Source organism: Apium graveolens, chromosome 9 (assembly GCF_009905375.1).
Source record: "Apium graveolens cultivar Ventura chromosome 9, ASM990537v1, whole genome shotgun sequence".
NCBI lineage: Eukaryota > Viridiplantae > Streptophyta > Magnoliopsida > Apiales > Apiaceae > Apium > Apium graveolens.
In genome coordinates this window covers 197,099,405-197,171,493 of record NC_133655.1, presented here as the reverse complement: position 1 = coordinate 197,171,493, position 72,089 = coordinate 197,099,405, and the positions used below count along the sequence as shown (strand labels likewise).

Sequence of the window (72,089 nt, the reverse complement as noted above, 5' to 3'; positions counted from 1 at the left end):
AAGTAGTATTTGGAAAAGATATAAGTATATTGGGGTATCTTGTAACTTCATCTTTTAAGCTTATATCTAATTAATAATTGTCTTATGAAAGACAAAGATTTTCAGAAAAACGTTGAGACAAGGTTAGATATATGAGATCACCTTGCAACGATATTTTTTTATATACAGTTATACACTGGGACTTTGTGTATATTATGCATGGAAGAGGACTTCCAATATTTTGAAAAGTATATATGTATATATACTGAATATTTTGCGACTTCATCGCATTAAGATATCAAACTTGATTCATTTCTTTTGACCAAGACTTTCATGAGTATTATGAGTAGGCTCATATATTGTAAATCATTATACATATTATTTTGGTGGGCTTGCTGCTCACCCTTGCTTTCTTCTTTCATCACACAACAACAGTTAGGAAAGATGGCCAGACTCCAGCAGACCCAGCGCAAGCGCGTGGGAAGCGTCCCGCGTCTTCCCGTTGATGTTGTAGCTGCTATAGCTGCAGAGGTAGATCTATTGTAGATCAGACCATCTACTTTTGAGAATCAATTATGTATAATTATAACTTGTGGCAGATAATGGCAATTAACTGTAAATTTATCATGTAATCATTTTGGGTTGTAATAACTGTTAAATGGTGGATTCAAAGACTTGTATTTATTTCAATTTCATCTCTGAGACTATAACGGGTTGTGGTGTGTGTTAGTATGGGGTCACAGCATGAGGTTATTTATTATTAATTAAGTGAAGTGATATTGTGGAAAGAAAGACCGTGACAACCCGGATTCCCGACCCCGGATCTGGGGGTGTTACAGAAATGGTATCAGAGCTAAGCGTTATAAACCTCAGAGATGATGGGACGTTAAGATAATAAGTTAACTAAGATAATAAGAACTCTTGCCAAGTTCATAGTCGGGCTACCTAACGTAGCACTGACAGTTAAAACCCTTATGGGAACCCTTATAAATATCGTGATAGGAGCGTAGTTCGTTATCGTATATGGTAGCGGGACTCCGAACCCTGAGGTTGAGGAGCAACAGCGCGATGATGTTTTATTACTAATTAGAGATCGGATTGTGGATCCGATAGAGTGTCCTAATGCAGGACCGGATGATGTTGATATTGAGGATGTAGCGGTTGAGGATGTTGTCCTAGAAGGGATAGTTGTTGAGGAGGATCCCATGGAGGATCCTGACAAGATTGGATAAAGGACCACTGATGAATTGATGACCATGGTTAGGTCGACTACCAGAGGTAGGATTGGCCGGTCACTACCGGAGGTTCGTTCAAGTTGTAAAGATAGTAGCCCCTTTAACGCGGCTTACTCGTAAGACTGAGAAGTTCGAATGGACAGAGAAATGCGAGAACAGCTTTCAAGAACTGAAGCAGAGGTTGGTGATGGCCCCTATGCTGGCATTGCCGGATGGAAAAAGGAGATTTTGTGATTTGTAAGTGACGCTTCGCATAAGGAATTAGGGTGCTTCTTAGCACAGCAAGATAATCGCGTCTGCGTCAAGACAATTAAGGTAATATGAAATTTGATATCACCGCCCATGAGCTTAGGCTCGTGGCAATAGTTTTACCCTAAAGATTGGAGGCACTACTTGTATGGAGAGAAGTGCGAGAATTACCTAAGCCATAAGTGCTCTAGTACATTTTCACGTAGAAAGAGCTCAACATAAGCCAGAGGAGGCAGTTAGAGCTAATCAATAATAATGATTGGGAGATTCTTTATCATTCGGGGAAAGCCAATATGGTGGCTGATGCCCTTAGTAAAAAGGAGAGACTCAAGATGATAATGTCTTTTGGAGAGTTTATAAGAGATTTTGAGAAAATGGAAATAGAAGTGAAGGTAACCGGAGCCGGTACCGAAAAGCTGTTTGAGATTGCAATACAGCCCGAATTATTGGAAAAGAACATATTGTGCCAGAAAAAAATGATGAATGAAGGCAGAGAGCCAACAAATAGATATGAGATTAATACCGAGAGAGATGATAAGGGAATAATGAGGTATTCCTATAGAATTTGGGTTCCGAAAGTTCAAGAGCGTAAGGATGAGAACTTAGATGAGAGCCATAGTTTGAGGAATAAGATTTAGAGCAAACCCTGAACGTGATAGTCAGGGAGGTCGCCATCAAGATAGAAGGAACCCATGACATAATGGAGTGGAAAATGAGGATTTTAAATTAAAAGATGACCCCAATTATGGGGAGTAGGATGAAACATTTCATACTAAGGAAATAGAAAGTCGAGTAAGGAAAGGAGACCCGAGATGGTACCCCTATACGGCAATTCATGGACCTGTCTAAAGAGAACTTAGACTATTATCCCCAACCACCACCCTGAGGAGTCAGTGCGGTGGGAAATTCTTTCATGACCTTTAAGTCGCTAAGCTCTCAGAGTTCCAAGGAACAAGCTGACCCAGTCGAGGCAAGAGCCTGGCTAAAGGAAATAGATGAATCATTTGAGACTCTAAATGATTGACGAATCTCAAAAGGACTGTTTTTGTCACTTACCCTCCTAAGAGAGAGACCACCCGCTGGTGAAAGACCAAGAAAGGCACGGAGCAAGAGATTATAATAAACTGATTTAAGTCCAGTCAATTGTTTTCGGGAAAGTAATTCCCAAAGATAAGGAGATAGTGTAAAAGCTTTAGAGCCAGAACAAAGGCAGACAAGTATGATAAATTATGAATCTAAGTTGTAAAAGTTGTCAAGATTCGTTCTGAGGACACGAATCCAGAATGACGGGATGTTTGAAATCAATGCTTATATTGTGATTGGTTTGTGAAATAATGATAAGAGAAAGGAAAATAAAAAGAAACTGAAGTGGAAAGGAATATAAAGGCAATAGAGTTTGAGGAATGATAAGGGAGTTGGGTATGAGGAAACCCTAAAGACTCATAGCAATAGAAGGTAAAGTGTAAGACCGGTGGCATGATACCCAGAAAGGGAGACGCCAGATATGAAAGATATCCCAACATTGAGATGACTGTTGAGATAAACAACAAAAGTAAATAAGGAATTATTAAGAAGAAGTTCACGTTGAACATGACCAATATCTTCCAGAACATCCATGTTATCATTACCAAATCAGGAAAGAAAAGCAGATGACCATTGTTTTCTTTTGGAGGCCATATGGATTGACCTCAATTTGAATAAGGATGCTATTATGAAGTTAGGTATAGACTATCGAGGTGGAAATGATTGAATAAGATACCCTTATCAGGGATGTATGACTTGATTTATCCATGGAAGGATGCTTGTACCTTTTTAAAGGTGGAATTAAGGATAGAACATCGGTAACTTAAAATGAATCCTAGGGGAATGCATACAGGTTGGCATTTCACCCTTAATAGGGACAGTATGAGTTTTGACAGGATGAATTGGAAAGGATTAAGGTAATAACAACCTTTAAGAATCAGTGGAGAAATTTTTCAGAAGTATATAGACAATGGTTCTAATAGTAGTAAATGGTATTTTGATATGCCCTGTATCTAAGGAATACAGGAGGAACGATTCAAGGATAACCCTAGAGGTTTTACAAGGAGAAAGGTAATATTCAAAATTTTCAAGAATAGAAATGTTGATAAAGGAAATATGACGTAATTATATTGATGCCAAGTGAGGCACGTGTTAAACCACGAGAAGGTATGGATCGAACCAGTAATGGTCGAAATTGTTCAGGGCAATTAGGACTTAAGATAAAAGATGCTCTAAGTATAATTGAGAGTCAGTCATGACAGTGATTAACCTCTAAAGACTGAGGCAATAACTTATGGAAAAATGGTGATATTTTTTTTCCCATATGATTTTAAGGAAAATATCTTCACATAAGCTGTGATTGAAATAAGGTGGAAAAATTTATTTGGAGGTGGTTAAAATGACATTGACTGTAAGGAAATTTTACTATCAGGAAAGGCCAAAGAGGTGGCCGACACTTTAAAGGTAAGAGGATAATTATAGGCGCTTGTGCCAAAGGAATACAATGATGATGGTTAAAGCTATGCAGATTGTATTATGGTTTGGAAGATTGACATTCCTTCTGATGACTGTGCAATACCCAACCGTAATAGTAGTTGGTAAAGGTTTAATTCGTGTAATCGCCATGGGCGGGCTATCTATCTTAGAAGGTCCTATCTTGAGAATAATCCAGGACCATGTTTCAAAAAGGACTAGATGAACCCTTGAGTTAATTCTTCTATTTAGGGCGTATGATTAAAAATGGTATTAACCTGCTATCATTGCTTTGATTGAAACTCTTCTGCACTTTTATCTGCTTCATGTCATGAAGGTACGTCAGAGTTTGGAGTGTTCTTCATGAATTGTGATTGATGGTTATTATGTTACCTGCTTAGAAGAATTCGATACGATATGTATGGACTCCGTATAGTTAGCTATTAAGACTTCAAGGAAAATGAATGACTACAGTAGGTTAGTGGTGGACCATAATAAGGCAGCAATGATTTTGCGAGTAGTGAGCTGATTACAACCATGAGAGTTGTATTGGAATGGGTGTTGAGATTGAGTATCACTAATCGGGTCATGGTAGTGTATAAGTTATCATTGATAGAATAATTAAGTAGAGTGTCTACCTATTGAATATTTATTCTTTCTTATCAATAGAGAGTCGTATTATTATACGAGGAAGGTTGCGGTGCAAGCATAGAATTCAAGTAACGATGATGTCTAGAATGAGATCCCAGATTCGATTTTCGATGTCGAGGGAGTTTCAAAGGTAATTGTGTATAAGCTCGAGGAAGAGCATGGGTCCATAGAATGATGAACGGAATAGAAATATTTAGGCATGTGAAACAGGATGCTATAATACTTGATGTTGATATAAATACATATATGATTTGTTCTCCTATGACAAACCTCTATAGTTCAGAGGTAGGTTCCAAGCCAGATATTTTGTGGCAGTATATTTTTTTTTATATATACAATTCTCTTCAGTTCGTTCTTTTCTCTTCTTTTCATTTCATGTAATTTGAGAAGAACAACCCTTCCAGAAGGGGAGGTATTGCCGAATGACTATCTATCTGTGTGATAGAAGCCGAGTAGGATACCAGCTATTGTTTAATTGCTTGTCAAGTACTAAAGGCTGGCCACCTTCTGTACTAACTATGCGATATAACAAGTGTTCATGATCATAGTGATCTCTCAACAAATTCCTTTACTTTTAATTGATTGATCAAATTTTGGAAAATAGAAACAACTGAAAAAAAAAGAGTAATAAAGTGGTGGTAGTATGCGGAATGGGAACACATTCGCGATACTAAGGTTGACGTGGTTATTAAAAGGTTATAGAACGCTAACGAGCAAAAGTATAACCAGTATAATATTAGGAACGGAAGGTAGTAGCGATTACGAACTGGAAAAGAATGGGTATTGAGAAGCAAAAGCTCTAATGCTAAAAGCAATGATGAGAGTCTGTGCAATAGACTTGAAAGAATTTGGAATGATCACTTAATTCGGATTGAGTTATCTTACGACAATAGATCATATGTCATTATCGAGATGTCGCCTTATGAGATCCTTGAGGGAAGACAATGTCGATCTCCCTTATGCTAGGATGAAGTTGTAGAGCGCAAGATGCTCGGACCCGCAGTAGTCCAAAGGACCAAGGATATGATAGATCTAATCATAGGACGGCTGGTAGTAGCCCAAGATGGACATGATAAGTATGTTGATTTGACACGAAAGGATAAAGAGTATGAAATAGGGGACCTAGTAATGTTATAGGTATCCCTTGGAAAGGATTGATGAGGTTCAGAAAGAAAGGAAAGCTAAGTCTACAATTTGTTGGACCCTTGGATATATTAAGACGTTTGGGAAGTTAGCATATGAGCTAGCCCTAACCCAGAACATGTAGCGAGTCATAACGCGTTTCAAGTATCAATGTTAAGGAAGTGTAATTCAGATGCCAGATAAATAGAGGCATATGAGCGCATAGATATGGAACCCGACGTAACCTATATGGAGCAACCAGGAAGGGTTATAGAGTGAAAAGGAACAAGTGCTTAGGAGAAGGATTATCAAACTAGGCAGAGTTTGGTGGTAGAACCACAATGTGGAAAATTGACTCGAGAGTTAGAAAGTGTAATACTAAGAAAGTATCCCCATTTGTTTTCTATCTGATTCCGGGACGGAATCCTTTTAAGGAGGGGAGACTGTAATAACCCCAATTTTTGAGAAATTTTGAAACCCTTATGAATAGTGTTTTTGCTGAACGAGAAAACTTTTCATGCCACGCTATGTAGGGGTTCTGTTATTGATCTTATGGGATATTATTAGTACTCTATGTGGTATATAAGTGTATGTAAAGATCGTCAGAATCCAATTCCGAACACTTTGATTTTTCCCGGAAATCCACAAGATACGGAGAGAATTGAGTATAAGGTAACAGGATAAAAAGGATTTAAATTAAAGGATTATAGGAGAGGATCATAAAAAGGAATATAATATATTGAGAAAGGTTAAGGGAACCTAAGTAATAAGATCCCGGGTATGATCCCTCAAACGATAAACGAGAACGAAAGATAAGCGAACCGTAAAACAAATAAGTGACCAAGAGACAAGCTTGTACAAGAAGCCAGGGATTGTGACATCATCAAACCACAAGGTGTGGACAAGTGGGAGCATTATGACATGTGCAAGGTGACACAAGCATGACATGGGAAGGAAGGAGGTGTGGTGACTTTTTAACCACACAAAACCAAGGGCAACTAGGTAATTCACTAAAGCAAACAACAAAAATCAACCAACCAAGCAAATCATTTCATTTCACCAAACAAAACACAAAAATCTCTCTTCTTCTTCTTCATGCTCTCGGGTTTTTTCTTAAAAAATGAAAGTCCAAGCTCCTCCACTTACTATTTAGCAAGGTAATTATCTAAGCTTCCCCATGGATAGTTACATACTTCCTATAAGTTTAAGCTTCTAATTCCAAGCCAATCTTTTTCTATAAATCATGAAAGAAGATGGTGAATAGTGTTTTCAAGAACTAAAATTTGTGTTCTTGAAGTTTTGTTTAGATTAAGCTTGGATAAGGGCTTTAAAGGTGATTCCAAGCCATTCTCTTGATTCTCCACTCTCCAAGGAAGGTATAAACTACAAACCCTAGCTTTAGTTTTGAGTAATTAGGATTGAATGTGTTTGATATAGCATATGTGAAGCATGATGCTTGATTGGTTGAAGTTTGGTTGAGTTTGTAGAGATTAGTTGGATTTGTTGCATTGTTGGAGTTGTAAATCTTGGTAATTAGTTAAAGAACCTAAGTAAAGCTTTTAGTTCATGTGAGGAATAAGTATAAATGGTTAATGTGGATTTGTTGGGGCTGTTATGATGTGGTTTGGAGGGATATTGGTTGTATGATTGATTTGGGGTTGATTTGTGGTTGGTATTGAATGGTTTAAAATTTGGGAAATCGCGTAAACATAGCCGTCGTAACGTCCGATTTTCTTTAGACTGTTTTTGTGCATAACATTAGGACCCGAGAACCCCCTGCTAGATTTTGACCATTGCCATGTTTAGATAGTTCATATTACGAGCTTCGTTTTGATATGTAGTCCGTTCGATTCCGATGCATGGTTTAGGAGAAACGACCATTTCAAGTAACGGCGTTTCGCGAACGAAACTTTTCCCCTCGCCTTACTTTGAAACATAGGTTAAAGACCAAAAAGGGTTAATTAATGTATGAAACATTTATGGTAAGTGTGTTAGGCAGTTGGTAAGACACTCGCGAAGGAATCGCTTTAAAACTCGTAAAGGTTAAATTATTAAAAATGGTGGAGTCGAGGGTACCCGAGTGACTTAAGCGAATCAGTGAGCGCAAAACAAGCGTTAGAGTCTAAGTTAGTTAAAGTATAGATTTACAAGTGATTTTGGTTTAATTCCAACTTACTTGTTGTTTATAGGTTACCAGACTCGTCCTGAGCCATTCGTAACCCCAGTCGCTCAGGCAAGTTTTCTACCCGTTATACTGTTGTTGTGATGTAAATATATGTATATGCATTATCTTGTGATATTGCATGATTGTTATTAGCAAATTTTGCGATATATTGGAGCATGCTAATATGGTATATATGCATGTCTGTTTCGTAATCTGGTTATCTATCTGTTGATTTCAATGCTTATAGTTGCATAATACCTATGCTAGAAATAAGCAAGTAGTTGCGTATACCCTTAGTATAGGGGATAAAAGGTGAACATATTTCTAAACCGGGAGTCGATGTTCCCGAGTATATATATATATATATATTTATTTATATATATATATGGATATAGTTTTTAAAACTATTAATCGAATAAGGTTTATTCGATAACTTTAACTTTATTTTATTATTGAATATTATTTCAAATATTATTCGAAGGCGTATGACTCCTTTACATTATTTATTGAATATTATTTGAATATTCATTTGAGGATGTATGACTCCTTTATTTTATTTAATGAATATTATTTATAATATTCATTCGAGGTATTATGACTCAGCTTATTTTATTTATTGAATATTATTTGAATATTCATTTGAGGATCTATGACTCCGATTATTTGCTGAGCTATATTCTTTATTTTATTAAAGAATAAGGTGTCGATAATCAAACTTATTTTTGATTATTCAAATAAAGATATTACTTTCGTATAAGTATATCTTTGATTATTTGCTATTCATTTCAAGTATAAGTTTTAATACTTCTACTTCAATTATTTTATAAAGATTATTTTTATGGGAATATTATTTAAATAATAATATTCAGACATTTTCTAAATATTCTGGGGACTGATTTACTTCATTAAATCAGTTTTACTCCAAACACTCTTTAAAGTGTTTTTGAGTCTTTAAAATGATTTTCAAAAGTTAGAGCGGATCCCAAAACTATTTTTATATTTAAGATCTTCCTTTTAAAAAGGGGATTTAAATACTCGCTCAAAACCTGGGGGATCCGGCTCGGTGGTGTGTTTTATATTCGCAACAAGGTTGCTGTCTTGGTAAAAGAGTTTTTGATTACTTACCCAATATTCGGGAAGTAAAATTCTTGGAACAAGTTAATCCATTAACAGGCATCGCCTGGGAAATATCGGTGAGTTTTCCTTTCCAACTATGTACGACTTCTTGGTGGAGTCGTATCAACAAGTTTCTACTTGGGGAAAGGGAGAAACGAGCTTTACGTTTCAGAGTCATGGATTTCATCTGAACTAGGAGTGGCGTAAGTGGTCGAGTAGCGCCGGCCCAGCCTTATTATATTGGCCCAAATGGCCTGGAAGTTCCGCTAAGGCGGTCCATTCCTTAGGAGTTCAGTGTTCGGTTGACAAGTAAATCCGACAGGTTCTCCTCTACATGTAGAAAATGGTGGGGTTGTACTACTACGACTGATCATCGTAAGTGGTCTTCCTGGCGCGGCAAACTCCCGTAATGAGTTCATCATCCAATTGGATAATTTCTACAACACTACCCAGAGCACTTCGATAGAAAGGCTACGGTTGGGCGATTGTTGGGTGTTGGCAGGGTCAAGTTTTCAAAATGATGTTTACATCTAATGAAGTATCTCGTAACTTCATTTTATTTTGATAATATTTTAAAGATTTAATCTATTCAAATCTTGTCTTATAGTCTCATCTATGTGATGAACTTTTGAAATTAATTATAACTTGAACGGTGGTAGTTCAAGTAGTATTTGGAAAAGATATAAGTATATTGGGGTATCTTGTAACTTCATCTTTTAAGCTTATATCTAATTAATAATTGTCTTATGAAAGACAAAGATTTTCAGAAAAACGTTGAGACAAGGTTAGATATATGAGATCACCTTGCAACGATATTTTTTTATATACAGTTATACACTGGGACTTTGTGTATATTATGCATGGAAGAGGACTTCCAATATTTTGAAAAGTATATATGTATATATACTGAATATTTTGCGACTTCATCGCATTAAGATATCAAACTTGGTTCATTTCTTTTGACCAAGACTTTCATGAGTATTATGAGTAGGCTCATATATTGTAAATCATTATACATATTATTTTGGTGGGCTTGCTGCTCACCCTTGCTTTCTTCTTTCATCACACAACAACAGTTAGGAAAGATGGTCAGACTCCAGCAGACCCAGCGCAAGCGCGTGGGAAGCGTCCCGCGTCTTCCCGTTGATGTTGTAGCTGCTATAGCTGCAGAGGTAGTTCTATTATAGATCAGACCATCTACTTTTGAGAATCAATTATGTATAATTATAACTTGTGGCAGATAATGGCAATTAACTGTAAATTTATCAAGTAATCATTTTGGGTTGTAATAACTGTTAAATGGTGGATTCAAAGACTTGTATTTATTTCAATTTCATCTCTGAGACTATAACGGGTTGTGGTGTGTGTTAGTATGGGGTCACAGCATGAGGTTATTTATTATTAATTAAGTGAAGTGATATTGTAGAAAGAAAGACCGTGACAACCCGGATTCCCGACCCCGGATCTGGGGGTGTTACAGGAATGAACATTTAAGTGTTGCACATAATGATTGAACCATTATGTGTGTGCAGCTTTATTGGAAAAGTTTGTTGTGTATGCTATTTTTCACCATATTCAGTGCGTAAATATGCATTTATGACATAATGATGAACCCTGTAAGTTATCAAACTTCAGCTCTAATACGATTCGGAATCTCCAATTGAAAATGAAGTTTGAAAATTCTATTTCAGAAATAGATTGTTTGGTTTTACATGCACTAGAAATCTGCATTTGACAAGTAACTGTAATAAACATGTACTAGGAAAGTTATCAGAGCTGTGTCTGACCTGCTTTCCATCATTAAGAACTACGTGCCTTGAATATTTTGATTTGCAATCCTTTTCTTTTAGTTTGCATGCTTTAGAAACTCTTCACCTTTTTATGTGCAAGTTGCCCCATAATAATTTGGGACTTTCCGGCTTTGAAAAGTCTAACTCTTCATGATGTTGTATTTCCTAAAAGTAGGACTCACATATTTTCTGCACTTGTCACTCTACAAGATCTCACATTAGTTATTGAAATGGAGTCTATACAAGGTTGTGTGATATCTTGTACTCGATTAATTAATCTGGAGATCAACACCCGCTACAGATGTTACAACAGGATTATGGGTAACTTTGTGGTCTTAGCATGAAAACTCATCAATTTCAGTGTTATTGGTATCTTTCAAATCATATTTTTAGCTTCTAAGTTGCACCATGTGAAAAAAATTAACTGAAGTTATCTGTCATTGAAGATGCTGAAAAAATGTTTTAAGAAGTTAACATATATGATGCTTCCGGGCTCTGCTATTGCCAAGATTCTTAATCTTGACTTGAAGACCATAAAGGTAACTTTAGATGAACTTTATTGTTTTTAGTGTTGGAGAATAATTTGGAGGTTGGGTGAAGTGTTTAAAAATGAGAGAGATAATATTTTAGAGGAGAAATACTACTCTTTATTATTAACTCAAATGACTGGCTTGATCCAAAATGGTTGATGGAGGTCTCCTTTTATAGGCCTCCATGGATAATTCTAGATACCCTACTAAATACAAGACTCTTCATTTTTCTAGATTTATAAGTTCTAGAACTTTAAGATTTTTAGAATTTCTAAAAGGCACTTCAAGATAATTCTAGAAACTACTACATAAATCAAGTTTATTATTATTTTAATTTTTCTCAACACCGCCCCTTAAACTTGATTTGTGACTCCAAGTGCGTTTCGTAACCTTTTGAATGTGTCTTTCTTGAGGGGTTTAGTAAATATATCCGCCACTTGATCATGTGTTTTTACCTACTCCACTTGTGCATCCTTTTTTCTATGCACTCTCTAATAAAGTGACAACGAGTATCAATGTGCTTACTCCGGTCATGAAAAACTGGATTTTTAGCCAAGGCAATCGCTGATTTATTGTCCACAAAAATCTTGATCGGCTCCTTTTGCGGCATATCTAACTCCTTCAACATATTTCTCAACCAAATAGCATGACAAACGCAGAAAGTTACAGCAACATACTCCGCTTCACATGTTGACAAAGTTGACAATTGATTGCTTCTTTGACATCCATGTGAAGACCGATTCCCCCATGTAGAATACAAAACCGGTTGCGCTCTTGCGATCATCAATATCTCCTCCTCAATCACTATCACTATATCTAACAACCCTTTTATCATTTAAGCAAGAATAATACATCCCAAAATTTAGTGTACCTCTAATATATCGGAGAATCCTTTTTGTGGTCTTCCAATGAGTTGTTGTTGGATTTTCCATGTAGAGGCTAATGACTCCAACTGCATATAAGATGTCAGGTCCCGTGGACATCAAATATCTCAAGCTTCCAACCAAACTCTTAAAGAGTGTGGGATCCACTCTTTCTCCTTCTTCGTGTTTTGATAACTTTGTTCCACAATCCATTGGTGTACTAACTGGATTGGAATCTTCCATCCCAAACTTCTTAAGCGCTTCTTTTGCATATCCCTCTTAAGTGATAAAGATGCCTTTTTTCTTTTGTTTCACTTCATTCCAAGGTGTTGGATATATTTGAGATGTCATGTCAAATATGTTTCATGATTAGTTCTCAGATCTTAACTAACAGGAAATATCAATACCTACTGGAATCAGGACTTACTGGAAGTCAGAACTTAAGGATATCAGAACTTAGATTATCAGAAGATAATATCAGAAGATGGATATCAGAACTTAAGTACTGGAGAACTCACAGTTAAGGAAGGAAGCTGATTAATGGTAGGAGATCGAGACTAGTACGGAAAGAAGATATGCATGGAAAGAGTCAGAGGACTAGAAGAAAAATTATATAAGATATCTGATTGATATATTTTAGGAGACAGAATTATATTCCATATCAATTATAATTTATCTTGTAATTGTGTGTCTATATAAACACAGACATAGGTTTACACTATAGGTGTTACGATCAACGAGAAGATCATACGTTGTAACCTAGCAGCTCTCGTGATATTTGTTCATCACCGAGAGAGAACAGTTCCATTGTAACAGAGTTTATTATATTAAATAAATCTGTGTTCTGTTACTTGTGTTCTAAATCGATTTGATTGTATTCTACACTGTATTCAACCCCCTTCTACAGTGTTGTGTGACCTAACAAGTGGTATCAGAGCCTATATATTAACACAAATACAGTAAAGATCCAAAACAATCATGTCTGAAGAAGAAACTCCAACCAAGCCCGACAAAATTGAAGAACCTCCAAAGACTCAAACTCACAGTCGATATGAGACAATCAGGGTTCCCATGCTGAGACCTTCTGAGTACCCCATATGGAAAGTGAAGATGGCTATATTTATGGAAGCTACAGATCTAGAATACCTTGACAGAATTAATGAAGGACCACATATGCCAATCAAACTCTCTGTTGTAGTTGCAGGACAACCAGCAAAGTCTGTATCAAAGGAGAAAAGTGATTACACAGTAGAAGATATCTCATCGATTGCCAAGGATGCAAAGGTAAGACACTTGTTGCATAGTGCCATTGATAATGTCATGTCAAATAGGGTAATTCAATGCAAGACTGCAAAGAAGATATGGGATGCTTTGGAGACAAGGTGTCAGGGAACTGATGCAATCAAGAAGAACAGGAGGACTATACTCACTCAAGAGTATGAACACTTTGACTCAAGGCCTGATGAGTCATTAACTGGTTTATATGACAGATTTGTCAAACTCTTGAATGATCTGTCACTGGTGGACAAGGAATATAATCTTGAAGATTCAAATCTTAAATTTCTGTTAGCTCTTCCTGAAAGTTGGGATCTGAAGGCCACAATAATAAGAGACAACTATGCTCTTGATGAAACGACTATTGATGAGATTTGTGGTATGCTCAAGACTCATGAACTTGAGATGGATCAAAGAAGCAAGAGACATGGGAGAAAGTCAAGGACAGTTGCTCTTAATGCTGAGGAAGAATTCCCCAAAGTGACTGCCTCAAGGAAAGGCAAAGGAAAGGCTCTCATCATAAAGTCTGATTCAGATTCATCAAGTTCTAATGATGATGATGACTCAAAAACTGAAAGTTTACCTGAAGTAGATGATGATAAAGAGATGATGAAGCTTTGTGCTCTTATGGTGAAAGGTATCACAAAGATAGCATACAGGAAATTCAGAAGGGGAAATTAGTTTTCCAGGAAAGGTGCAAGTTCTGATAAGAAAGGTTTCAGAAGATCTGAAGGAAAAGGAGGAAAGTCTGACAGAGGAGATTACTCAAATGTCAAATGCTATAATTGTGGTGAGAAAGGCCACATATCTCCTGATTGCAAGAAAGGAAAGAGTGAAAAAGGCAAGGCTTTTGTCACAAAGAAGAAAAGCTGGACAGACACTTCAGATTTTGAAGATGAGGAAAACTATGCCTTGATGGCAAATACTGATAGCAGTTCTGATGCTGCTGAGTTAAAGGTATCTCAAACAACTTATGCATTTCATACTGATGATATTACTGAGTTGAGATTATATCTTAAAACCATGTTTATTAGTTACAGAGATCAAACTTTAACATGTGAAAGATTAACTTCTAAAAATCTTGCTTATAAAAAGAGGAATGATTATTTAGAAAAAGAGTTAGTCAGGTTTCAACAAACTCAGAAAGATAGAGATGGTGCTTTTTATGTTAGAGATGAAGTGCTAAAAATGAATGAATCTCTAAAAACTGAGTTAGAAAAGGAAAGAGAGATTATCAGGACTTGGACTAACTCTGACAGAGCAACTCAGGATATACTAAGTAGTGGAAACTGGAAAGAGGGCTTAGGTTATGGAGATGATAAAAGTGAAAAAAAGAACTGAACAAATTAAGCCAATCATTGTTAAACAGACTACTAAGCCAAAGGTAAATCCTATTAAGTTTGTAGCTAAAACTGTAAAGTCTGATTCTGAAAAGATGAAAGATAGTGAAGCAGAAGTGATAGCAGAGTCAACTTCTGACAAATCAGAACAGGATAAACCAACTCAAGTTAACATAGGCTTAATGATAAAGATGCAGCTTAAGCATAAGCTGAAAGAAATTACCAGTGTAAACAAGGTAAAGGAAGCTAGGAAAAATAGGAATGGAAAGGAAGGTGTGAATAAAAGCAACAATTATATGTCTGTTCCTAATGCTCCTAGAAAGAAATGTTATAACTGTGGAAACTCTAATTATCTGGCTTCTTTTTGCAGGAAGAATAAGAATATAAACTCCTTACCTTCTAATTCAGGAGTTAAGAGTCAGTCTGTTAGGTTTAAGCCACAAAATCCTTATTTTTATTGTGGTAGTATATGACATTCCATTTATACTTGTAAGGAATATCATAGTTTGTACTATGATTATTATAAGATAAAACCTTCTTTGAAGAAAGTTACTTTAATTCCTACTAGTATAAAGTCTAATGCAAAGTCTGATAAAAAGCATGTTAGCATAAACTCTGATACTGAATCTGCTGCAAATGTTAACAAACTTAAAAAGGCCAAAGGATCCAAGCAAGTCTGGGTCCTTAAAACTAACCATTAGTAGTCTTTGTGATTGCAGGGCAACAGGAAGAAAATCCTAGTTCTGGACAGTGGATGTTCAGGACATATGACTGGAAATAAAGCTCGGCTATCAGACTTTGTGGAGAAAGCTGGCCCAGGTGTTTCTTATGGAGATGGCAACATGGGAAAAACTCTGGGATATGGCAAGATTAATCTTGGGAATGTCATCATTGAATCAGTAGCTCTTGTCTCAGGACTTAAACACAATCTGTTGAGTATAAGTCAAATTTGTGACAGAGGTTATCATGGGGATTTCTTTGAAGAAAACTATGGAGTTGTAAGCAAATCTACAAGAAAAGTGGTTCTGAAAGGATACATGCATGGTAACATTTATGAAGCCAGGCTTTCAACAAGTACTGATGGTCCTGCAATATGTTTGTTGAGTAGAGCATCATTCGAAGAAAGATGGAATTGGCACAAAAGACTCTCTCATTTAAACTTCAACAACATAAATGAGCTCGTGAAGAAAGATCTGGTGAGAGGACTGCCAAAATCAGTATTTTCTCCTGATGGCCTTTGTGATTCATGTCAAAAGGCAAAACAAAGAAAATCTACTTTCAAGAGCAAAATTGAATAATCAATTCTTGAGCCTTATCATTTACTGCATGTTGATCTATTTGGTCCAGTCAATGTCATGTCTATTGCAAAGAAGAAATATGCTAGGGTTATAGTGGATGAGTTCACAAGGTACACTTGGGTGTAATTCTTGCATAAGAAGAATGAAACTGCATCTACTCTGACTGATCATGTCAGGCAGCTGGATAAGATGGTCAAAGACTCTGTTGAAATCATAAGGAGTGATAATGGCAGTGAGTTCAAGAATTCAACAATGGAAGAGTTCTTAAAGATCATGGAATCAAACAGGAATTATCTGCACCTAGAACTCCACAGCAAAATGGAGTTGTAGAAAGAAAGAACATGACTCTCATTGAAGCGGCACGAACAATGCTTGATGAAGCAAAGCTACCAACCTATTTTTGGGCTGAAGCTGTGCAGACTGCTTGTTTTACACAAAATGCTACACTAATCAACAAGCATGGAAAAACACCATATGAGATGGTGAAGAAAAAGAAGCCAAATATGAAATACTTTCATGTATTTGGTTGCAAGTGTTTTGTTCTTAAGACTCATCCTGAGAAGATATCAAAATTTGATCTAAAAGCTGATGAAGGAATTTTTGTTGGATAACCACTTTCCACAAAAGCCTTCAGAGTCTACAATTTAAGAACAAGGGTTGTCATGAAATCTATCAATGCTTCTTTTGATGATAAGAAGATTACCGGACTTGAAGATTTTGATGATCATGATTAGCTGATATTTGAGAATGAAGATTTAAACTCTGATTCTGGAAATTCTGGTGACCTAAATCCTGATCCTGTAAGTTCTGATGGATTAAGATCTGATGTCATTGAAACTGTGGTAACAACTCCAAAGGAAAATGCACCTGTCCAGGGGGAGCAAACTGAAGATCCTACCACATCTCAAGACTCTCGAGAAGTATCAGAACCTGTCACTGGCTCTTCAAGTTCTGATTCATCAAGTTCTGATGAGCCAAATTCTGATAATTCAAGAAGCTCTGATTCTTCAACACCTGAAAAATCAAACTCAAATTCTGAAGTCTCAGAGAGCATAACTACAGGGGGAGCATCATAAAATACTGATGAAGACAGCATGGATCATGGGGGAGGATCCAGTTCCAGAGATCAACTTCCATCTGCAAGGAAGTGGACTAAAGCACATACACCTGATTTAATCATTGGAGATCCTGAAGCAGGTTTCAGAACTAGAACTGCAACTTCAAATGAATGTCTCTATCATTCTTTTTTATCTCAGACTGAACCAAAGAAAGTGGAAGAAGCTCTGTAAGATGCTGATTGGGTGCAAGCAATGCAGGAAGAGTTAAATGAATTTGAAAGAAATAAAGTCCGGACCCTAGTGCCAAGACCAAAGAACAGATCTATTGTTGGCACAAAATGGGTGTTCAGAAATAAAACTGACAGTGATGGCATAATTACAAGGAATAAAGCAAGGCTGGTTGCAAAAGGCTACTCTCAACAGGAGGGTACTGATTATGATGAAACATTTGCACCAGTTGCTAGATTAGAAGCCATAAGGATCTTTTTGGCTTATGCTGCTAAAAAAAAGTTTAAAGTCTTTCAAATGGATGTGAAAAGTGTTTTTCTTAATGGGGAATTGGAAGAAGAGGTATATGTTGAACAACCTTCAGGCTTTGTAGATCCTAAATTTCCAAATCATGTCTACAGGCTTGACAAAGCACTTTATGGCCTTAAGCAAGCTCCAAGAGCATGGTATGAGACTTTAGCTCAATTTCTTCTGGAAAGTGGATTTCACAGAGGAACAATTGACAAGACGTTATTCTACCTCAACCATGGAAAGGACTTACTTTTGGTACAGATATATGTTGATGATATCATATTTGGTTTTACAAATATAAAACTCTGTGAGAGGTTTGCAAAGCTAATGCAGTCAAGATATCAAATGAGTATGATGGGAGAACTTAGCTATTTTCTAGGCCTTCAAGTCAAGCAAAATGCAGAAGGAACTTTTATCTGTCAATCCAAGTATACCAGAAATTTACTGAAGAAGTTTGGAATGCAAGATTGTTCAACTGCATCCACTCCCATGGCCACTGCAACCAAGTTAGATAAGGATACTTGTAAATCAGTAGATATTACTAACTACAGAGGTATGATTGGCTCTTTACTCTATCTAACTGCAAGTAGACCTGATATCATGTATGCTACCTGTCTTTGTGCAAAATTTCAGGCTGATCCAAGAGAACCTCACTTAATAGGTGTGAAAAGAATTTTCAAGTACCTTAAGGGTACAGCTGATCTTGGATTGTGGTATCCTAGGGAATCAGACTTTAAGCTAATAGGTTACTCAGATGCAGATTTTGTAGGATGCAAAATAGACAGGAAAAGCATAAGTGGAAGCTGCCAATTTCTTGGAGGCAGATTGGTTTCTTGGTTTAGCAAGAAACAGAAGTCAATTTCCACATCAACTGCAGAAGCAAAATAAATTGCCGCAGGAAGCTGTTGTGCACAGATTCTTTGGATGAAGAATCAGTTTCTGGATTATGGGTTAGAATTTTCTAAAAATCCCTATTTACTGTGATAATCAAAGTGCTATTGCTATGACAGGTAATCCAGTTCAACACTCAATGACAAAGCACATCAGCATTAGGTACCATTTCATAAGGGAACATGTGGATGAAGGTATAGTAGAATTTCACTTTGTTCCAACAGATCAACAGCTAGCAGATATCTTCACAAAACCACTATATGAAGCTACTTTTATAAGATTGGTAAATGAACTTGGAATGGTTTCAGGTTCTTTCTCTAAATCTGCTTAGTTTTTGTTCTCATGCATCAGACTTTATGATCAGTGTTTACAGATTGTGTTATCTCTACGTAATCTGTGTTAAGTTGAAAATTCATTAAATGATGATTGTTATCTGATGTGGATCTATATACTCTGATAAGTGTTTTGAATGTTCTGTGACTATTCAATCTAATGAGGATAACTGCTAGATGCTGACCTAGTAGTCTTTAACATACTAGAAATCCCATATTTGAATTAGTTGTTTATGTGGAAAGTCATTAACACAAGGAAATTTTGATATTGAGCTTAGTCAAGTTTACTTTGTGTATCTTATTACTAAGTCACAAACTAGATTTTTGTTTCTTATCCGTCAAATTCCGATGTCTGTAAATCTTAAGAATGAACTAAGTGCTGATAAGCCTCACTTATCAAAAGAAAAGAAAAGAATATAAAAGAATAAAAGTCAGGTACTCCTTTGAGATCTAGAGTAAAAATGTGGAAGGGAAGACCCAAGTACATTGCTGGTATTAAGTAATATGTATTAGAAAAGCAAAAAAAATTCTTGGTGACTTTTCACACTCTATGATTACTGGAGAAATACTCTGACAACGGCATAAATTCTGATAAGCAGTCGTGACTCATTTACACTAAGAAGCCACTGTAAAAAGGAATTTCAAAAGATGCATAAAATGAGCACAAACAGTTGAGGTGGACTCTTGCATAAATTTGTTCTATAGTAGACTTCATGATGATGACAGATTTTAAGCATTTTTCTGAGTTATGCCTTATTTCTAAGATGTACTGGAGTTTATCAAACTTTAATCTTTATCTGATATTTTGCTGAATGCACAAACTTTTACTCTATATGAATGATGAAAATTATTGTGGTGATTAAATCGTTTTTGACAAACAGTTAAGTATCATTTGCATAAATTCTGAGGACAAGTTCTGATGGAAGTTCTGATGACTAAACTCTGAAGAAAACAAGTCAGTATTTGTATGAAGAATTACAGAAAAAGATATTCACTTTTCGAGTATAGAAGCCAAATTCTAATGAATGTTAACATTTGATATAAGTTAAGTTATGATATTAAATCCTGATGAAACCCTTGATGCTTACGTGGCATTATTCTTTACTTGACTTATCTGTGGATAAAATCTGAAACAGTCATATTTAAATCAGAATATATTTGGGTAAAATAAAAACAGTCATAATCATTATGAGTTAGGGGTTAACGTGTATGTCGTACATAACTGCATGTGCACGGTAATTATTGCAAATTTTACGTGCCCATTAACTCCTGCTCTAATTGTTTCCTGACTGTTCATACGTGCCAGGTGTAGTGTATCCCATGCTTCAAAAATATAACTGTTGAGTAGAGAAAGAATATATATAAGAGATAAAATATTTCCTAAATCTTTTACTTACTTTTCTATTCTTACTCTCTTTTATTTTCTCTCTCTCTCTCTCTCTCATATTCTTTGAAGCGTTTTCTTACAGGACTTCTCTCAAACACTTTGCAAGCAATCTCTTTCTCACTTAATTCTTTACAGAGATGGCACCAAAAGACGTAATTTTCAATGGAGCTAAGTTTGTTCCTAACAACTACTCCGCCATTTTTAGCAAGGTTGAAGCTCCATCTGAACTTCACTTTATTCAGGATTTTCTTGCAAATTATGATATTGGGTACGCTCTGACCCAACCTGATGTAGTATCTGGAACTCAAGTGCTGGAGTTCTGGAGAAGTGGAGTATATGATGATGGTGGTGCTCAAGGGTCCCCAAGTATAATCTTTACAATAGGGGAGGATGAGCATGTCGTAACTTTGGCTACAGTACGCCAAGCACTACAGTTGCCGGAAAACAGAGCCTATACCAGTGTCGAAGAACCTTTTCTTCAAAATCTGATGACCAGTTTGGGGTATGAAAAGACTTTGGCAAAACTGGGTCAGTTGAAGAGAAATACTTCGACTGCATCATAAAATCCTTTGCCAACAAATGTTCAAATTTTGATGATATTCCCATTCTGAGTCAACAAATCGGGTATGCTCTCATAAATCAAACTGATTTTGATTATGCAAGTGTTGTTTTAGGTTTTATTGGGGATAGGATGACAGAAGATAGAAACACTGTCTATTTTGCAAGAATCTGTCAGCTTATTTATAGTTTTTGTTGTAATAATAAGCCCCAATCATATCATGAATTACTTCAATCATTTAAACTCGCCAAACGAGCTTTTAATGACCTATTATCTACAGTTAATAAGAAGGATGTGTTGAGACCCCTTCAAATACCATTATCTATCAAACAAGCCTTAATAACCTATGATCCAGTTAAATACACAGCACTATAACCTGATGTTCAACCATTTGAACCTCAACCATCAGCACCTACCACAAACACTCAAACTCCTCACACCTCAGAAGCTCAACCATCAGCACATAAAACCAGACCTTCATCTTCCAGGCCAAAGAGGACAATGTATGTTCCTCAACCTTCACAAAAGAGAAGGAAGATGATCCTCATAGATGAGTCTGGGAGTGAAGAGGACACAATTCAAGCACGGGTTCATGCATCTGAACCTGTGGAACTTTAAGCTGAGAATGTTACTTCTCAGAAAGAGAAAGCAGCTCAAAGTTCTGATACTTTGAAAAGGAAATCTGTAAATTCTGATGTTGTTGCAACAACTCCTTCTTTAGCAAGGAGATTGAAGAAAATGAGGGCATAGAGGTACAAGGCCAAGCCTATAATTGAGGATTCAACTGAAGCTGAGGAAGGGGGTCAGGAATCTCTGATCTCACAAGAACCGATTATCATTGAAGCTCTTCCAGTTCAAGCCAAAGAAATTGTTACTGACACAGTTGTCACCCCTCCTGTCTCTCCAATCAAGGTTCCAGATGATGCAAAAGAACACACTGAAAGCTCTGAGATAGATATTCATAATTTGAATATACCTGAAGTTCTTTATCTGGAAGCTCCATCTATATCAATCACACCAGCTTTGGAGATAAATTCTGAAGATCAGAATTTAAATAAAGTTGTTCCTGAATTTCCAGTTATTTCTCACACTGTTGTGCTGTCAGAACATACTGAGTCTTCTTCAAGTTCTGATGACATTGTTTTTGCTGAGTCTCCAGTTCCTATACTAGGCAAGGATGAATTGGTGAAGAAATTTATTGAAGCAGAAACACCTATTCCTTGGGAAAATACTCGGGTGGAGTGGACCAAAAAGTGGAATGAATCTGACTTAATTCCAAGCTCTAAAGTTCTGACAGAGTATATTGCACAAGCTGATGAGTTGTTCACAAATGCTGATTTCAAGACACAACTCAAGATCACAGCCCTGTCTACAAAACATCTTCAAGGTCTACATACTTCTACTCATGAAAAGGTTGATACACTCAAAGAACATGCTGATAAGCTAGATCTTCAGATCAAGCTTGATAAGAAAAGGTATATCAGACCTATTGCTGAGAAAGTAGAAGCAATTGAGAAAGCTCAAGAAAAGCAACAGGCCCAAATTGCTGAGGTCCTGGCAAATCAAGCTTCTCAACAAAATTAAATGAATGAGATTCAAACTTCAGTAGAACTTCTTCTCTCACTCTTATTATCTGATGATGCCAAAAAGGGGGAGAAGGTAGTTAAGTCCAAATGCTTTGATGATCAAATACTGAAGAAGAATGATGATGAATCTGATGACCAGGGAAACCCTAGTCAGGGTAAAGGTCAAGTTCAAAGTAAAGAGCAGAGCAGCAAGGTTTCTTCACAGAAACTGATGACTAATGTAAGCAAATCTTCTACTCAAAAGAAGACAAGTTTTGAAGCTGCTCAAACTGAAAATCTAATAGCAAGTACTGAAACTCAAAATCTGATATCAATTTCTGATGAGCAAAGTCTGATGACCAAGCCTGATGTTCTGATACAAAGTGGAAGTCAAGATTCTCAAAAGTTCATGCAAATTCTGAAGCTCAAAGGGAAGTAGACTACAGTTTTCTACAAAGATCCCAAGATTCAGACACTTGATGAAGAAATTGCTAGAAGATTATTCCTAAAGCATAATCCAGGAATGGATTTGGATAATCTCAAGGAGGAAGAAGCTAGATTTAAATTTTAAAAGACAAATCTACAGCCAAAAGCTTCTGCTGCAAAGAAACCTCTAAGGCCTAAGGAGAAAGGCATTGTGATCAAGGAGAAATCAGTCACTGAGGCATCTAAAGCCAAAACAAGGTCACAAATTGAGATTGATCCTAAATCAAAAGGAAAAGAAAATGTTGGTGAACCTTTAAAGAAAAAGACAAATTCTTCTGTTCAAATCTATTAAGCTACAGTGCATGATGATTATGCTTTGATAGAAGATGAAAATCTTCAAACTCTGAAAAGAAAGAAAATTTCTGAAGAATCAAAGACAACCTCTGACAAGGTTCAAGTTGTTCATAGTGAATAAGTGCAGGTTACAGAAGAAGCAGCAAGTCCTGATAAAGTCAAGAAGTCAACCACTGACAGTGCTCAAGTTGATTTAGACAAAATGGAAGTAACTAACAAAAGGAAACTTCTATGGAAAAATATCAAACCATCAGATCCAAAGAAAAGCCGACTGCTGTCTACTTTCATGACCATTGGGTTAAATGCTAGAGAACCAAGAGACAGAGCTGGACTAGGTTCTAATGAAGCCAAGATCAAGACAGGACTTGAAGTTACAACAAGAGATCCATTTTTATTAACTGACAAACCTCTTGAAGATATTAATCAGAAACACCTTAATAAGGTTATCTCTGTTCAAGTGGTACTGGATTTTCATGACAAGCACAACATCAAGGAAAAACTGATTTTATTTCTTGAAGATGAAAGGACATTTCAGATGTCAGAATCAGATGTGCTAAACAAGTCACTGAAAGAACTTCAATTCTTTTATTACCTTTTAGAGGTAAAGTCTGATATTACCAGGAGATGGTCAGAATTCATATTGAAGACCATAAGAGATAAAGCAAGAATTTCTAGTTCAAGATTTTCAGAATTCATTCCAAATATTGTTGAAGATGATGGAAGTGAAATTCCAATAAAGAAGGATTCTGCTATGCTTAAAGTGATTATGAATGAGAAATGTCTCTGCTATAATGAAAATTCATCTCGTCCTAGGGTAATAAGACTGAATAATGATTTAGAAAGAAATCACATCTTTGTTTTAAGGACTGCAATCTATCAGATTGGGAGTCAGACTGAAGAGATGAAGCAAATCAAAGCTACAATGTCTCAGGTCCTGAGAAACAAAGAAGAAAAGCTGATATCAAACTTTGTCAAGAATCACTCTGGATTCAGGTTGACTAAGTAAGATTGGTAAAAGCTACAAGGACAGTAAGTTATAGTTATTTGTCTAGTCAAACTCTTGATGCATTTGAACTTAAATGTTTTTAACATCATCAAGTCTATTAACTTGTATATTCTTGCATAATTTATAAGTTGGGGGAGATTGTTGGATATATTTGAGATGTCATGTCTAATATATTTCATGATTAGTTCTCAGATCTTAACTAATAGGAAATATCAGTACCTACTGGAATCAGGACTTACTGGAAGTCAGAACTTAAGTATATCAGAACTTAGATTATCAGAAGATAATATCAGAAGATGGATATCAAAACTTAAGTACTGGAGGACTAATAGTTAAGGAATGAAGCTGATTAATGGTAGGAGATCGAGACTAGTACGAAAAGAAGATATGCATGGAAAGAGTCAGAGGACTAGAAGAAGAATTATATAAGATATCTGATTGATATATTTTAGGAGACAGAATTATATTTCATATCAATTAGAATTTATCTTGTAACTGTGTGTCTATATAAACACAGACATAGGTTTACACTATAGGTGTTACGATCAACGAGAAGATCATACGTTGTAACCTAGCAGCTCTCGTGATATTTGTTCATCACTGAGAGAGAATAGTTCCATTGTAAAAGAGTTTATTATATTGAATAAATCTGTCTTCTGTTACTTGTGTTCTAAATCGATTTGATTGTATTCTACACTGTATTCAACCCCCTTCTACAGTGTATGTGTGACATAACACAAAGTAATCGGACATGAGCCTGATATCAGTCATCTCGAATTCCTTTATCATCTCCTTTTTGAACTCCTTGAACATGTTTGGATTATTTCCTGTAAAGATCAAGTCATCTACATACAAGCAGACAATCATTATATCATTGTTTTGAATTTTGATGTAAAGTGGATGCTCATATGGGCACTTTATAAAATTCTTCATTTTGAAATACTTGTCAATCCGTTCATACCAAGCCCTTGGGGCTTGTTTAAACCCATATAGTGCCTTGTTTAGCTTTAAAACCTTTCCCTCTTGTCCTTTAACTTCATAGTCTTGTGGTTGCTCAATATAAACCTCTTCTTCTAGTACTCCATTTAAAAAGGCTGATTTTACATCCATTTGATGTATCCTCCAATTATTTTGAGCTGCCAAAGAAATTATTAGTCTTATAGTTTCAAGTCGGGAAACGGGAGCAAATACCTCATTGTAGTCAAAGCCTGCTTTTTGATTGTAGCCTTTAGCTACCAATCTTGCCTTGTATCTTTTAATTTCTCCATTTGTATTTTTCTTTGCTTTGTATATCCATTTTACGCCAATCGTCTTATTAAAATATTTATGAAAAATTAAATCAAATATATTAAGAATTATCCCATCATTGCACGAACATACAATCTAGATACAAGCTAGTACACTAACTCACCTTTTGACTCGTGCATTATTTTATTTTGTGGGTGTATCCTAAATAGTGACATGTGTAAAAGATTAAGAGAAAAATTAAATATCCGAGTCATAAAATTGTTGTGCTTTATATTTTTTTATATTTAAATAAAATAAAGCTTTTATTTTTAATCAGATTAATGGAATTTAGGTGAAATTATCCAAACTTATATATTTGACTTAAAAGGTAAATAACAATTTTGGCCTAAAGTGAGAAAAATATAATTTAAGTGATAAGTAATTAATTTTAAAGTAATGCAAATATTTGAAATAAGTCAAACCAATTGTTATATCTTACAAGAAAATTAGTTTGACATGGGCGAACTACGAGCAAGTAAAGGTATCCACATGTCCCCTCCATTACATTTGGACAAATGAAATAATTGACACCCTAATTATATAATACCTCGACTTTTCAGACAATAAATAATACTTAAATATTAAATTAAAACTTTAAATTTTATGCATACTTAAAATAAGTTTCTAATTGTCCATAAAATTCTAAAATCCAAGACAGAATTAAAATCAGCTAAACTGAAAGTAAAGTCAAATCCTGGAAGACACAGCTCCAATATTAACATAATCACTAAACTTTATTCCAAAGTAAGCTCAAATCAAGTCCATCTTTAAGATTTCCCAAAAGCTAAGCACCTCAAAATTTTGTAAGTAATGAGCCAAAGAGCCCAATAAGAAAACAATTCTACACTAGTGGATCAAGTATCATAATTTTATAAAACCAAAATCATTGTCCAAAATGCATATGACATAAAACATAATTTAATTTCACAGCTCGCTGAGGCCACAAGTACCTGGTGACACAGTATCAAAACTTTATAATTTCTATCAATAATGCGCCCCTTACTAAGGTATCATAGAGTGTCCTCTCCTGACGGCATCATAAGTAGCACTCCGTAGTAAGGTATCAAAGGCTAGTTCCGAAACTATACACAATTACTAACTGGTTCATAAGTCATAATTCACTGGGAATTCTTATTTCTAAAACAGGGTACTTGATCCATAAATTTTAAAGCAAAAACAGTACAAAAATATTTAAAAGATTTCAAAATAAAATAAAGTGTGAAGAGTTAACTTACCTTACTGTGTGTTAATGACGTTCCAAAATATTTTCAAGTAATTCCTATATTTTAGTGAACCAAAAAAAATATAATTACTAACCTAATTTTTACAAGTAGAGCAAACACATTAAATCCAACTTGGAAAATATCATGCTAAGCGACAATGTCACAGTCAGGCAGATTAATACATATTAAGATTATGTACCCTAACATGCTCACAAAGAGAATAGAGTAACTGGTTGAGAACAAAACAAAACAAAACAAAACAGAGTAATAGGCTGACAATATAAAATCATAAATAGAATAATAGGCTGACAATAAAATAGAATACAAGAGAACAAACTTTAAGATTTTAAAGCATAATTTAGATAGTGTAAAATAATAAATAATTAATAATAATTTTTCATTCATCAAATCAAATAAAATATTTACTTACTCTACCATATTATATAAACTAAGCCAAATACATTAATAACACGTAAATAATCTATACATAAGATGAAAATAAATATACACACATTATCAGGCACATTAAACTTACCAGATGTATAACACTTTGAAAAATAAATAATAAAAATATGTGTAAATTTTACTGTAACTAACATACAATCAATAAACACATTATTAAAGTCTAGACATAATATATTTAGTATAATCACATGTCAAAACAATACCAATTCATTTTATTTTAACACTCACTAATAAATTATCTATGACTACCCAAATCAGTTAATATATAATAACAACAATAATGATAACAATACATAATATTAATAAAATATGAAAGTTAGTAAACATATTATATAAAATATTATTATTACAATAAAACATATCCATGCACACGTGTATATAATTATATTAAATGACAACATAAATTATTAACCTGATACTTTGCAGACACCTACATAATTTAATAAAATCATAAGATTCCTACCATAAATCATCATATCTAAGATAAATGACTAATTAAAAAAAACATGGTATTTAAATATTTAATAAATTACATACCAACTACATATGAACTAATTAACAATTATCAATATCTAATAGCATGTATAAATCACGTATTTTATCAAATCAGCAAGTATGCAAGCATTGGAAAGAACTTGACATCTATATAAATTAAATATATTAAAGTGAATATAAAAAAAAGTGAGAAAACATATTTTAAAAGAAAGCTAGAAGAAAACAGAGAGAATGAAGAGTACCTGAGAAAGAAGATGTTGTGCAAGAAATAAACTAGCTGAGACACGTATATTTATTTACAAATTTGACGTAGTGCCTTCCTATTATGACGGGTAGTTATAGGGGTGAGCAAAATCGAACCGAAACCGAAAAAACCGAACCGGTAAATTTTGGTTCAGTTTGGTTTAAGTTTTTTAAAAAATTCCGGTTATTTCGATTTTTCGGTTTTAACCGAATTAAAATCGGTTCGGTTCGGTTTACCAAAATTTTAATTCGATTTTGACCAAATTAACCGAACTATATATACCAATATTTTTCAATTATATTTTAAATATAATATAATTCAGTAAAAGATAAGCATTAAACAAAACAGTATGTGAAATTAAACCGAAGTGAAGTCTGAACTGAACATTAAGATGTCGCCGCTTAAATCAAAACCCTAAATCCTAATCCTAATTCAAATTTCTTCTAAACTCCAAAGTATCCAAGATTCCAATTTCCATTCCAATAATCCAAGTATCCTAAATCCAGGTATCAACCATATCATTGTGTTCATTCAATAATCAATACTTTGTTTCTTGTTTTATATAATCGCTATTCAATAATATACGTGTATATATAATATATACACACGCATAAATCGTAATCATCATTGTTGAATGCTGAATTGTTGATGCTTGCTGAGTTTTATTTTATGCTTGGTGAGTTTTACATAATTATTTGTAATTTGTATATGCAGCCTGCAGTTTGAATTTGTGCTCAGAAGACTGAAAAATGTCGGACTCACACCCCAAACTTTTGAGACTGAGATGAAAGATTCAAATGATCCGAACAGTCAAGAAACTTCTGTGAAAATGAAAAGACATCCCATGAAAGATAGGTCGATGGTGTGGGATCATTTCGACAAATTTACGAATACAGATGATACTAAAAAAGCCAGGTGCAAATACTATGGTAATGAATATTGCGCTAATAGTAGTTCTAATGACACATCATCACTTAATGCACACCTTAAAGTTTGTAAACAACTTCCACTTAGTGGTGAATCGAAGAAAACACAATTATCTTTAGAACCCATAGGAGAAAACGAGGGCATTCTTAAGAAATGGTTTTTTGATCAAAAAGTCTCTAGACATAAATTAGCTTATATGGTTATTATTGATGAGCTTCCATTTAGATTTGTTGAGGGAGAAGGGTTTATTAACTTTATGCGAACTACTCAACCATTTTTTAAGGTCCCATCTCGTTTTTCCGTGGCACGAGATTGTTATCAAATTTATTTGGAGGAAAAGAAAAGTTTGACCACATATTTTTAGATATTGGGTCTAAGAGTAAATATAACCACAGACAAATGGACTTCAATACAAAAGATTAATTATATGTGTATCACGACTCATTACATTGATCAAAATTGGAATTTGCACAAGAAGATAATTAACTTTTGTCCGATAGAGGGTCATAAGGGTGAGCTATTGATTTGTGTTTGTAAGAATGGGGAATTTCAAAAGTATTTGCAATAACGGTTGATAATGCAAGTTCAAACTATACTTGTATTCAATTATTTAATAGATAGGTTTGCTTCTAGGGGATGTGATTTCTTGAAAGAAAAATATATGCACATGAGATGTATTGCACATATAGCTAATTTGATTGTGAATGATGGACTTCAAGGACAAGATTCATCGGTTGGGAGAGTGAGAAAGGCGGTTAGGTTTGTGAGGCAATCTCCGACTAGAATAGCTAAATTCAAGGAGTGTATTGACTTTACAAATGCTAATTGTAAATCTTTGTTGTGCTTGGATGTGAAAACAAGATGGAACTCCATTTATTTGATGTTAAAGGTTGCTCAAAAATTTCAACATGCATTTGAATTATTTGAAGGAATGAATCCATATTATTTAAAGGAGCTAAATGAGGCGGATGGGGTGCCTACTTCTTGGGATTGGGGTAATGTTAAAAGGTTGATCGATATCCTAGTTCATTTTTATGAACTTACTTTGAGGATTTTCGGTTCTTTATATATCATATCTAATATTTTCTATCATCAGATTAGCAATGTTAATTGTTTATTGAAAGAATGGATTAGTAATGATGATGTTGAGGTGCAAATGATGGGTAAAAGAATGAAGGAAAAATATGATAAATATTGGGGTGATGTACACAAAATGAACAAACTCATCTATGTGGCGATTGTTGTTGATCCTAGATATAAATTAGAGTTCATTGAGTTTGCACTTTGTGAGGAATATGGAAAATATGTTGGTTGGAAGTTGGCAAGTGACACTAGTCTAATGATTAGAGAGTTATTTGAGGAGTACAAAAATATTTGTCAAACTAAAAGTACTCAAGTTAATCAAGAGTTTCAATCTTCAAGTATTTCCTCAAGCATAAACTTAAGCACATCTTCAAGAACACAATCGACATTGGGAGCTGGATTTATGAGACAAAAAATGGAGAGTGGAGAAGTAAAATTCAAGTGTGAATTAGATGTCTGTCATAGAGAGAGTGTTTATGTTACGAAAGATAATGATGAGTTTGATATTTTGAAATGGCGGAAAGTTAATTCAAGTAGATTTCCCATCCTCGCACAACTTGCTCGTGATGTACTAGCAATCCCTATAACTACCGTAGTCATCACCCACTATTTTAAAATGACCCATATCTTGTCTATGAGTAACGTGTTATTTTTTTGACCAAATAAAATAGACATGTAAACAATTAAAATAATATATAATTATTTTAAAGATATTTTAGAACATAAAGAAATGTATTATTCAATTTTTTTAAAAAAATCTTGCATGTATGTATATGGACCCACTCAATTTAATAAATATTTATTTTTACAACTACAATTAAATTAAGTCATATATATATATATATTACAAATAAACATACTGGTTATTACAAATTAAGTGTCTTGGATTTAAAAATTAAAAATCGTAATAAGATTATTGGCTCCCTTAAAAAAATATTTATTCAATTTTGGCTTGGTTTTGCTTTGAAAATCGAAAAATTATAAATGATAAAAATGTTCGAATTAAGCAAACAAACTATAATACAAAAAATATTTTGTCCCACGTAAAATCACACTTATATAGTAAATTCAATATATTAAGAAATCAAGACTCCAATATAATGAAACACTAAACACAAAATTTGTAAAATAAGAAATTAAGAATATCTAAAACCCACATCTCTTGTTAGCTATATTGTCTACTAGACAGAAAAATATAGCTATTTACTAGAAAAATGTCATTTCAACTATAAACTCGTGTTAGCTATAATTATAATCCTTGATCTTTTAAATTTATTGAAAAATGGATAAAATATAGATATAAGCTAATCATATTTTGGTCTCCCAAATTTATTAAATTATGGATGAAATATAGATACACTCTAAAACACACATAAACTCATCATTTCTTCTTTCTCTTGTTCTTTCCTTAAGTACAAATATTTGCTTTCATCATAAATTTTATTTTCATAATAATAATAATAAAATGTTAATTTTCAAGTATAGTTAATCATTATAAGCTGGTTAAAGTACAGTACCTTAAATGTTCCATAAATTTTAGCTAATCATCTCTTCTATATATAATACGAGAACAAGGCTATAATTTCATCGCTATAATTTCATGAAATTAAAAAGTCTCATTAAAAAGACTAAATTACCCCTATTTTTAATATTTATATAAAAGATATGGTTTGTAGAAATCGAACTCAAGCTATTTCATTCAACTATACAACCTCTTACCACTACACCATATTGTCACATGTGCTTTTTATCATACACATAATATGTAAGTGTGCAAAATGAATATTTTATTTAACCTTAAAGATACTTATTTGAATTACGCAAAAAATGATAGTTAGTTGAATATTTCTACAGTTAATTTTAAAGAATTGAATTCCAAATATAAAATTAAGCGTAGTACATAACTGGATTATTATCTTATTTATTAATCATTTTTTAATTTGAAAATATTTCTCATATATTTTTAACATATTTTTTATTATAAAAAGTAATTAAAATGTACATATATAATTTTTTAAAAAATATTGAATATAGAATCGCTTATATATAAATAATCTATATTGGTATTACATATTTAGATAAATTAGAATTATAATGAGTCAATGCATTTTAGAACTTGGCCCATTGTTCAAAAAATACTCGAAATTTGACTACATGACCCGGCCGAAAAACATCGTCACATTCTACGTTTAGTAAATTTAAATTAAAAGCTCGGTGTTAATATCTTACCAATAATGTGAAATTTTTTAATATCTTATGTTAATATAAATTAATGTGTTTGAGTATTATAGGATCAAGTCAATTGATTATTTATATTAAAATTACTAACTTCACTGGTAACGCATTATTATTTTTGGGATTTGTCCCAATTTTAAGAATATTTGAAATTTGAAATGAGATCTCATTAGATTTGTTAAAACTACGATTATATATTAAATCGATTTATTTTTCATTTTTTACTTTAAAAAAACTAACAGAGTTGTTCGCGAACAGCTCGGACTCGGCTCGGTAAGAGCTCGGTTCGGCTCGGTTCGTTAAGAACTGGAGCTCGAACTCGAACACATAAATCTGTTCGTTAGGAAAATGAGCTCGAGCCGAGATTTGAGTATGTTCTACTCGTGTCCGGCTTGAGCTCGGATCGAGCTCGTTCGCCTCGAGTTCGGCTCGGTAAAACTCGAAAAATGTAATATTTTCATAATATTTTAGTAATACATTGGCCTGTTTCTAATATTTTTTTTATCCCATTTGATCCCACGACAGACAAGAAAAAACTCTGATTTCGCTCAACCTCAACACAAATACTCACCGTCGACTCCTTAACTCTCCAGACACCAAATCAGAGAATAAAAAATACCAACCGGAGCCATAGGCCAACTTGCACTCACCCTTACTTCCCTGTTGAAGATTGAAACCAACAAACTCACAAAAGCAGCACCAATGAGGAATCATCTAATTAACCCCCCCAACCTCCGCCTACAGCCAACTCTCGCATTAAAACCAAAACAAAACAACCCCTCCAGAAATAACCAACTCCGGGCTTAAAAACAAAACCAAAATCACCAACATACACCCAGAATAACCAAACCAACCCACTTAACTTTAACCAAAAATTGAGAATATGGAAGAGAAGTAGAGAACATTACCGGGGAATCTCAGATTTGATAACCGTTCACTGGATTTGTTTAAGAATTTAGGGATTTAAGTCTATGTGAGAGGAATTGTCTTTTAAGAAATTTAGGGATTTGGTTTGGAGAAAGAATGAAATTTAGGGTCTGAGTCGTCTGACTAGTATGTTTTAGGTTTTTAGTTGGGCTGGGCTTGATGATTTGGACTGGGCTGAGCTTTTGAGTTGTAATATTTGTATATTTAAGTAACTTTTAACGAGCTGTTCGATAACGCATATACTAGGCTCGACTCGTATTTGTTCGCGAACAAGCTCGTGTTCGGCTCGATAGTTACCGAGTTCGAACACATTTTTCTGTTCGGTAATAAACCTCGACTTGGCTCGGCTCGGTTCGTCAGAAAAAAAAAATTTAACTTGGGCTCGTTTACTTCAAAACCCGGCTCGACTCGGTTCGTGAACAGCCCTAATCAAGAAAATATTGTACAAATATTTTGATTTATTTTTTATTTTTCACTTTAAAAAAACTAACTTTTTAAAAAGAATTCTTTTAGATCAACAATATTCATTGATCAAGTATATAATAGGAGAATAATGGGATAATTAGTGAGATTAAAAAGTATCATAGAAAAGACTAAATTACCCCTATTTTTAATTTTTATATAAAATATGTGTTTTATATAAAATACGTTGAAAGTTTGTTTTACTCTTCCTCCGCATCCAAGTTTTGTAGTCAAGTTTATAAATTACGCAATTACACACAATGTTGAATACCTCGATGTTGATATTCCAGGTATTGGTGGTGATGCTATTAATTCATCCATCCTCACTTGTACTTCCATGAAGAAACTCATATTGCGAATACGAGTACTTGGATTATCGGAATCAAATTCTCTTAATTCGGATTACAGCGCATTTAGATTATACATTAGTGAATTTTTGGATTTAGATTTTTGGGATTTACCAGCGTTAACAACGCTGCAATTGACAAATTTTGGCTGGGGAAGCGACAAATTACCTGATTCCTATTTGATATGCTCGCCATCTTTACAAACTCTGTGTCTTGATGCTATTGAGTTACCGGACACTATTAGTTTGCCGGGTTAACATCTCTAAGCCTGGCAAGGTGTAATTTACCCTCAAACCTTTGGGATATTCCGGCTTTATCAACTCTCATACCGGATGATTTAGTAGTTTCTAAAGATACAAACATGTTCTTCCTGGCACTTGTCAATCTAACAAATCTCACCTTGTCTTTCAAAACAATATTACCTGATTGTTGTATTGATATTCCCAACGTGGTAAACCTGGAAATCAGATACTACCCAACTTCTCTCCGTAGACTTGGTTCTGGTAATATCGTGGTTTTGTCACAAAAAAATTGTAATTTCAGTTCTGTCGGTATCTTTCCAGTTACATTTAAGCATTGAGAATTTGAGAATGTGAATGAGAAAGTACGGGATAGTATTACCACTGGTCTGGGTATGGTATCAATTAGGATGTTAAGAAATATTATCTGTTTCAAGGACTCTTGCTCTTGACTTGGAGGCCATTCAGGTAAATTTCTGCTTGATTCATTTAATGTTGTAGTCGATCAAGGGTAAAAAACAGAACTTAGGAAAAAGGAATTTGAAACTTACTTTTTTGAAAAGTGATGGCAGAGATTCCACCCATTGATAAATTTGGTAATTTGACAAGGCACATACCCAGAAGTGAGGACAAATATTTATGTTGGTGAAGAGGCCAGAAGCTACTTGCTATTTCCAGGAAAAACAATATAAATATAGGAAGTTGCAGACATCAAAAGAGATGACGTTATGCAGCAAAGAAAGCTGGCACTCGCACCTCAAAGGATGTCGCATTTTCCATACCTTGAAACGACTGAAATAAATCTTGAGTGGGCTAAAAAAGTAGTTTGGTTATGTACCTAAATGTCACAAGTCTTGGTAATTTAGTCATAAAAAATATAACCAAAAGAGGAGTCAATTCCTATTTACATTGTACAATCAACAACAAAATGTTCCCTGAATCACCATCAAAATGGTGATGGCCAGACGGGATAACCTCTTACGCCCTGACTCCTCCTGTTTCCAAGTAATCTTTGTATTCCTCCCTTTCACTCACACATATACACTGTGGGTAAAGCTTCTGCTCCTTGTCCGCTTCAAACTTAGGAAATATTCTCTGTATTTAATTTCATTTTCTGGACATGCAATGATAAATCTTCCGTCTCTTTATAACTACATACCCTGGCATTTTTGTTAAAATCCAAATCTTCCGTGGAGGCAGTGGCTGAGAGTTTTTTGCTTGGTTTTAATTTATTTTCCTGGGCACATGATGGATAATTATCAGTTGCTCTATTTAAATTACATTTCCTGTCAATCTTTTCACAACCCAAATCATTTTTTGAGTCGCTTGATGATTCTGGTGAAGCAGCAGTCAAAAGCTTCTTGACTTCCTTAAGCTTCTCAGAACCCAGATCCTCCAAGGAGTCAATTGAGAAATCCTGTTTTAAAGATGAGGACAGCTTCTGGTTTTCCTTGAGCTTCTTTGAATCCAACTCCTCCGTGGAGTCGACTGATAAAGGCTTTTCCCTAGAAACAATTTCTTCACAATCCAGGTCCTGCGGGGGTTTAATTGAGTTGCCTAATAATGAGGCGGCGGTGTTTTTATCTTCTTTTAACTTGTTTTCTCGTGCATTAACTTTGGAACCCAATTCTTCCATTGCTGAATCTAGCGAGCCTTCAGAACCCAAATCTCCCTTCAAATCAGTTAATGGATCTGCGGATGAGGCGACAGTGAACAACTTTTTGCATCATCTCCGGTTCTTTTTTCTAGTAACTTTTTCAAACGGTCGAGCACATTTAGCACTACCACTCACACGATCAGCAGCAGTAGTACCAGTAGTCACACTTGCTCCAATGTTGTCCAGCTGTAGAATTTTTGAACAGAGGGTAACAACCCGCCCATCATCATGACAAAAAGAACGTACTTCATCCACAAGCGGAAAGCAGTTCTCTTTAAGATACCTGTCAAAAATATATGCAGGTAATCAAGTATACAGTCATGTATAGGAAGTTGTAATGTGTTCAGTTCAATGCAAGACAAGAATGGTGTAAGCCATACATAAATTGCTTTCCTTTACTACCAGAGACAGCATTGAATATTGCATGTGCTGCAACTTCCTTAACTTCAAACTCTTCAGTTCTAACAAGTTTGATGAGCATGTCAATCAAGCCCAGGCCAATTACCTCCTGTTAAAATACATGGATTAGATAATTGTAATTAATCAAGAACGGGATAAATAAATGTATAAATATATGAAGGTATAAACCAAAAAAAAAAAGATTTGTCTAAAAAACTTAAGACCATGCATAATTTATACAACATTCCAGTCAACTTTTACACAACCAGAACGTCCAGAAAATTTTAGCAAAGGAAATAAAATTCTTCAAAGCAACCTGTATATGTGAGTGATTTGCAACAGCAGTTATGTTTGAAATGATCCAGGAAGCTTCCTTCCTCACTATCGTATATTCATGGCATAATACTTTCTTAAGGTGTAGCAGCAAACCTCGCTCAATCATGAACTGCTATAACGAGAAACTGATTAGATAAATATAGGGAGACAAAATGTGCCAAGATGCTGAACATCAACAAAATATACCAACTTATCGGTAATCATTGGAAACCATCATTGAATGCACAATAAGTTTTCATTAGGAAAAAATAAGTTACTACAAATCCACCAAAAAGTGCACAATAAATGTTTAAAAGGGGATGGACGTGTTAATTTGCAATATCTAGATTCTAGATCCAACTTCTAAACTTCTCAGCAGGTATATATGACAATAGCCTTGACATGTGAAGAAGAAATTTGACAAAGTGACCCGCTGATCTCACTAACCAATTTGAAGGAACACAAAAATACCAAATTTTCTAAGACCCTGACAAGTTAATTCTTCCAGATCCTAATTTTAGTAGTATGAATCTCTCAAGTAAATAGTGCAATGAGATGGAATTACAGTTAAAAGATTAATGAAAAGAACTTGGGAAACAATTGACACTTAAGATCGGGTAGAACCAAAAGATGGTGAAAAGTCGATGTGCAGTAATGAGGAACGAGAATAAAGAATTAATATATATGTTATCAATTAGTTTATATTTATTTAGTATAAAGATAAATAATGTTGTTATCTATATGTTTTATATGTGGGGCTAGGAGTGTATTAATTGAGTATTTTATTTATAATAAAGCACAACTGTTTATATGCTTTAGTCCATTAGGTTATTTTATTAGGATTTCTATTCCTTATATAAGCATTTTAACCCCCCACATATTACTTCTAGAATTATTATACACCTTTCTTGGGAATAATATTGATTTTATTCTTGGGATTCGTATTATTCACTGCTTTAATCTTTTGCTCTTGTTTTTATATTATAATTCATCTTTCTAAAATCTTGTCATGCGTGCATCACGCAGGAAATCTCTAATTTTTATAAGTTTACTAAAATAACGAAAAGTTCACATCTAAGGTCGTAGTCGTAGACTGTAAGAAATCCGATATAAGGCATACATTATAAAGAAATTCCTGTGGACACACTTTTACTTACCCATATAATGAAGCAAGGTTGAACAAATTTTATTTTAACCGGAGCAATAGAGAAGTAAAAGTGAGGCATGCACATATAGACTAGGTAGTTTGACCATACCTGAATGTTCTCAACACTACCCCATCTCACGTAATTCCCAATTGTTCGAAGGGCAGAAATTACTATCTTGTATTGTGAATGACTGCAACACCAGTAGACTTAGTAATTTTGAAGATACAAAAAATATTGCAAAAAACAAAAATAAATAAATATTGCCCAACGAAAAAGACAGATCAAATCCACTTACTCAATCAGATCGAGAAGACGTATGACTTCAAATCCAATTTCCACAAATCCTCGGTCAGAGAGGATTGAAATCAACAGGCATATTTGTATTAGTACCAACTCAAAATCATTCACAATGGCAATACTGATAATACGAACAACTTTTATCATCTGTCAAGAATTCAAAATTGAAACTATTAAACCAAGAATTGAAATATATAATCGGGAATAAAGGGAAAATTGAGCAATAACCACATCAGACTGTAGCTGTTGTTTCATCCGACATAGGGTTGTCAAAAGCCCGCCGGCTCTTTCTAACAATGATCCGATGTTCTTCTTGCTTGCGTCGATTTTATCCTTATTTGTAAAAAGAGACTCCAAGAGTTCCAAAACCCCATTTTTTATCATAGTGTCATAAGAGTCGGGATATACCTTTGCTATTTTATTCAATGTGATCAGAGCCTACACATATTAAAGGCATCTCTAATATGATATAATTTGGATAAAAAAATAAACTTAAATATAGGGCAGGAGTCGGAGCTTACTTGCACCCGCACCATCATATCTGGGGAAGGTATAAGGTTCAAAAGATATGGAACTGTTTCATCTTTAATGACGCTACCATGTTTTGAAGAGACGATATATGAAAGGACGACGGCAGCATAAAACTGTCACAATGCGGGAAAAGTTATTTACAATTCTAAATAAATATTATTAGAATTAGAATAAGAAACATAAATGAAGAGGAATGAAAGTCGCAAATAAGTAAACAAACCGTAATGTTAAATCTTTTATTCTCAAGGAACTGTATAAGACGCGTAACCACTTCAGACTTTAGTTGATCACCTAGCCTCGGGTCTGTTGTAAGTAACTGAGCCAACTCTCTTACATATTTGTACTTGTCAGAAACCATCACTGATTTACTTGCAGCATTAAGTCTAGCAATCTGTATAAAAGCCAAATTACTAGATCTAAAATGTTTCTACATACTATGAAACAATGCTAGATATGTATGAAATACAAAAAGGAGTCATGATAGCACATATTACTACAAAAATAAAAAATCGAACCTTCAGCATGTATGTTTGAAAGATAAATTAGGGTTCAATAGCTGACAATAGTACCAGATAATGCAAAACCAAGTCTTCAATTTAATTTTCTTTGTCCAAGTAAAAATCAAATCTCTATATCTTTCCAAGCAAACATTTAATCTTTTTTTTGACTTGCCAAGTAAAAATCAAGGCTTCCTAATCTTGCCAAGAAAAAATCAAGTCTTTTTAATCTTTCCAAGTAACAATCAAGTAAATGAAAGCTAATTAGGGTTTCTCTAGCTTATAGTACTCCTGAAAAAAGAAACTCTATAAGAATAATAGAGTATACCTTTTTTCAGGCAATTAAGGCGAGTAAGTGAGAAGAAAAGGGTGAGTGATAAACATAATAATGAGAACAGAGAGAAGTGAAGTTGGTATTTATGAGCATATCACAATGTATATCAAAACAACTCTGAATTGTTTCGTGGCTACCAAGGGTGAAAGAGACATTTTACGGCTAGGCACTTTATTCGTTGGCTTCTCGATAAAAACTCTCTGACGTCGAAGATCTCACGAGCAGGACTGACGAAAGTCTCTCAAGTGATTAGGCGGGGACAGGATTCGAACCTGCAGTCTTCAGGTCATGAGCCTGATGAGTTGACCATTCCTCTACCCCATTTCTTCCCTGGACATTAATGAACCATCATTGATGGACGTTGCACATGAAACGATCAATTCGACTCAAGGTCCGGAGCTAATAGAAGTAGCTTACTCTCCTAGTAGCGAAGGACAAAAGGGGGCACACTGAGCAAGTACGAGAAATTGGCCCCGCTCCTCTTTCTTAAAACCAAGGACCTATGGAGGTCGGGGCTCGTCCCCGGTCAATATTGGATCCAACAATAGGGGGCCGTAGCACTGACCTCTTTTTTTTTTAATACAATAGGATGGCGGAAAGCTGCTAGGACTGCTTTGTCTTAGAGCATTCAAGTTGAGAGAGAAGTTTCGATCAAGGGCAAGGTGGATGGGACTAAGGCCTCGACGATTAGTAGTCATGACCGACAGCCATCAGCTGCCGGCTCGTTGGTAAGGTGAGAGCTTCCAGCCCGATTTCTGGTTGCGCACCCCCCACACAAGCACCGCCTGACGAGGGGGGGACGGGGAAAGCTACAGGCCCAAAACCTTCGACCCTTCCTTCTAAATAGTCAAATGGGGATCCCATAAAATCAAGAAACTAATGAACTACATACTGAATGCAAAAATGGACGGATGTGCCATAATTTTTGTTGGACTATTTCAATGAATCAAACTTAAGCTTAACATTTAACTGCCTCTACATATTTATTAGGGTTCAGTAGGAGTTGAAAGATCACATCTTCCGTGTACAACAAGCCATCAAGGATCATGTTAACATGAGTATCGTATACATTGATGTGTATTGAGGTGATCAATATCAAGAAGTGCAGGCTAATTCTTGTTCTTTTATCCGACCATCTCCAACACATCTTAAGATCACTCTTAAATATAATATAAATTATTAGCTCTTAGCAATTTATTATGCATTCATCTCCAACAATACTCTTTTATCTCCAATTCTCATTCAATTTTATATTATTAAAAGTAACTTGAATTCATAAAAGTACAAAATGAAATGAAGAGAGAGAGAGACTATATCTAACTAATTTACTATAAAATATTAGTTAAGAGCTAGCTAGAGGCTCTTAGAATTGAAGAGAGAGAAGGGGCTCTTAAGCATTTACAGGGCCTCTCTTGGAGCATTTACTCTAGTATTAGTATACCTTTTTGTTGATATTGAAGGCGAGTAACTGAGAAACAAAGGGTGAGTGATAGACGTAATAATAAAGTGGGCATATAATATCAACTGGGCTTGTCTCTTCTTCACGATCACTTCTCTCAATCACCATCCTCAGTTGCAATTCAATTCATCAAACAATTTTCGTCTTTTTATATAACTTATTGGGCCTGTAAATTTTAGACCTTGGGTCCATTTTGGCAGCAAAATTACCAATATACCCTTTTTTACCCAATCCAATAATTTCGAAAACTTGTTCTCTTCTCTTGCAGCTGTTTTGCACCTGGGTCTTCTTTCTTTCATACTTTTTAAAATCTAAAAAAATGTGTATTTTTATTTGTTATTTCAAGTCCGTATCAAACTATTAACCATTAACAGTTGTTTACCATTTTTTTTTTATTTATTACACTGTATCTGCATAATAATAATCGTGTTTTTTCATAATAATAATAATAATAAAGTAATAATATTGCTACCAGTACTAATAAACATCCATAAGAATCCCAAAACCAAGTTTATATCATGTGAAATTATAATAATTACTTTAAGGGAATATTAACTAAATAATGATTTAGTTGTAAACTTAAGATTTTAGTGTCATTCGGTCTAAGAGACGAATAAAACGCAATCCAAAAGACAATTTTTTTCCTGCATCTCCTCTCCCTCACAGGGTTAAGATGCAAGTTCTGTTGGATTTATATAGTGAGATCATATACACTGCATATTTAATTAGCATTTTCATGATCACAATGTTCCACATCCAATAATACCTAAATATCTTTAGACAGCTACAAAAAGATGAAATATTTATTAACTTAATACTTAACATACACATCAGTGCCATTGCTTTCATAGTGACCTTTCCTCATCTCTAATACTGCACAGAGATTACAGCACAGGTGCATGGATCAGTTATATTACTCAAGCCTTTGTCCTCCACTGCTCATGCACACTTCCAAGTGACTTTCACCTGAATCTTGCAACTTTTGCCTTCTACAAGCTGTTTGCTTTCTACAAGTTGTTTATGCGTACCAGCATTTTCAGCCTGGAATCTGACATCCTTTTCAAAAAGTTTAATGTCATCTCCGATCATCATGCAAATGTCCAAAATGAGCTCAGAACCCAACGGCACGGCTACTACGGACCTGGACAAAGGAAGTAACTTGCAATGCCGTACTCTTATTTTATTACTAGGTTTCTTTGCAAATAGCAGACTTATATGCTCAAAGCTGTCAATTTTGCTTGTGCAAGCAGCAACAACTCCATATATCTCAGTAGTGAAATCTTCGTCGGCTAAAAATTTAATCTCTATGTGAGCTTCTGTAGCATTCTCGTATATTGCATATAGCACAACGATCTCTCCCCGGCCATCTTTTGATATGATTCTTCTTTGAATCATTAGTTGGACAATCACTAATGTGAAACAAATCCTTATAAGCACCCCCAAAGAGATTAACATCAATAGTAATGGAATCATTAGCTGATATTGATGCTTCACGAGGTCCAGTAAGAACAATTTCATCCATGTGTTCAACTAATGGCTTATGCTTATATATTCTGTTTACATTATACAGGTAATGACAATTTATTCCATCGTCAACTTTGAAAGTGCCAATCTGTCTCTTCGGCTCTAACTTGAGATGACCGTGGTACACTACCTTGAATACCTCCATTAGCCAGAGTCCCTTTTTCATTACACATAATTATTGTCAGCATGGTGACACATTTATATTCAAAGAAAATATAAAAAACGCATGTCATTCAAATTAGATAAAATTACTGCTTACAACAGAATTCCAATATATTGTCATGTTTTACACCATCAATAATGATTTATAAAATATATTAGATAATTTTATTAAAATCCGAGCATCAAAATTACATAACCAATCTTGCAACGGGACACTTAAAACACTATAAATGAACACAAATTATCTCTTTAAAGCCAAAACATCAATATTTTTTTACTGGACAATTTATATGAACTTTGTAACATCTCATTAAATTACAAATTCTAATAATTTATAATTTCAAAAGTACTATGAATTAGAATGAAACAACATCAAGTGGATATGTTGTTTTTAGTTTAGTTTGATTATGTGAATCATGTACTACATATGTATTCCAAATCTTTAGCATATATATATAAAAAAGTATGTTACAATGTTCTAATAGTTGTCGGCTTGTCGTCCAACACATTTTTTATTATTTTATTATTTCTGCATTTATTAGTTGTAGTCCTCTGCATATATATGCAGTGTGTGTTCTGAGAAACTCAACTAATTATTCTTCTGTAATATCTACAATATCAATATAAAAAATTGTTGGATACATGTGCAAAGTGAAAATAAAATGAAGGCAGATAACTGAAAAGACCAGCAATAAATTTTAAGATAATGTGTTGAGCATGGCATGTTTGGACACCAGGATAGGCTCACAAGCACAACCCAACACTGCAGTAGAAGAGACGCGCCACTCAGGAGTCAGGACCATTTGAACTTTGGATTAAGTGAAAGGAACTGAATCTGTAAACGATATAGGTTTCTACCTAATGTCTGATGTAGATAAGTCAATAAATATAATAACGTCTGGCCTATAAGAGACGGGACCACTAAGAATCATGCTTTGAAAGCATTCTAACAATTAGCTTTGTTAACCTGCTCATTCTCACCAACCTGAATATCTCATTCCACATCAACTTTATTTTTTTGATATTAAATTTTTAATTGTATTATGTTAGATGCATAGCTATGTTATAAGTCTTCATTTTCTATTAATAACTAAGCTTCTTCACAATGACTCACTTTAAAAAGATTAAAATAAAAACTAGCTTTCCCGGGACCCAACATAATACTTCAGTACTACTGACTTGCTCCAGAAAAGGAAAGAAGGGTAAATAGTCCACACAAAAGTAAGGCATTTTGGGGAAAGGTATTTTGCAAGTTGGGGAGAGAGTTCAAGCAGGATAGAAAAAATAGAATTAGGTATCGAGATAACTGTATTCAGTAGTAGCATGAGAGCTCCAACCTCTCGAAAGATTGGATGTTGGATTCAGTGGATACTGAGTAGTTATCATTGGATTTAGTCACATCTGAGGTGTTAATGAAGGAGAGGCAAGTAATATGCCTGGTAGGATGGGGAAAGGAGAGTTGTTTGGAAAAGGTTGTTATCGTGAAAAGGGGTCTGGTGGTGGTTCGTGGAGGAGGAACAAATTAGCGCAATTAAAAACTTGATTTACCTGTGTCTGATGGTAGTAATCTGGAAGATTGGATATTGAGGGCAGAGAGAAAATTTAACTTCTATACGCTGACTGAGGAGAAGGTCGAGACCATGGTGGTGGCGTTTGAGGGACATGCATTGTTATGGTTTCAGTGGGAACACCAGAGGCGGCTTGTAGAACAATGGGAACAGGTGAAATCCCTACTCCAACGCCAATTTCAGTCTCAATCGACAGTAAAATGCAGGAACAATGGTTGGCTCATACACAGGAGGGTTCTATCGCAGATTATCTATTGAAGTCTATTAAGTTGCGGGGCACAGTAGAAAATATCCTTGAGGAGTTGGCTTTGGGTCAGTTTTAAATTGGGTACGTGATAATATTCGGGTTGAAGCCCGTCTCCACGGGCCTATATCGGTTGACTAAGCTATGGAATTAGCTATTATGGTAGAAGAAAAATTATGGGTGAGCTCAGGAATAACAGAGATATAAAAGGAGGAATAGGCTCGGCTCGGACTTAGGGGACGTTTGGTTCGCGGAGTGGTATGGGGTTGGATGAGGAGTAGGGTTAAGGTGGTATAGAGTTGATGTATATATATACAAAATAAAAATTAAATTTGATTACTCTTACCCATATTTCATACCCACCTTCCCCCTTCGGTATCAAAAACCCATAGGGGGTTCGAGGTATGGGTTTGGAGGAAGACATTTTACAACCAAGCATCAGGTATGGGTTTGGAATGAACAAAACTCATACCAGATATCTCCGGATATCTGAGAAACCTGAACTAACTGACGACGCCTTATAGTTTAGGGGCACATCAACATCCCTGAACAATGTGTATAATACATCTCCGCCCCTAACTAAAGCCCTTTCTACATTCCCCATTTGTATAGTACATATCAGTCTCTAACTAAAGCCCTCTCCACATTCCCCTTCCAATAATTCTACTGCAATACCCAATTTCAGGTGGCCAAACCAGTAGGGGAGATCTGTCGGCTTAGTGGAATTACAGTATAAACGGGAGAAGGTTTGTGTTTTAAATGTGATGATAAATGAGCTATTGGTCATAAGTTTCGTCGAAAGGAGTTAAATGTGCTACTTACTCAAGGGGAGGACGATAATGAAAGCGAACCAAGTCTGAATATTCCACAATCAGAGGGGACCATAGAGCTCTTAAGGAAATACGACTAGAAATATCCCTCAATTCAGTAATGGGAATTACCGGCCAAAGACAATGAAGCTCAAAGGAACAATCAACGGCAAACAGGTGGTGGATATGATTGATCGCTAGACCCGAGGCCACTCATAATTTCGTGTCTCTTGATGCAGTCAAAGCTTTGACCTTGCTATAACTTCTTCCAAAGGCTTCGGAGTATTGCTGGGCACAATGTCGGTCAGTAGTATTACACCTTAAAGGAATTTCAGTCATTGAGAATTTCTTACCATTGTCTTTGGGTAATTCGGATTTAATTTTGGGCATTCAGTGGTTAGAGAAGTTGAAAATGATGTCCCCGAAATGAAAAACTCAAACCATAAAATTCTCGTTAGGCAGCAAGATGGTGACGCTAATAGGCAAACCTCATTGGGCAGAACAGAAATATTTCTTAAAACTGTGGTTCGTCACTTAAAGAAAAAAAAAGGGAGGTTTCCTAGTAGAACTGAATATGATAAAAATGCAGAATCAAGAGCAATCAACCAAAGGGTTCGATTAAGGGGTTGTACCGGAGAGTTTACTAACCGTTCTCAACAGGTGCAAGAGTGTTTTGAATATGCCACCAGGGCTTTTACCTGTTCTCCCAAAGGATCCTAGTATTGTATTGAAGGAAGGAGCTGACGCGGTCAATGTGAGGCATTATCGTTACCCCAAGTACAAAAAGATGAAATCAACAATTTAATCTGAGACATGTTAATGGCAGGTTTCATTCGAATGTCAAACAACCCCTTCTCAAGACTTTAATTATTAGTTAAAAAAGAAAGATGGCTCGTGGAGGTTTTGCGTGGACTGTAGGGCGCTCAACAAGGTTACTTTCCCCAACGAGTTTCTTATTCCCAGATGAACTTCATGGTTCACGTTTCTTTTCAAAAGCTAATATCGAAGTCTCATCAAATCTGAATGAAGACAGGGGATGTGCCGAAAACGGCTTTTCAAACCATGAAGGACACTACGAATTCCTGGTGATGCCGTTCGGATTAACGAACGCACCAGCAATATTTCAGGTGACGATGAATGAGGTATTCAAACCTTATCTTTGTAAATTTGATCTTGTTTTTTTTTATGACATTTCAATTAAGAGTCCTAGTGAAAAAGATCATGTGGAGCATTTTCGGATTGTTTTGGACATCCTGAAAAAAATATCATGTATATATGCAAAAGGCACTAGGTGTGAATTCGGGAAAGGTCAAATAGCTTACCTTGTACTAGGCCTGATATTATCACAAGAGAGTGTAGCGGTGGATAATAATAAAACCAAAGAAATGAGGGACTACCCGTGACAGTTTAAAGGAGTTGCGGGGTTTCTTAGGGCTAACTTGCTTTTTTTGAAAAAGGAGCAACTTAAGAAAGACAACTTTAACACCGCCAATGGTTACAAACCCGGTGCTCACTATGCCGAATTTTAAAAGTCCCGTCACAGGTTTCTCGGGGTATGGTTTAGGGATGTTTTGATGCAAAACGGGCACCCAATAGCCTTTTGTGAAATTTAGTATAAGTTATATATTTTTATTAGAAAATAATTTAAAAACAATTGTTTTAACTATAGGGTGAAAGCACGCTGAGATATGTTTGTTAAAAAGTCAAACGACAAATAAAAAAAGAGGGAGAAGGTACTTTTGATCATTGAGTCTTAGTAAAATATTTTACAATGTAAATTCTATTAATTATTAAAATACTGCCCGCGTTACATTTTTAAAATTTATCATCTCACAACAAATTCAAATATCAATATATCAATTAATTAGACAAGATTCTAATAATTTCAAATATTTTTATACTAAAAAAATATTGTTCGCATATCAAAAAGACATATTTTGCAAGCGGTCCCTACAGAAAAGATGAGAAGTCAATGAAACAAGTAAACATAAAAAAAAAAGATGAGAAGTCAATGAAACAAGTAAACAAATGAGACTGAGAAACCTAATGTCAAGTGCAAAAAAACAGCTTCGAAAAGGCTAATTCCTATACGAGTTCTTAGTCACCTTTTGATATATGAACAATTATAACAGATGTCCACAAATATGTACATCTCAAAAAAATACGAGTTATGACACATTATATCCTTATTATATAATATGCATAATGAGGATCTTATCCAAATTTTTGGTAGTTGGTCCAATGTACTACCAATTTAATATAGACCGTTGGATATTTAAACAAATTGATCATAGCCATTGGATCTAAAATAAATAAATATTTTATAACCAACAATAATTAGGTAGTTTAAATTGGATAGAATATCCTACCCTTTCAATGATTTAAACCAAAAAAAAGTAGGCATCCTAAACAGAATAGAATTATAATATAGAATTATAATGCAAAATTCGTAATTATTTTTTTCCGTCAAATTTTGGACAATTTTTAAAAGTATTTGTTAAATAATGTTATACACTTATACAAGTAAAAATACACTTATAAAAGTAAAAATGTAAATTAATATCATTCAGAAATTTCAATAATTTCTTAACCAAACAGTATTATTTATTCAGAATTCAGATTATTAATCATTCACATATTTTAATGATTCAGAATAAATTATTCAGATTTAACAAATGACCCTAAGCTAGTTACTAATCCAATCACAAAGCAATGACATTGAGGCTCTATTTTTTATTAAACTTGAACCAAACACCCCATATTATAATACTACCAAAGCTCAAGAGTAACAAACTAATCTATGACTCTACTAAATATGATAACATTGTTTATGTTTCGAACCCCATCAATAACATTTAAAATCTAATAAATATACTATTAGCTCTAAAATAACACTTACAAAAATTAAGGGTTTAAATCGCATTAACTTGTTAAAATTTAATATTTATACTATTAATTCTAAAAATACAAACAAAGATATAAGGTTATATAAATACATATATATATATATATGTATGTTTTGCGGTTTGCAAAATAGTATTCTTGTAACGTGAGATACATAATTCATTATATATACGTGGGAATATATAATGCTTTTTTACTTGTAAATTGATATAAGTTGAATTGTGAGGATACAGAGAAAATCGCATTATTCATAGACATCAATTGAAAATACAGATCAACAAACACCTGGATCGAAAGGTATGTATAGAAACAGAGAGCGAGATATTGCCATTATGTAGAGCAGATGAAATCGATGGAATAGCTGATTAGAAAGGAATCGCCAGAACGATGATAACTCTCCCAACTGTTCCCAGACCGCCTGCTTCCTCTTTTTTCTTTTCTTTTTTTTTTTGTTTATTTTAAGATGATGATTTATCTCGAAGCCTTTTTTGTGGGGTGTTTGATTGATTTGGGGAATCAAGAATCTCCCGTGGACTTTCCTAAAATATAACAAAATATAATATTTATACTAATTTATTTTATATAAATAAATTATATTACTATAAATATAAAGATATTTGACTATTTAGAAATTGCATAATATCAAAAAAATCAAGTATATATAAATATAATCATTCGGCTTCTTAGAATAAACATGTAAATAATCCAGGATCAATATTAATATATTATTTTTTCTTTATTTTCTTTTTGGATTTTTTTTTCTACTTTTCCGAAGCTTACGGTCGAACTAGCATTATGTCCGTGTTATGCAGCGAACAATAATTTTTATAATTTTAAAAAAGTATATTTATTATAATTATAACTAAACTACTTGCATAATTACTTAAAATGTTCATTCCTTATCAGAGGCTTAATCAATGTACTACTTCCCAAAAATATTTTATATTTACGAAATAATGCCACATGATATATGTGTGTTTCGGTTATGAGTAAAAAAAAATGTGTCGATAATACTTATGTTATCTAGATAAAAACTATCAGAAGTTCTTATCAGGACTTAAATCAGCATTTACTGAAGAGTGACGTCGTCAGTACTTATATCAGTACTTGATGATCAAGAGATGATTTCATCAGAATTTGTCACTTCAGTAGATATTCGAGAAGGAAAAAGAAATTAGGAATTCAAGGCGGTGAAGGACTTTATCTCAGAAGCAATCATACATGGATAGGTATCCTTATTGTAATAGAATATGATTCCTTATTTAATTGTGTAGTTGTGCTCTATATAAAGTACATATTAGGTTCATGTTATAAGCATTGCGAACATTGTTATATCATTCGCATCACCTAGCAGCTCTCAAGGATATTTGTTCATCCTTTTGAGAGAGTACGTTTGTAATCAGTTTTTATCTGTTAATATAAAAAAGTGTTGATTATGTTGAAGTTTTGTCGAATTATTTGAATAAACTGTGTTCACCCCCCCCCCCCCCTCTACAGTTGATTACGGACCTAACAATTGGTATTAGAGTTTGATGTTGACATACAAATAGTTGAAGATCTGAAAATCAATTCTTTAATGTCAGACAAAGAAGAAGAACCATAGAATCCACAACCACCACCCCCATCCACATCATAGATTAACAGCAACATGATTATGTATGAAACACTCAAGGTGCCAATCCTGAAGATACATGAATATCCGATCTAGAAAGTCATGATGACTATGTGTTTGGAAGCCACATATCCTGAATATCTAAGCAGGATTTATGATGGTCCTCATAAACCAATGAAGGTAATTGTTTCTGTTGGAGGGATAATTAGAAAAGATGGTCGACAAAAAAAGGAAGGACAACACTCCTGAAGATCTTTCATCTATTATGAAGGATGCTAAAGTTAGACACATCTTGCACAATAGTCTTGATAGTGTTATATCCAATAGGGTTATTGGATGTAAGACGGCAAAAAAGATATGAGTTACTTTAGAAGTAAAGTGTCAAGGCACAACTGCTATCAAGAAGAACATGAGGGCAATACTTACTCAAGAATATGAGCACAATACTTTGACTCAAGAGATAATGAGTCCTTAACTGAGATTTATGACAGATTTCAGAAGCTGTTGAATTACTTATCTCTTGTTAACAAGGAATATGATTTAGAGGACTCAAACTTGAAGTTTCTACTTGCTCTCCCTGAAAAATGGGACTTTAAGGTCACATCAATAAGGGATAACTATCAACTTGATGACACACTTCTAGATGAGATTTATGGTATACTGAAAACTCGTGAACTAGAGATGGAGCAAAGAAGCAAGAGAAAAGGATGCAAGTCTAGACCAGTTGCACTCAAAGTTGAAGATAAACTAAAGGAGAAAGTTAGGAGAAAAGGCTACTCCATAGGAAAGCCTATGATTGCAAAGTCAGATATTGAATCATCAAACTCTGACGATGACTCAAATGCTGATAATGAATCAGATACTGACAGTAATCATGACAACAATGAAAACATGGAGCAAATGGATGCTCTAATGGTTAAAAGCTTTAAGAAGATGGTCTATAAGAACTTCAAGAAATGGAGAAGATTTTTCAGAAAATGTTCTATTTCCTTAAACTCTGATAAGAGGAACAACAGAAGAAATACTGATTGGAAGGAATCAAGATTTGGAAAACTTGACAAGTCAAAGGAAAGATGCTACAACTGTGATGGAATTGGACAATTTGCAGCTGACTGCAGAAAATCCAAAACTGAGAAGAAACAAGCATTGATCTCAAAGAAGAAAAACTGGGATGATTCATCAGAATCAGATGATGAGGTCAATTATGCTCTCATGGTAATTGCTGATTCTGAGGTTAACAATGCTGAATTAAAGGTACCTCAGATTACTCTTACTTTTGATATTGATGATATCTATGAATTAAGATTGTTTCTTAAGTTTCTGCATGTTAGTTATAAGGATCAAATCTTAGAGAACAATAGAATTAAGAGTGAAAACTCTGAGTTAAAGAAAAGGAATGATCACCTAGAAATTGAGTTTCTTTCCATGCTAGAAATTCAAAAAGAAAAAGATAATGCTGTTTTTGTTAAAGAAAAATTGTTAGAAAAACATGATTATCTAGAAAAGGAGCTAGCTAAAGAAAGAGAGGTTATTAAGCTTTGGACTAACTCAGGAAAGACAACTCAGAAAATTTTAGAGAATGATTGTTGGGGATCAGGATTAGGATATGCTGATGGATCTAATTCTGATAAGAAAAATGAAAAATAAAATGAGAAAAATAAACCAGTAAGTATTGATACTAAGGTCAAACTGAAAAAGGTTCAGTTTAAGACCATTAACTTTAATCCAAGTGCTGATGTTATTAAATCAGTTAATGAGGTAGGTTCAACCTCAACACCTAGATCAAACTTAATTACTGATAAGAGTGAACAGGTTCACACAAAATCAGTAAATATTGGTTTAATGACTCAGAAGCAACTTAAGCAAAAGCTGAAGGATTTACACATGAAAGACAAGAAAAAAAGGCCTAGGAAAAATATGAATGGTAAGGTATATGTTAATAACAAATAGTAATTATGTAACTCCTCCCAATGTACGTAGAATGGCCTATTTGACCTATGGTAGTACTAATCATCTTGCTGATTCTTGGAGGAAGAATAAAGAGATAAGCACTGTTCCTCCCAAATCAGAGTTTAGGAATAGAACAGTTAGATATAAACCACAGAGTCCTTGTTTTCATTGTGGTAGTGTTTGGAAAGAGTATCACAGTTTGTATTATTATTATTATGAACTGAAACCCTCTTTAGTTAAAGCAAAATATGTTTCTGCATGTATAAATACTGATAATAAGGATGTTAACATAAACTCTGATAAAAAGCCTTTTGCTGCATATGTTAACAAACTTAAAAAGGCCAAATGATCCAAGTAAGTCTGGGTCCTTAAAAACACTAACTGATTTCCAATATTGATTGCAGGGTAACAGGAGGAATACTCTAGTCTGGGACAATGGATGCTCAGGACTGTTAGGTCCCGAAGTATCGTAGAAAGGGGGGGGTTGAATACGATACTCACTAAATTAAATTTTTTTCAAATCTTTTGCAGAAAGAAAATTTAATGTCCGGTTATTGGTTCTGTGTTCTTGAGGTGAATAATGTTTGGGAATATAAAATGAGGAACACAAGATATTCGGAGAAATATATATTCGTATATAAATCCGCGAGGGGTGTTGCTACACTCCGGTAAATAAATTAACTGTCTACAATCTAAGAACAACAAAGTTCCTAACTTCTACAAAGATCAACAAATTAAATCCTATACAATGTTCTAGCTTTTGTTTGTCTAAGGATTTAATTACCGGGTAACGATTATAATGCCCCTATGAATATACAAGATTTAAACCGGGCATTATAACGTTACTCCGATGAGAAGTTAAATGAATATTCAAGGTGCCGGAGCTTCTCTGGAAATCTTTTCTTCTTATTTTATCAGCTCTCTTTTTGTTGGAGAAGAAGATAAACAGAACAAGTGTTTTGCATCTGCTGCTGAGTGTAGTCTTTATATCAATTCAAAATATGTGGCTAAGACTGAACCACATAATTTAATTGAATGTACAATAAAGATGTGGCTGAGGAGTAACTTACAACCAGGTACACTTCTGTAACTTACGACCAGTAATTGGCTACACCAACTGGCGGCCAGGAGGGGGAGTAAGATTAACTTGCGACCTATAAGTACATAATTTGTACTTGACCAAAATTGAGGTCACTTTGCAAGTTGCGACCTTTCCATTTATTTTGTTTTTTTTTTGTTTTTTTTTTGTTTTCCTTTTTCTTTTATTTTCTTTTTCTATTTTCTTTTTCTTTTCTTTTTCTTTTCTTTTTTTCTTTTTCCTTTTATTATTCTTTTCTTTTAAGTTTAAATTGTAACTAAATTAATTTATAAAATTAAATTAAATATAACTTATATAAATAAACTAATTTAGATTTATAAAATAAACTTATTTAAATTTTATAAAATAATTTATTTTAAGTTTATTAAATAAATTATATTAAAGTTTAATAAATAAATTTATTTAAGTTAACACTAAAACTTTGAACTTGGCCAATCCCTCGAGCAGTTTAGCTGTATATCCCGCGCACATCTTCTCGTACTTTAACAGATAAATGTTCAATCCAAGTACGTTCCTCAACTTAACAATTCTTCTAAAAATAATACCCAGATTCCTTTCACGGGCTGTTGACGGCTATTGTAACTGATCTGGTTCACAGATGACTAACCCCGATTCAGGTCTTCGTATTATAGTCTTGATTAAATTGTTAAGCTTGCAACAACTTTATTGCTTCGAACACTGACTATCAATAAACAAATATACTTTCACTGGAATCCTTTCTGGTACTTTAGACAACGTCTTCATTGCTACTACAATCTTGAATACTTCATTCACTGTTCTTCACCAACGCTTGAACATATAAATGAACTTCTGTCAGTGAGTATAACTTCAAGACTACAGTTGTCTTCTTTAACCTCTGATTATATACCCTGTCTTCAATTCTTCAGATTCTTATGCTTCATACACTGTCTATCTTCATTCAATGCCAATACACTGAAATCTTCTAGTAGCACTTATACACTGAATCTTTATCATTTCTGAAACCCTGAAAGTCTTTAACCTTTATTCTTCACTGAGGCATGAACATATTAATGAGCTTCTCTCAGTGACCTGTAAACAGACTTCAAGCCTTCTTCTAATCTTCTGATTCTTTGTATTTTCCTTGTCTTCATTTCTTCTGATTTCTTGTGTAGACGTAGTATTATTAACCTGTCTTGTTCTAGTGTTGTTCTCGTGTTGAGTTATAACGTAACTGTTCATACAGCTACGCAGTCTCACCAATAATCTCCCCCTATTTGATTGTTAAACCTCACAAACAAATTAAATAGAGAGGATAACTCAACCAACAACTTGAAAAAATAAAGTAACAGGACTTGTAAATAATGCTACTGGTTTTCAGGATCAAATACTTCATTTCCAGATTTCTTGAGTAACTGAAATGAAAGATGCTTGTTCCTCTAGCACTGAACTGATCTTCAAGTAGTTTCATCTTCATTTCCTTGGTTCTTCAAGTCTCTGTAATATAACATTTCTCAGTCTTGAAGTAATCATCAGCGACTTCCTTTGTACAACCACATTTCCTGTTGAGAAGCGCATATCTCTCTTGCTTCTCCCCTATGAGAATTAACTGCTTAAAGGAGATCACCTTCGTTTACCACCTCTCCCGTACAATAGGATCCGCAAATAAAAACCAATGGTACTCCCCTTTTGGAAAACAACTTCTCCCCTTATGAAGAATAGTGATGAACCAAATCACTTCTCCTGATTACTAGAAAATCACCTTATGTTTACCACCTCTCCCGTACAATAGGATCCGTAGTTACAAACAACAATGGTGTGGTGTAGTGTACATGTGCTTTACCTTTTTCCACCTGCCCGCTATTTCTCCCCCTTAGTTGAGGAATCCTCAAAACTATTATATAAGCTTTTATCTCCCCCTTAAAGAAGGAATGTATGCTATTGTCTAAAGGAGTTCTCATAATTTACTTGGTTGGAAAAGAAATAACAAGTCATAGTTTGATCAACCATGTCCCTTTAAATGCTGCAAGAATGACTTCACTGTTGATCATCGTGTTCACGAATCTTCCCAACTCCTTATACCTCCCAAATGTGAGATCACTAATTGTTACCAATTATTATGTCCCAACTGGTTAGGTCCCGAATTATTCTAAACCAATCTGTAAATGTTAGGTCCCTAAGAGTTAGGTTCCAATCATAAACAGATTCGAGACCTGAAGTATCAAGAACCATGTTTAGAGATAGGAAATGGGATATGGTGTTTGTTTTTTTTCCTCACTGTGAGTGTGTGATTCTGTTTCGTGTACCTCACATGTGTTTCACTATTCTCTCCACTCGTGTTTACACTCATTCTCACAAGTGTATCACTCCTCTCATAGCTCCAAAATCCAGTTGTACCTGCAAGAAATCACCTTAGCCATCCTTAAGGAGGTCATAAGTGGTGCAATGGGAGTTCGCAAATCCCCATCCTCGTTAGACTCGTCAGATGAATCTGAGTCATAATCTACAAGTTGCTAATTTCCCTTTGAGGGTTCCAGATTTGAACTTTGGGAAGGTAAACAATGATCCAAAGAATTTAGCATAAAGGTCAAAGTTTCCTTCTAATGTTTGTGAAGACATTTTCTTGTGACTCATCAGGTAAATCTAAATCATTGTCAACAAGTTGCCAATCTGCACCTTTGTCAGATCCACTATCCGCAGATGCATCTAGGGGATTTAAGCCTGGGGAGGTAGACACTGACCACTGATATATGGCTATTTGATTAGTATCCTTTCCTAACACATGTAAAGGCAATTGGTCCATTAAAGAACCTTGAATAATTGAATCTGACCGTAAAATGGTTGACACTCTTGTTTCCGTCAACTCATCCTTTGTGTGTGTAACCTATCCTTGTGCATCAAGAATCGTTTATGTTTGAGGTGGTGACACTACATCGGATACCCTGGCCGACAGGCGAATTTTAATAGATGCACCCTGTTGAGAGGATGAATCTAGTAACTGTTTTGTGCCTTTTCAGCCATTACATCTTTTTGAGAAGATGTATGGGGGATAACAGTTGTCTCAGTTTTGATATTACTCAACTTTGTAGGAGACAGAGCTGTTGCGTTGACTTCAGAACCTTCTTTATGTGGTGCACTAAGGCACTTTCTCCCTCACGCTCATTCATACTTCATTTTAGGGGTAAACGAGTGTTGGTTGGTGTTTCTGTGTTTGTCTTTACAGTCTAGGATTGAAGTTATGGGTTTTCAACCTCATGACTATCAATGAAAGAAGGCCATTGGAGGCTGAACCTGTATCACAGAACATATGGCAATATAGAGATAAAATGCATTTTAGATCTATAATGAATGAAAGTTATGTATTTAATCTTTTGAGAGAATTGATGTACAACAATGATTTCAAAAGATTTTAATGAAATAAGCAATCACCACTGTAAAAAAAGGTTTGATTTTTCTCTTAAAACTGTTTGAGTGCATGAGTCTATTTTTATGCATAAAGAGATAAATACTCATGTATTTTAATATGAAAAAGACACAGACTCATGACCTAACAGTATTAAGAAGAGAAAGAAAGATTTTGTTTTTCAATATGAATGAGTTTTTGTAAAAGCATTGATCACTTAGGGTAAAGTTTAAGCAATTCTCATTCACGTCAAAAGCTCCATAATCTATCTTTATAAAACTATTACCAACAAAATTGTTTATGTATAAATAATCTTAATAACAATGACTATGCTTCTGATTTCAAATTTTAGTGAATCTTTCAAATATAGAAAAGCATATAAATTCACTAGAATTTAAAATCTCACAATTATCTGCAACAAAATATTAACAATATATCATTGACTGATACTTGTCAAGTATTTTAGATACCAATAATTATGTTGCATCTTATTTTAATATAATTTAAACCATGAAACTAATTTGACATGAAATTGTCTAACATCATAATTCTAATATATTAGAATAAGATATCAATGAATTAAATACCAATTATCTATTAAATAGACATTAGCATTCAACTTCATATTCTATACAATTATTAACTCCTCACAACTGTAATATCTCAGATGATATTGGTTCGATAAATAAAGCAACATTAAACAAAATTATCTTGTTTGCAATCTTAGAAAGATATTCTAAGTTCCATATACTTTGATCCACTGAGTATTGGATCTATATCAAAGTATTTAGGAATTTACAAGTAAGTATAAAAATTATTCTAACTTGACAACATATGGTTACTTCTAATAAAGCATTATCCACATTGACCATAGTTGTACTTAAGAAAGTTTTTGTAACGCCCCCAAATCCGGGGTCAGGAATCTGGGTCGTCACGCAATCCTTCAATCATGTGTAACCTGCATTAACTCAATAATCCAATAATTCCATATCACATACCCCCAATATCACACACTCACAAGTTATAGCCTTAGAAACGACGTACAACAAGTATCATCTGTTATTAAAACTCAAATGTACTTTATAAGATCTCAAACAATTATTCATAACCTCTACGTGAAGTTACAATAATTACGAATGATATCTTATACCTATCTGATACTCTGGCACACCTGAGATAAAGCTGCCAGGGATTCTCCCCATGATTGCAAGCGACTAAGTCCCACACCGGCATACTGGTTATCTGTTATGTTGTGTCATTTAAAAGAAAGCAAGAGTGAGCTATAATGCCCAATATAATAATGTACAGTATTAAAATGACTGTATGATAAACTCACGTAAAACATCATATATGATAATTATGTTTTATTCGAAAATAGTTTTCCTTGGTGATACACACTTTCTTATGAAAACAATCTTTTAGTGGATTTTATTATCCTGCGAATACCTTAATAGTAAACCCAGCTACTAGGCTTGGGTTACGGTATTGCATCACAATTCCAATTGGAAGAATAGGACACTCGTTGGAGCCACCGTATACGATGATCAGTCATATTACGATAATAGTAACCTTTTCTACTAGTAGAAGTACGACACCTTCGTATCCCAGTTATCACCCTTGCCGCATACGGGCTATGTGTCCTCATTTCGGGTATACAAACACTTCGCAGGTCCTTAGATACATATTGTACCGTCTCCTATGGTACCGGTAGTCTATCCAATACACGAAGTACTTGGATTCTACCCCTCCTTTGTCCTTTAAGAAATCCTATCATATCTCGACAACTCGAACCACATCGAAGTTCCCCCAAGCGTTTTGCTTGTTGATAGAAACATCTTGATTTATTAGTGTATATATGTATATGTATACGTACTTCCGAATTTTTCGGAGGAAGTACTAAGGATGTGAGTTGACCGTTGTCAACAGATAATTAAATAAGGGGGAGTTTCTTTTGAAACTATATTCAAAATATAAAAAAAAGTCGATATAATATTCTCCGACGATCCGAAACTATTCGAATGATTTTTCGAAAATCAGAAAGCATTTTACATCAGGTTTTATGATTTTTAAATCATAATTAAACCATTAAATAACTAATGCTTAATAATCAAATATTAATCGTTGAATAATTAAATCTCGAATAATTATACTTTTCTAAAAGAATATTTGAAATAATATTCCTCAACTAATTTATGTTTAAGTAATATTATAATCTTTAATATTTAATCGAGTCTGAAATAAATATTCACTGGAGAATACTTCTCGCATAATAAATGAATAGTAAATAGATATTTATTATTCGAACGATAAAGTATAGTTGAGGGAATACGATTTTTGAAAATCGTTTTAATAAAAGTTCGAGGTGTTTAGTATTTCGTAAATGGACGTTGAGTCCCTTGAAACATAACTACTATGGACTTTAATCGTCCTATAAATATCACCGGAATGATTGATAAGTGGCATTTTATACCACTTAGAACGTCTTAAAATGGCTTAAATTGGTGTCTTGAAATCAAGTATTTTGTGTATTTAATGCGTTTTTCTAGTGTTTATGCATTTCAGGGTATTAGTTGCATTTCGGGAGAGGAATCATCAAGAATAAGCCTTGGCATGTGTTCACCATTGCGAGAGGAAAGGAATGGGCAGATTACGGTGAAGAAACGGAGCAAGCTTGGAATTTTTCCAGTAGGGTCCTGCGCACCCGTGCGGCAATGCTGAGCGGCCGCGCAGCAGCCTGCGCGCCCGCGCAGAAATGCTGAGCGGCCGCGCAGGGTCGGGGAAAAAAAAGCTGAATTATTTTAGACTTCTACTTCTGTGTGGCTTCCAACTTCTATGTAATCTGAGTTTTATGGGACTATTATATAGGTAGATTTGAGACGTTTTCATGGAGAGTAATTAAGGAGATTATGTTTTAGATTGTGTTTTACGCAAGAAGCGAAGGAGATAAGGAAGAAGACCGATTTAGCACACCGCAACGAAGAGGAAGCATATATTCTTGTGATTCTTGTTTCGTTGTAATGTTGGATGCTAGTTTTCTTGCTTTGACTTATTTACTCTTGTGACGTACTCTGTTTTAATATAATTAGTTTAGTTATTATTTTCTTGTGTTTGTTTATCATGATTTCATATGAACCCATGATGGCGATGAGTTCTGTTATGGGCTAATCGTGATCATGGGGTTACAACGGATTTATTATGGAATTCTTTAGTTAATTGTTTAATACTTTAGTGTGTGATGATTGCATGATATCTAGTATTGGTTGTGCGTATTCGTCTTATGTGCGTCGCGAACATATAAGATAGGGTGTTAATCTTTTGTGAAGCGACGGTGGATCTTGAGATTTAGAACTTGCCATGCTAGCATAGGTTCATGTACGTTGTGCATGATTAGTGGGTAACTCTAACAGTTTTATTTGCCCTATGTAATCAAAAGGAATAATTTGTGCTTAAATCGTTGTGTTGTCAATTTCTGTAGACATATAGGAACTCAACATAATTGATGACTATTCAACTTCTATCTTAATTGTGGATGCTTGGTAGAATGGTATTAGTACAATGAAAGTTGGCTTTTATCAGTTTCGTGTTATTCGATTAATGTCATCACTGTCACATGCTAAAGGTAATAACAGTGGTTATAGAAGGAAGTAATAATGAAGTTGTGATCTCATGAGTGTTTTATTATTGATAATTTGAAGTGTTAGTTAAGTGGTTAATTAAGTAGTTAATTATAGTTAATATTTGATCAAAAATTTTAAATGTTATTATCTTAACATTGAGAAGTAATCATACATTGGTGAGTGAGTTTAATTAGACAATAATTTAGTCTGAGTCTCTGAGGGAACGAACTAGAAAGTATTCTATATTACTTGCGAACGCGTATACTTGCGTGAATATTAGTGCGTGTTTTCGCCCTAACAAGTTTTTGGCGCCGCTGCCGGGGACTCGGCGTATTTGTTTAGTTTATGTACTTACCATCATTGGTCATTAGGACTCAGTGATTAGGACGTAGTAGTTACTTACTCTTTTCGGTTGTGTTTCAGGTAATTTAGCAAGCGTTTATGCAAACTCGTTCTCGTGCTCGCAAGAGGACTTTAGATACAACTGAGGAGACAGACGAAGTTCTTGATATTCCGGAGAAGTTAGATTTTGAGGATTCGGATTCAGGAACTGAGTAGAAAGAACCAGTAAACATGGGAGATCGTATTGTTCAAGCTGATCCAGCTCTTATGGATTTTTCTCGGCCTAAAATTGATGATATTCAGTCAAGCATCCTTCATCCGGCTATTCAAGCTAACACCTTTGAAATCAAGCCGGGCACTATTCAGATGGTGCAGAATTCTGTTTCTTTTGGAGGAGCGGCAACTGAAGACCCCAACATGCACATCAGAAATTTTGTCGAGATCTGCAGCACTTTTAAGTATAATGGCGTGACTGATGAGGCTATCAAGTTGAGGCTTTTCCCATTCTCACTGAGGGATAAGGCTAAAGACTGGTTACATTCTGAACCAGCTGGGTCCATCACTACGTGGCAAGATCTTGCGCAAAAGTTTCTGGTGAAGTTTTATCCAATGGTAAAGACTCCTGCTATGAGGAGTGCTCTTACTCAGTTTGCGCAGCAACCTACAGAATCTATGTGCGAGGCTTGGGAACGCTACAAGGAAATGTTGAGAAAATGTCCACATCATGGAATGCCGGATTGGATGGTAATCACTGGTTTTTATAATGGTTTGGGGGCCCAATCTCGGCCCATGCTCGATGCAGCAGCTGGAGGCGCCTTATGGGCTAAAAGCTATACTGAGGCGTATAATCTTATAGAGACGATGGCTGCAAATGAGCATCAAAACCCAACTCAGAGGATGACGTCAGGCAAGGTAGCAGGTATTTTGGAAGTTGATGCAGCCACCGCTATTGCAGCCCAGCTCCAAGCGCTATCAATGAAGGTTGATTCTCTGGCTACGTATGGAGTTAATCAAATAGCTATGGTTTGTGAGCTTTGTGCAGGTTCTCATGCTACGGATCAGTGTTCTCTTGTCAACGAATCTGTTCAGTATGTGAATAATTATCAGCGACAACAGCAGCTTGTGCCAGCAACCTATCATCCTAATAACAGAAATCATCCAAATTTCAGCTGGGGGAATAATCAGAATGCTATTCAGCCACCATATCAGCAAGGGGTGAGTAAACAGTTTAACCCACCTGGATTCCAGCAACCACAGCAGTATGCTACAAGGCAATCATATCCTCAATAGGGAAGTGCAGCTGCACCTACTAGTGCTGATTTTGAGGGACTTAAGCTGTTGTGCAAGAGTCAGGAGGTTTCTATCAAGACCTTGGAAAATCAAATCGGTCAATTAGCCAATGCAGTGCTCAATCGTCAACCTGGCACTCTTCCCAGTGACACGGAAGTACCAGGTAGGAAGGAAGCTAAAGAGCAAGTCAAGGCTATTACCTTAAGGTCTGGAAAAGTAGCTGATGCTGAAAAGGCAAAAGAAGTCGAAGCTGAAGTTAGAGATGAAGAATCTAAGCAAAAGGAGAAAGCGGCGGAACCAAGGAAGACTACTGTTGAACACACTCTTCCTGAGGCTAATACAGGGGAGAAACAGCTCTATCCTCCACCACCTTTTCCTAAGAGGTTGCAGCAACAAAAGCTGGATAGACAGTTCGGGAAGTTTCTGGAGGTGTTCAAGAAACTTCACATCAATATACCTTTCGCTGAGGCTCTGGAACAAATGCCTAGTTATGCGAAGTTTATGAAGACTATTCTTTCAAGGAAGGTGAAACTGGATGACCTTGAAACCGTTGCTCTCACAGAAGAATGCAGCGCTGTTCTGCAACAAAAGTTACCACCAAAACTGAAAGATCCAGGAAGCTTCACCATTCCTTGCACCATTGGCAATCTAACTTTTGACAAGTGCCTTTGTGATTTGGGCGCAAGCATTAATCTGATGCCCTTGTCGATCTTTAAAAAGCTGGATCTGCCTGATCCAAAACCCACATACATGTCGCTACAATTGGCGGACCGTTCCATTACTTACCCAAGAGGCATAGTTGAGGATGTGCTCGTCAAGGTGGATAAGCTCTTCTTTCCAGCAGATTTTGTTATTCTGGATTTTGAGGAAGATAAGAAGATTCCCATAATCTTGGGGAGGCCTTTCTTGGCTACTGGTCGTACCTTGATAGATGTACAAAAAGGGGAACTTACTATGCGGGTCCAAGATCAGGATGTGACCTTCAACGTATTCAAGGCAATGAAATTCCCTACAGAAGATGAGGAGTGCTTAAAAGTGGATGTGATTGATTCCGCGGTTACTTCGGAACTCGAGCACATGCTAATGTCTGATGCATTGGAAAAGGCCTTAGTGGGGGAATTTGACAGTGATGATGAAGATAGCAATGAGTAATTACAATATCTGAACGCTTCTCCCTGGAAGCGAAAGCTGGACATACCATTTGAATCTCTTGGTACTTCGGACCTTAAGAATGCTGAAGGGAAGCTCAAACCATCAATAGAGGAAGCACCTACCTTGGAGCTCAAACCACTACCTGAACACTTGAGGTATGCTTTTTTAGGTGATTCATCTACGTTACCTGTTATTATTTCAGCTGACCTTTCAGGTAGTGAGGAAGACAAGCTCTTAAGGATTTTGAGAGAATTCAAATCGGCTATAGGATGGACCATAGCAGACATCAAGGGGATAAGTCCTTCATATTGTATGCATAAAATTCTGCTAGAGGAAGGTAGTAAGCCAACTGTGGAACAGCAACGAAGACTGAATCCCATCATGAAGGAGGTGGTGAAGAAAGAAATTCTGAAATGGCTAGATGCAGGCATCATTTATCCTATTTCTGACAGCTCGTGGGTGAGCCCCGTACAATGTGTACCTAAGAAAGGAGGTATCACTGTGGTCGCAAATGAAAAGAATGAGCTCATCCCTACTCGAACAGTTACAGGATGGAGAGTATGCATGGATTATAGGAAATTGAACAAAGCCACAAGGAAGGATCACTTTCCTCTTCCATTTATTGATCAAATGCTTGACAGATTGGCAGAACATGAGTATTTTTGTCTTCTGGATGGTTATTCCGGGTATAATCAGATTTGTATTGCACCAGAGGATCAGGAAAAGACTACCTTCACTTGTCCATTTGGCACATTTGCTTTTCGTAGAGTTTCGTTTGGGTTATGTGGCGCCCCGGCCACCTTTCAGAGATGTATGATGGCTATATTCTCTGACATGATTGGAAATAACGTTGAAGTGTTCATGGATGACTTCTCCGTATTTGGACACTCATATGATGAATGTTTGAATAATCTGCGCGCCGTACTCAAAAGATGCGTGGAAACTAATTTGGTGCTTAATTGGGAGAAATGTCATTTTATGGTGCGTGAAGGCATTATCCTTGGGCATAAGGTCTCTAGCAAGGGTCTGGAGGTGGACAAGGCCAAGGTGGGAGTCATTGAAAATCTTCCCCCACCCAATTCTGTGAAAGGAATCCGTAGTTTTCTTGGTCATGCGGGTTTTTATCGGCGATTCATCAAGGACTTTTCAAAGATATCTAAGCCGTTGTGCAATTTGCTTGAGAAAGATGTGCCTTTCAAATTTGATGATGCATGTTTGGCAGCATTCGAGACTCTCAAGAAGAGTTTGATCACTGCACCAGTTATTACAGCACCAGATTGGACAGAACCGTTTGAGATGATGTGTGATGCGAGTGATTATGCGGTAGGTGCAGTTCTGGGACAGCGCAAGAAAAATCTCTTCCATGTGGTTTACTATGCGAGTAAGACTTTAAATGGTGCCCAATTGAACTACACCACTACTGAGAAGGAGCTTTTGGCTATAGTCTTTGGCTTTGAGAAATTTCGATCTTATCTGCTTGGTACGAAAGTAACAGTATTCACTGATCATGCAGCTATTCGCTATCTGGTTTCTAAGAAGGATTGAAGCCGAGACTCATTCGTTGGGTGCTTTTACTTCAGGAATTTGAGTTAGAGATCAAAGATAGAAAAGGTACCGAGAATCAAGTAGCTGACCATCTCTCTAGGTTGGAGAATCCCGATTCTACTTCACAAGATAGGACGTTAATCAATGAATCTTTTCCGGATGAGCAGTTGTTTGCAATTCAGGAGGAAGAACCATGGTTTGCAGATATTGTAAACTATCTTGTCAGCAATATAATGCCTCTTAATTTAACATCCGCACAAAAGAAGAAGTTTCTGCATGAGGTGAAGTGGTATATGTGGGATGAACCATATTTGTTTAGACAGGGAGCTGACCAGATCATCAGGAGATGTATCCCGTTCTGTGAGAAGGAGGGGATATTACGAGACTGTCATTCCACGGTTTATGGTGGACACTATGGAGGTGAGAAGACGGCAGCTCGTATTCTACAAGCAGGTTTTTTCTGGCCTACTTTGTTCAAGGATGCTCATCAGTTTATTTTAAGGTGTGATCATTGCCAAAGAGTGGGAAATTTGTCAAGGAAGGATGAGATGCCATTAAATGTGATGCTGGAAGTCGAGGTCTTTGATGTGTGGGGAATCGATTTCATGGGGCCTTTTATCTTGTCTTGCAATAATCAGTACATCTTGCTGGCAGTCGATTATGTCTCAAAATGGGTCGAAGTTAAAGCTTTACCGACAAATGATGCAAAGGTAGTACTAAATTTTCTTCATAAGCAAATTTTCACAAGGTTTGGAACGCCTCGGGTAATCATAAGTGATGAAGGATCGCATTTTTGCAACCGTAAGTTCACTTCTATGATGCAGCGTTATAATGTGAATCATCGAGTAGCTACTACCTATCATCCGCAAACAAATGGTCAAGCGGAAGTGTCTAACAGAGAGATAAAGCACATTCTAGAGAAGGTTGTTTGTCCGTCAAGGAAGGATTGGTCTTTAAAGCTCGATGAAGCTGTTTGGGCTTACAGAACAGCATACAAAACTCCACTAGGGATGTCACCGTTTCAGTTGGTGTACGGTAAGGGATGTCATCTACCAGCGGAGCTTGAGCATAAGGCCTACTGGGCATTGAAGAAATTGAACCTGGATTTAGATGCAGCTGGTAAGAAAAGAATGCTTCAGCTTAATGAACTTGATGAATTTCGACTTCAAGCGTACGAGAATAACAAAATGTATAAGGAAAAGGTGAAAAGGTGGCACGATAGGAAGCTACATCCTAAGTTATTTGTGCCAGGGCAACAAGTTCTTTTGTTCAACTCTCGGCTCCGACTTTTTCCTGGGAAGTTGAAATCAAGGTGGTCTGGACCTTTTATTGTCAAAACTGTGTTTCCACATGGAGCGGTGGAAATTTTTGAGAATGATTCGGACCAAGCATTCAAGGTTAACGGTCAGCGGTTGAAGCACTACTATGGGGACATGGCAAGCCGAGAGGTGGTTAGTGCCATTTTGTTGACTACTTGAGAAAGGTACGGAACGTCAAGCTAATGACGAAAAAGAAGCGCTGCGTGGGAGGCAACCCATGAATTGTTGTTACAGGAACCCTTAGAAGTTAATAATCTATCCAAAAACACAAAAAAATCAGAAAACAGGGGCTGAAAAAAAAAAATTCCAGAGACCCTCTGCGCGCCCGCGCAGCTAGGCTGAGCGGCCGCGCAGCTTGCTGCGCGCCCGCGCAGAAATGCTGAGCGGCCGCGCAGGGGTCGAGTTCCAGAAAATTTTTTGCAGTTCAGAAAAAAAAAAAAATAATAATAATAAAAACACAAAAACAGTTTTAGCCCATAAACCCACGAATTATTCCCACTACCCCATAATTTTATCCCTTAATTCCCAAACCCTAATCTAATCCACACCCTATATATACATACACCTATTCTACATATCTCCCACAAAACTTCCTACACTTAAACCCTCTCACAAACATCAAAAATCAGTTCTTACACACTTCTATTCACGAATCAATGGCACCCAAGAGAGCACGCACTATTGACAGCAGCAGCACAGTTCCTACTGCTAATTCTTCGAGGGGCACTGCTGCAAGGCCTCGGTTAACTGACAGAGCTGCGGAGGAGGAGTACACTAGGCTGTTGGGGAAGCCGATTCTGAAGGAGAGGGGGTTTTTACCATCAGGGAGGGATGGTGAGTTGTTGCCCATGATTGCAGAGAAGGGGTGGATAGCTTTTTGTGAGTCACCCGAAGCAGTACCGATGAGCGTTGTTCGCGAGTTCTACGCGAACGCGAAGGCTGAAAAGAATGGGTTTTCTGTAGTCCGTGGGCTGACGGTTGATTATCATCCTGCGGTGATTCGCCGTGTGATTGGACAGCGAGAGAGGAAGCCCGAGGAGGAGGACTGGAATGAAAAAACTGCTGAGGATTTTGACTTGGATTTGATTTGTGCGACTCTCTGTCGACCGGGCACAGTTTGGAACCGCAGTCCAGCCAACAATGAGTATCGTCACTTTCCGGCGATCTCCATGAACAGGTATGCCCGTGCATGGAATGCATTTATATGTGCTAATATTTTGCCTTCTTCACATGCACATGAGGTCACAGTTGAGAGAGCACAGCTGTTGTGGGGAATTCTGAATGAGGAATACTATGTGGACCTTGGTGAGTTTATCTACCAAGGGATTCTGAAGTTTTTGAGGGGAGCAAAGCATATGAACATCCCTTATGCATCCACGGTTACGAAGCTATGCCGAGCAGTGGGAGTGAACTGGCTGGCTCATGAGCAGTTGCAGTTGCCAGCAGCTCTGATAGATTCTGGCACTCTGAATGGGATGCAGGAGTGGACCGGTGGTGAGCCTGAGGAGCATGGGCTGGGTTATCATCTTCCAGGAGGGCGTCCAGCACGAGGTGCTACTATGGCTAGGCCAGGGCGTGGTGAGGCTGGTTCGTCGAGAGCTCAAGAGGGTGCTGGGATGGGTGATGCCCAGTATAGGAGGCTTTCACGGCGGATGGATGCCATGTATGAGACGCAGAGTAGGTTTGCTCAGGAGCTCACCCTTGCGTTAGGAACTGCTTTTCGAGGCCTTGGAGCTGATATCCAGTGGCCAGTTTTTGGTGAGGACTCTGCATACCCACCGCCTGATACTCCACCCGCTGAGGGTGATGATGATGACTCCGAGTAGGTATACCCTGTGTTCCTTTCTACTACTTTCACTGAGGACAGTGAAGATTTTTAGTTTGGGGGTGGTAGTTAAAGAAATATTGTGTGTGTGTCATTTAGTTGCATATTCATGATAGTTAGTTCATATAGTTGCATAATTTATGCCATATAGTTTTTTTTATGAATGTCATATAGCTCATGCATTTACTATGATCCCTTTTGCAATGATTTATCGACTGAATTATGAGATTGATGCGAGTGTAGTGATAGCATTAAAGTGATATTAAGTTGTGTAGGTTGATATGCATGCTAGAAACAAATGTAAATCCACTGAGTCTTAAAGAATGCGTAAGGGCTAGATTGTTGTTATGATTTGGTTGTTTTCAAGGTCAATCTATTTATTATGCTTAGAATTCGATTATAGGTTCTTAGTGATAAAAACATGAAAAAGAAAAATTGTTTTGGAGGAAAAAAATATGGAAGTTGTTGCTAGTTGTGGCTAGACGTCAAATGGCTAGTAGCCGGCTCGCTTATGTTGCGAGTAGTCTAGGGTTGAGTAAGATAGAGCGAAACGCACTTGCTCAGAAGTTATGAAAAAAAAAAATTGCATAATTGATCAAGAGTGGGCTCTTTGGTATTCGAGTTATTAAGTTCTTAGGGGACTTTGTGCCTAGTGACCTAAGGCTTTTAGAGTCTGGGATCCGCTAACCTAACGCTCGTTACATGAATATCATTGTATAAGTCTTTTGTGGACCTCACTCATTGCACGGTCAAATAAGCATTTGAGTTGTAAATAAAAAGCACAATTCCGTAGTAAGCTCCAGAGTTCTTGTAGTGTTGTATATCACTTTGTGCCTAGAATTTTTATTCTTTGTATAATCGTAGGATTGCCTTGAGGATAGTCTAGTCATAGTAATTGGTCTAGTTCCGAAGCATATCTGTTAAGCATTTGCACACACCACGTTTCTGGCTGTTTGTCCGGTTGCATGAGTTTATTGATCTTTAGATGTCTAACTGCATTCGTTGAGATGTGACAATTTGGTTGGATAATTGTAGTAAGGGGGATCATTGCATTTTCATATAGATTGCATTCATACATATTTTTATTTGTTTTGAGTCTGTGACGCTTGAGGACAAGCATCGATTTAAGTTTGGGGGTGTGATAAGTGGCATTTTATACCACTTAGAACGTCTTAAAATGGCTTAAATTGGTGTCTTGAAATCAAGTATTTTGTGTATTTAATGCGTTTTTCTAGTGTTTATGCATTTCAGGGTATTAGTTGCATTTTGGGGGAGGAATCATCAAGAATAAGCCTTGGCATGTGTTCACCATTGCGAGAGGAAAGGAATGGGCAGATTACGGCGAAGAAACGGAGCAAGCTTGGAATTTTTCCAGTAGGGTCCTGCGCGCCCGCGCAGCAATGCTGAGCGGCCGCGCAGCAGCCTGCGCGCCCGCGCAGAAATGCTGAGCGGCCGCGCAGGGTCGGGGAAAAAAAAGCTGAATTATTTTAGACTTCTACTTCTGTGTGGCTTCCAACTTCTATGTAATCTGAGTTTTATGGGACTATTATATAGGTAGATTTGAGACGTTTTCATGGAGAGTAATTAAGGAGATTATGTTTTAGATTGTGTTTTACGCAAGAAGCGAAGGAGATAAGGAAGAAGACCGATTTAGCACACCGCAACGAAGAGGAAGCATATATTCTTGTGATTCTTGTTTCGTTGTAACGTTGGATGCTAGTTTTCTTGCTTTGACTTATTTACTCTTGTGACGTACTCTGTTTTAATATAATTAGTTTAGTTATTATTTTCTTGTGTTTGTTTATCATGATTTCATATGAACCCATGATGGCAATGAGTTCTGTTATGGGCTAATCGTGATCATGGGGTTACAACGGATTTATTATGGAATTCTTTAGTTAATTGTTTAATACTTTAGTGTGTGATGATTGCATGATATCTAGTATTGGTTGTGCGTATTCGTCTTATGTGCGTCGCGAACATATAAGATATGGTGTTAATCTTTTGTGAAGCGACGGTGGATCTTGAGATTTAGAACTTGCCATGCTAGCATAGGTTCATGTACGTTGTGCATGATTAGTGGGTAACTCTAACAGTTTTATTTGCCCTATGTAATCAAAAGGAATAATTTGTGCTTAAATCGTTGTGTTGTCAATTTCTGTAGACATATAGGAACTCAACATAATTGATGACTATTCAACTTCTATCTTAATTGTGGATGCTTGGTAGAATGGTATTAGTACAATGAAAGTTGGCTTTTATCAGTTTCGTGTTATTCGATTAATTTCATCACTGTCACATGCTAAAGGTAATAACAATGGTTATAGAAGGAAGTAATAATGAAGTTGTGATCTCATGAGTGTTTTATTATTGATAATTTGAAGTGTTAGTTAAGTGGTTAATTAAGTAGTTAATTATAGTTAATATTTGATCAACAATTTTAAGTGTTATTATCTTAACATTGAGAAGTAATCATACATTGGTGAGTGAGTTTAATTAGACAATAATTTAGTCTGAGTCTCTGAGGGAACGAACTAGAAAGTATTCTATATTACTTGCGAACGCGTATACTTGCGTGAATATTAGTGCGTGTTTTCGCCCTAACAATGATTCCCGGGTTTTTATTTTATAAAAACAAAACTGACCGACTCTCGCTCTTACAATTTATACATCACGCTCTACTATAGTACTAATATTCTTAAATAAAGCATCTCCAAAATACTTCCGGGTTTTCATCAATTTTTACTAGCCGATCCTCGGTCTAAAATATATACACGCCACGCTATTCGCTAGCATTAACGTTCTCAATTATAAACTCCTCCGGGATACTTCCGGGTTTTTATAAGCTTACACCGACCGACTCTCGGTTTAAATATAACATTTCGAACTCGGTATGAACATATACTAGAAATTATCAACAATTGAGTAATGTAATACATCTCAAACTTCGTAAAATAGTTTAAAGCAATCTCATGCATATATCACAGTTTTGTAAAATATTCACAACACAACAGTTCTTAAAAGGTAGGGTTTGAAAACTTGCCTGGGTATCTTGAGGTGGAAGATGCTCTAGGTTCCGCTCGGAAATCTATAATCATAAACACAAGTCGTTTTATTAGGTCCCGTTCTAATTTACGGCTACCCGCACTCATGCGCTAATCATTATGCACCCTCTCAACTTATATTACCCTTATTATTTCTTTAAGTCCTTATTCACATTATGGTCGCTTCCTTTTTCAAAGTATCTTAAGTCCATTTTCATTTTCGTCGTCGGATCCGCTTATGGATTCTACGGTTTCTAATCGCGCGGTCTCGGCTCCGATATTTTTATAAAATTAGAAAATAATTATTTTCACTTAAAATTTTTATGGAAGTTAGGAAACTCAATTTAATACTCTCTACAAAAATTTCATGATTTATGAACATTTTTAAGTTGATCCTTTATATTTTCAAAGTTCGTAATTTGTAGCAGTTTTTGTCGCGTAAATCACTTTTAGTAAAACGGCCATAACTTTTGATCCGTACATCAGAATCAAGCGATTCAAGTGCCTAAATGATCCTTATAACATTTTATATAATAAAAAAGGGTTATTTTTCAAGAAAATACAGTTTAAATCTTCGGGACTTTCTGCAGAGACTTAAAGTTACATTTTGTTCGTTTTAAGGAGATTATGGTTACGATCGGAGTTTCGTTTATGCCTTAAATCTTTATACTACCACCACCAATCAACATATCATCATCACCACACTAACTCCTCTCAAGAACATCATGTTCTTGAGGCAACAACAATCAACCTTAGATCTAATTAGCTAAACATCAAGATTACAACAATACTCCTACCAAAACTAGGTTTACAACTATATACAAAAAAGATCTTGAACTTAAATCTTAAATAAGGTTGTGTCAAAGATTTGTACCTTTATTGAGAGCTTGATATATGTTCTTGATGATGGTGAAGTCTTGGGAGTGCTTAGTATAGTTTTTGGAACCTAAAATAACCATTAAAATCAAGAAACCAAAGAAGAGTTACTATTCACACTATTCACTATCATCTTTGTTGAATTTATTTCACCCATCAAACCTTGATAAAAAGAGATCAAAGATTTATCTTACCTTATTTTGGTTGGTAGGAAGCTTTAGAATTAATGGGAGGATTTATCCATGGCTAAAGCTTGAAGGTTTGAAATTGATTTCTTCCTATTTCTTGCTAGGGCCGAATGAAGAGTATATGGGAGAGGGAGAGAGTTTTTGTGGTTGCTTCTTGGTTGCTTCTTGGAAATAATGCAAGTGGTAGCTTGTAATTGATTTTTATTCTCTAGCATATATCCTAGGATTTATTCTTGTTGCCAAATCCTTGGACAAATCTAGCTAGGCTTCCTAGTTTACAAGCTAACCTAATTCGCTTAGCCATTTAGCTTACTATTCTCTAGCCCTTGGTTGATCATCCTATACCTTAGCTCACTATTTGATAAAGTAACCATGGTTACATTTCTACCACGGTTAGTTAGTGCGTTACGTTTATTTAATCGTTTACGCGTTCGCTCGCTCGCTTAAATGTTTTCGTAATACTTTCTCGTAAATGGTTCGCGACGTAAATCCTTTCGTATTTATTCCTTATGCTTTGAATTATCATACTTGAATATAAATACGTAGGGTTTTAAATTTGTAATTATATTGTGATCCTCGTAATCCTCGATGATTCGTAAATATGGTCAATTTTCAAAGTTCATTTTCTTCGAAAACTAAAAGCATTTACATACACTCATTTGGTACGTATAATCATGTTATAAACTCCGAAACTCATTTTCTCATGCACAACATAGTGTGGGCTAAAAAAAATTTCCTGTCTGTCAGGGTTACTATTCATTAAGCGTTTTACAAGGTCTCAAAAATTCGAGTTTTATATTACTATTCAAAAAGGTCTTTTACTGACGTCAAAAATTTGGGTTCTTACAGTCTTCCCCCTTGTTCAGAAATAGGCAGGGATAT

The 72,089-nt window shown here is 35.5% G+C and overlaps 2 protein-coding genes, 1 long non-coding RNA gene and 1 other non-coding gene across 7 annotated transcripts; 1 reads left to right on the top strand and 3 right to left on the bottom strand.

Annotated features, from left to right (window-relative positions):
* Positions 1–28,703: 28,703 nt before the first annotated feature.
* On the top strand, positions 28,704–34,157 carry LOC141685829 (zinc finger BED domain-containing protein RICESLEEPER 2-like). Its single transcript, XM_074490909.1, has 4 exons — positions 28,704–29,190; positions 29,464–30,497; positions 33,229–33,280; positions 33,844–34,157. The coding sequence occupies exons 1-4, from the start codon at positions 28,704–28,706 to the stop codon at positions 34,155–34,157; spliced, it is 1,887 nt and encodes a 628-aa protein (XP_074347010.1).
* A 665-nt stretch (positions 34,158–34,822) lies between these two features.
* LOC141686865 (importin subunit alpha-4-like) lies at positions 34,823–40,907 on the bottom strand. 4 transcript variants are annotated; one of them, XM_074491961.1, is made up of 9 exons: positions 40,759–40,907; positions 38,707–38,877; positions 38,477–38,599; positions 38,184–38,393; positions 37,954–38,102; positions 37,767–37,848; positions 36,512–36,643; positions 36,199–36,304; positions 34,823–36,079 (listed from the first exon to the last, which is right to left on the bottom strand). In XM_074491961.1, the coding sequence occupies exons 1-9, from the start codon at positions 40,882–40,884 to the stop codon at positions 35,958–35,960; spliced, it is 1,221 nt and encodes a 406-aa protein (XP_074348062.1). In that variant the 5' UTR covers positions 40,885–40,907; the 3' UTR covers positions 34,823–35,957. The 4 variants fall into 4 exon arrangements, with proteins under 4 accessions (XP_074348062.1, XP_074348059.1, XP_074348061.1 ...); XM_074491958.1 differs by having other exon boundaries at positions 34,830–36,079; positions 36,177–36,304; XM_074491960.1 differs by having other exon boundaries at positions 34,830–36,079; positions 36,177–36,304; positions 38,187–38,393.
* Positions 40,908–41,327: 420 nt separating this feature from the next.
* On the bottom strand, positions 41,328–48,511 carry LOC141686881 (uncharacterized). Its single transcript, XR_012560837.1, has 2 exons — positions 48,273–48,511; positions 41,328–42,457 (listed from the first exon to the last, which is right to left on the bottom strand). It is a non-coding gene; the product is annotated as an uncharacterized LOC141686881 (long non-coding RNA).
* Positions 48,512–60,592: 12,081 nt separating this feature from the next.
* On the bottom strand, positions 60,593–60,699 carry LOC141687873 (small nucleolar RNA R71). The gene has a single exon (XR_012561352.1). It is a non-coding gene; the product is annotated as a small nucleolar RNA R71 (small nucleolar RNA).
* Positions 60,700–72,089: the final 11,390 nt, after the last annotated feature.

Coding starts and splice junctions, on each gene's coding strand:
- LOC141686865 (XM_074491958.1), bottom strand. CDS start 40,884: ATGGTGATTGAGAGAAGTGATCGTGAAGAAGAGACAAGCCCAGTTGAT. Junction 38,878..40,758: donor CCTTCAATATCAACAAAAAG/GTATACTAATAC, acceptor GCTTTTATACAG/ATTGCTAGACTTAATGCTGC. Junction 36,305..36,511: donor CAAATCACTCACATATACAG/GTTGCTTTGAAG, acceptor GTATTTTAACAG/GAGGTAATTGGCCTGGGCTT.
- LOC141685829 (XM_074490909.1), top strand. CDS start 28,704: ATGAAAGATTCAAATGATCCGAACAGTCAAGAAACTTCTGTGAAAATG. Junction 30,498..33,228: donor TCGCACAACTTGCTCGTGAT/GTACTAGCAATC, acceptor AGTATGTTTTAG/GTTTTTAGTTGGGCTGGGCT. Junction 33,281..33,843: donor CTGGGCTGAGCTTTTGAGTT/GTAATATTTGTA, acceptor TTGATATTCCAG/GTATTGGTGGTGATGCTATT.